The following is a 72,089-nucleotide window of genomic DNA, read 5'->3' on the forward strand; positions in this document are numbered from 1 at the left end:
GGAGCCACGTCAAACCCACCAATACAAACTCTTCTCTCATCCATCAGCGTAGGCCCCACCAATTAAGTGCAGTTGAACTTCCAAGCAAAACTTTAACTCGCAAGCAAAGAGTACTGATCTGCAAGCAAAACTTTTTAACCTGCAAGCAAAGAGGACTGATATGCAAGCATAACGTTTTATCTTGCAAGCAAAGAGGACTGATTTGCAAGCAAAACTTTTTAACTTGCAAGCAAAGAGTACTGATTTATAAGCAAAGTTACTTACAAACTTGATTTTTGATTGCAGTTCAAGAAATATGCTCTCAAAACAGTTTTATATGATTGCAACAAAAAGACACAAAAACACCTCCATAAATTGGAGCTCATCCAGGATTTTATGTCTTTAAGGCATTTTTGATGTTTAGTTAATTGATCCACTTCTGGCTTTATCAATAAATACAATTGTGTATCATCTGCATAACAATGGAAATTTACAGAGTGATTTCTATTGATGTTACCTAAGGGAAGCATATATAAAGTGAAAGTAGAATTGGTTCTGAGCACAGAACCTTGTGGAACTCCAAAACAAACTTTAGTATGTAAAGATGATTTATCGTGAACTTTAACGAACTGAGATTGATCGGATAAATAAGATATAAACCAGCTTAGTGCAGAACCTTTTATGCCAATTAAATGTTCCAGTCTCTGTAGCAGAATTTGATGGTCAGTTGTGTCAAATGCTGCACTAAGATCTAATAAAAAAAGAACAAAGACGACTCCTTTGTCTGAAGCAATCAAAAGATCATTTGTAATTTTAACTAGAGCTGTCTCAGTGCTATGATGCACTCTAAATCCTGACTGAAATTCCTCAAATAAATTATTATCATGGAGAAAGTCACACAGCTGGTCTGCGACTACTTTCTCAAGGATCTTTGACATAAAGGGAAGATTAGATATTGGTCTATAGTTGGCTAACACCTCTGGATCCAGGGTGGGCTTTTTTAGGAGAGGTTTAATTACAGCTGCCTTAAAAGACTGTGGTACATAGCCTGTTAATAAGGATATATTGATCATATCTAATATATGAGTGTTAACTAAAGGTAAGACCTCCTTAAGTAGCCTAGTTGGGATGGAGACATGTTGATGATTTAGATGAAGAAATCACTGCTGTCAATTCTTGAAGAGAAATTGGGGAGAAGCAATCTAAATATACAGTCAGGTCCATAATTATTTGGACAATGATACAGTTGTCGTCATTTTGGCTCTGTACACCACCACAATGGGTTTTAAATGAAACAATGAATACCTGCTTAAAGTGCAGACTCTCAGCTTTCATTTAAGGCTTTTTTCAAAAATGTAGTATGAACCGTGTAGGAATTACAACCATTTCTTCACACAGTCCCCCGACTTTAAGGGCTCATAAGTATTTGGACAAACTAACATAATCATCAATTAAACAGTCAGTTTTAATACTTGGTTGCAAATCCTTTACAGTCAATGACTGCCTGAAGTGTTGGACACATAGACATCACCAGATGCTGGGCTTCTTCCCTGGTGATGCTCTGCCAGCCCTTTACTGCAGCCGTCTGCACTTCCTGCTTGTGTTTTGGGTGTTTTGCCCTCAGTTTTGGCTTCAGCAAGAGAAACGCATGCTCAATTGGATTCAGGTCAGATGATATGACTTGGCCATTGCAGAACATTCCACTTCTTTGCCTTAAAAATGTCTTTGGTTGCTTTTGCAGTATGCTTCAGGTCATTGTCCAACTGCACTGTGAAGCATCGTCCAATGAGTTTTGAAGCATTTAGTTGAATCTGAGCAGATAATGGTGCCCCAAACACTTCAGCTTTCATCCTGATGCTCTTGTCAGCAGTCACATCATCAATAAATACAAGAGAACCAGTTCCACTGGCAGCCATACATGGCCATGACATAACAGTACCTCCACCATGCTTCACTGATGAGGTGGTGTGCTTTGGATCATGAGCAGTTCCTTCCCTTCTTCCTTCTCTTCTCTTCCCATCATTCTGGTAGTTGATCTTTGTTTTATCTGTCCATAGTATGCTGTTCCACAACTGTACAGGCTTTTTTGATGGTTTTTGACAAACTCTAATCTGGCCTTCCATTTTTAAGGCTAACCAATGGTTTGCATCTTGTGATAAACCCTCTGTATTTATTCTAGTGAAGTCTTGTCTTGCTGACAAGAGCAGCAGGATGAAAGCTGAAGTGTTTGGGGCACCATTATCTGCTCAGATTCAACCAAATGCTTCAAAACTCATTGGACAATGCTTCACAGTGCAGTTGGACAATGACCTGAAGCATATTGCAAAAGCAACCAAAGACATTTTTAAGGCAAAGAAGTGGAATGTTCTGCAATGGCCAAGTCATATCATCTGACCTGAATCCAATTGAGCATGCGTTTCTCTCGCTGAAGCCAAAACTGAGGGCAAAACACCCAAAACACAAGTAGGAAGTGCAGACGGCTGCAGTAAAGGGCTGGCAGAGCATCACCAGGGAAGAAACCCAGCATCTGATGATGTCTATGTGTCCAACACTTCAGGCAGTCATTGACTGTAAAGGATTTGCAACCAAGTATTAAAACTGACTGTTTAATTAATGATTATGTTAGTTTGTCCAAATACTTATGAGCCCTTAAAGTCGGGGGACTGTGTGAAGAAATGGTTGTCATTACTACACGGTTCATACTACATTTTTGAAAAAAGCCTTAAATGAAAGCTGAGAGTCTGCACTTTAAGCAGGTATTCATTGTTTCATTTAAAACCCATTGTGGTGGTGTACAGAGCCAAAATGACGACAACTGTATCATTGTCCAAATAATTATGGACCTGACTGTATATTAGGTCTTACAGCTGTGTTTGAGGTTCAATAGGTAGGCCTACTATCTGAGGACAGGAGGTCATAAATTTTGCCTCTAATAGTTAGAATTTTGTCATTAAAAAAGCTCATAAAATCATTACTGCTAAGGGCTAAAGGAATACAAGGCTCAATAGAGCTGTGACTCTCAGTCAGCCTGGCTACAGTGATGAAAAGAAACCTGGGGTTATTCTTGTTTTCTTCTATTAATGCTGAGTAATAGTTTGCTCTGGCATTGCAGAGGCCCCTCTTATAAGTTTTGAGACTGTCTGTCCAGATTAAACAAGATTCTTCCAGTTTGGTTAATCGCCAATTCCTTTCAAATTTTCGCAATATTTGTTTTAACTTATGGGTTTGAGAGTTATACCAAAACTTTCTTTGCTTTGTTAACTTCTTTTTAAGAGGAGCTACAGAGTCGAGTGTTGTTCGCAGCGAGCCTACGGCGCTATCAACAAAATGATCAATTTGGGAGAGGTTAAAGTCGGTACAGGAAACCTCTGTTACTGAAGGACTTGGTATTGAATTTAACAACGGAGTAATCATTTCCTTAAATTTTGCGACAGCACTATCTGATAAACATCTAGTATAGTAACTGTTGCTGAGTGGCGTGTAATCAAGTAAAAAGAAATCAAAAGTAATCAGATAATGATCCGATAGCGAGGGATTCTGTGGAAAGACTGTTAGGTTATCAATTTCAATTCCATACGTCAGAACTAGATCGAGGGTATGGTTAAAACAGTGAGTGGGTTCATGTACACCCTGACTGAAGCCAATGGAGTCTAATAATGAGATAAACGCGGTAGCCAGGGAGTCATTATCAACGTCAACATGAATGTTAAAATCGCCTACAATAATAACTTTATCTGATTTAAGAACTAAACTGGATAAAAACTCTGAGAATTCAGAAACAAATTCAGAATACGGGCCAGGAGCACGGTACACTATAACAAATAAAAGTGGCTGTGAGGTTTTCCAGGTCGGATGTAAACGACTAAGAACGAGGCTTTCAAATGAATTATAATCTAGTTTAGGTTTAGGGCTGATTAACAGACTAGAGTTAAAAATGGCTGCAACTCCCCCTCCTCAGCCGCTGCCTCGAGGAATGTGGGTATTATTATGACTGGGAGGAGTGGACTCATTTAGACTAACATATTCATCTTGACACAGCCAGGTTTCAGTGAGACTGAGTAAATCAATATGATTATCTGATATTAATTCGTTTACTAACACTGCTTTAGACGATAGAGACCTGATATTTAACAGTCCGCATTTAATTCTCCTGTTTTGTCTTTCTGTCACAGAAGAGGTTTTAATTTTTATGAGGTTGTTATGCACAACTCCTCTTTGTTTAATTTTAGATTTAAATAATTTAGGTAGTCGGGGGACAGACACCGTTTGTATAAAACTATGAAAACTATGGCTGGGTAACTGAACTAGAAGCTCAGAGAGGCGTATAAGACTGCGACTCTGAGTCCTGATCTCAACTCTGGGTTGTCAGGGATTTAAATTACTAATAAAGTTTGCCAGGTTCCTAGAAATGAGAGCAGCTCCATCCAAAGTGGGATGAATGCCGTCTCTCCTAATAAGACCAGGTTTTCCCCAGAAAGTTTGCCAATTATTAACGAAACCCACATTGTTTGCTGGACACCATCTGGACAGCCGGCGATTAAATGATGAAATGCCGTCAAACATGTCGTCACTGGTCAGATTTGGGAGGGGTCCAGAGAAAACTACGGAGTCCGACATCGTTTTTGCATATTCACACACCGAGGCAATATTAATTTTAGTGACCTCCAACGTGAATAACAATCTTACTGAATCTACGTTTAGCTTTAGCCAGCAGTTTTAAATTTGATTCAGTGTCGCCCGCTCTGGCCCCAGGGATACATCTGACTATGGCCGCTGGTGTTGCTAACTTCACGTTCCTCAGAATAGAGCTGCCAATAACCGGAGTTTTATCCTCAGTGGGTGTGTCACTGAGTGGGGAAAAGCGGTTGGAAACGTGAACAGGCTGGTGGTGAGCCGTGGGCTTCGGCTTGGAGCTGTGCCTCTGGCGAACCATAACCCAACCTCCCGGCTCAACGGGAGTTACCGGAGGACAGCTAGCAGAGGCTAAGGCTATACCGGCTACAGGGGGCTGGCTAACTACCGCAGCTACTGAATGGTTTTCCATGATGCGGAGCCGCGCTTCTAATTCACTAAGCCTCGCCTCCAACGCAGCAAATAAGCTACACTTGTTACAATTACCACTGTCGCTAAAGGAGGCAGAGGCATAACTGAACATTTGGCACACCGAGCAAGAAAGAGCAGAGGGAGAAGCCATCGCTAACTGTAAAGCTAATGTAGCTACCAAGGCTAGTAACGTGCAAACAACAGCTAAGAGATTAGCGAGAAAGTCGTAGAAAGGAGGAGAGCTAAGTGCTTAAACAGATCTAGTGTGGGTTAAGACTTGGAGTAGACGTTAAAGCAACTGAAGTGAGAAAGCATAAAGCAGGCTAGTAGAATTCACCAGAGCAGTACAGAGACGCTGTCACAGAAACACCGGAAATGACACAACTCGCTTACCGCAATACGTCAGCACGTCGCTAATAGGCTTCCCCTATCTAAGATCTGTTATTTTTTTTTCAGACCAGAGGCAGTTTATAGATGAAATAACATTGCATTTCAACCAAAATTATGTCTCAAATTAGTTATTTCACTAGTAAGCAGCTGTGTAATACGTGGGATTGTCTGCTGAAAACATTAAGTAGAATTTGTATTTGGGTAGTAAAACCAGCATTTTTAAAATATCCAAGCATTCTGTGTCATAGCTACATGTGTGACGTTTTTAACAAATCAAACTGTTTGGAAATCGGTTGAAAAGTCAGTGAATAATTCTACTTTGAGTTTGTGGAGTACCTCTTACCTCCATAGATGTGGGGTGAATTTGCCTAATGCGGGACATTTTTTGCAATTCAGACTTCTGGTCTATATTGCAATAAGAAGCAAACACTTTCAATATACATCCAGTACCATTCTGAAATCCCCAGGTTGTGATCTAATAAAATCAAAAGAAAAAATACTGATATTACATTCCTAAAAGAAACGCTATACATTTCAAAATTCTGATTGCCAAGTTGTCTCGGGCAATCAGCATTTCCTAATGTGGGACAGTCATTTCCCTAATGTGGGACACTGAAAGGTCTGTTTAAAAGTCACCTTAATTCACATAATAAATGCTAATTTTCAAACGTGTCTGTTTACTAATATAACCTTTAAGGTTATTGCTGTTAATGGCAAATCAAACAACAGCAAAGAAAATAGATAGGGTTGTAATAGTGCTCCATGTTTTATTCCAAAGTAGTCTACACGCCTGTATAAAAACAACCTGCAGAAAAAATGTCATATTTCATGAAACAAGCAGTCTTTACATGTGAAGGAGTCATCATCTAAAAAATCATGAAACTGCTGTGCACACAATAGCTTATACAACCATGACAAGAACTTGGTAGCCTACATCAGACAACAATAAAAACAACCTGTAGAAAAATAACAACTGATCACATTTCACGAAACAAGCAGTCTTTACATGTGAAGGAGTCATCATCGTCAATTACTCCAATATCTTCTGCACAGCTCTCATGGAACCACTAGGAGCAAACTGCACAATTACAGTGGTCTACATGCCTTTTTTCTTCTAAAAATTCATCTAGAACATCATGAAACTGCTGTGCACAGAATAGCCTACATAGCCTACAACCATAATAAGAATTTGTTAGCCTGCATCAGACTGAATAACAACAAAACAACCTGCAGAAAAAATAACTTAAGTTATACCTATAACTATGGATGTATGAGACCAAATGATGACCATCACCACGGTCTTCACCTTGAATGATGCCATCCTACTACCTATCCTTGAGACCTTATGTCAACAAAGTCATGTGACTGACCTTAGGAGGTTTGACTCGTAATCTATAAGAGTATCCGTGTGACACTGCCTCTTCCTCTTGCCTGGATATAGGTATAACTTCCTATCTATTTCGACCTCACTCAGACCGTCACCACGGTCTTCACCTTGGATGACTCATACCATCAGGGTCGTGAAGAGTGGAGGACCCCACGTCGTCACAACTCCGTCCAGCAGTAGCTGAAAGCACAGCCACACCCAGAGGTGCTGGTGCCACCATGTTGACCCTGTAAAACCGGGAGAAAGTACATGGAGTGTTCCAAGATGCAGCAGCACAAATCTCTGCCATAGACACACCCCTTAAAGCAGCCCAGGAGGTTGCCATACTCCTAGTAGAGTGTGCCACCAGATTACCAGGGACAGGAAGACTCTGCCCGTCATAAGCCTGTGAGATGGTGTCCACCACCCAGTGTGACAAGCGTTGTTTGGACACAGCAGAACCCAGTTTGTTACGACCATAACATACAAATAGTTGTGAGTGTGAGGTTCTCAAAGATTGGGTGCGTGCCAAATAAGCCCTCAAGCTCCTCACCGGACACAATGTGTGCATGTCCCTCTCTCCAGAAGTCGGCCCTGGCTGAAATGAGCTGATCTCAGTGACCTGATTCACCGTCCTAGAGTTCACTACCTTAGGAAGGAATGCCAGTTTAGGCCACAAAGACAACCCTGTGCCATCAGCCTTCCATCGCAAACACTGCTCACTGACAGATAAAGCATGTAGTTCACCGACTCTTTTGGCTGAACAAATTGCCAGCAGGAACAAAGTCTTACGAGACAGGGACTTCAAATCCGCCTGCTCAATGGGCTCATAAGGTGCTTGAGTCAGTGACGTCAAGACCAAAGGGAGATCCCATGATGGAGCCCTCAGCAAACTGGCCGGACGCAACCAATACGCGCCCATAACAAACTGAGAGACACAAGGGGTGTCTCCCTACTGAGACTCCCCCCACTGGCTCATGAAAGCAAGAAATTGTCACTGAATACACCCTTATAAAATAATAATAATGATATAATTAAATAATTTCCCCTCGGGGATCAATAAAGTATTTCTGATTCTGATTCTGATTCTGATTATCGTACTAGACGCCTTTTCTGAATCTAAAAGAGACTGCAGGAAGTGCAATACCAGGTGAACAGAACAAGTGGCCTGGTCTACCTGCTGTCTGTGACACCAGTCAGAGAACACCCTCCATTTCTGACTGTAGCTAGCCCGAGTGGAAGGAGCTCTGGCACTACATATTGTCTGCATAACTGCCTCATCTAAGTCCTCAGGCTGGGGCTGCAGATCGGCCACACCCACAACTGCAGAGTTGCTGGTTTGGGGTGCCAGATTTGACAGGCAGGGGCCATGGCAGTCTGTGAAGAAGACGGAGAAGAGCCGGGAACCAAGGTCTCCCTGGCCACCTGGGAGCTATCAGTAGAACCCTGTAATGTCCTGTCTAATGGCGGAGGGCTTCTACAAACCGCCGTGTTATCCTGAGCTTTACCCGTCTGTCCTGTTTTGGATGAAGACGGAAAGCATTTAGCCACCTCTGCAAAGGCCGAGCTCTGAGCAGGCCCAAGGGAACCACTGACACTGCTGCTGAGATCATCCCTAGCAGTCTCTGAATCTGAGCTACCTCCATCCGCCTGCCAAGCTGAAACTGCTCTGCCAGGGCTACCAGCTTTGCAACCCTCAGAGGAGTGAGGGAGGCCGACATAGTGAGAGAGTTGAGACATAACCCCACAAACACTGCATGCTGTGTTGGTTCGAGATTGCTTTTTCCCAAATTTACCTCAAAGCCAAAGTCTTGCACATGGTCCATGACCCTCCTTGTGTCCTGGAGCACCTGACTGCGACTTGGAGCACAGACCAGCCAGTTGTCCAGATAGGGCAAGATTTTCAGACCGGCTATCTGCAACGGAGACAACGCGGCTGCCACCACCCTGGTAAACACTCTAGGGGAAAGTGACAGGCCGAAAGGGAGGACCTTGAACTGATAGGCCTGTCCCTGGAATGCAAACCGCAGAAAGGGCCAATGGTCCTTGCAAATAGGAACATGGAAGTAGGCGTCCTTTAGATCCAGGGAGGTGAACCACTTCCCTCTCTCGATTGACAGTAGGATCTGCCGTGTACATTTTGAATGGCAGCACCTTTGTAAATCTGTTTAGTTGTCTTAGGTCTAGAATGGGATGCAGGCCGCCATCCTTTTTTGGAATTAAAAAGTACTTGGAGTAGAACCTAGCGCGCTGTTCATCTGAGCCTACTCTGACAATCACCTCCTTCTGAAGGAGGGTCGCAATCTCCGCGGCCAGCACCTGTGCCTGGACTGGGTCCTTTACCACGGTCATATGGACCCTGGTAAAGAGAGGGGGGCGCCGCCGAAACTGAATCCTGTAACCTTTCCCCACCGTCGTCAGAACCCAAGGATCTGACACGGAACGTTCCCAGCTGTCCAGGCGTAGCTGGGAAACAGGTTCGGTGACCAACCCTGCAGCATCAGGTACTACGCCCCTGAGGTCCCGGACCTCTGGGGGGGCGTGTCCTCTGCGACGTCCCTCTAGGACCTGAGCGGGACTGGTACCTTTGACGCTGTGAAGGCTGTCTAACAGCCTCACTAGAGGTTAACATCTCCTGACCCTGCCGCCTATTGAAACTGCGGGACCCTGATGTCTGAGATGAAGGCTGAGGTCCCCTAGTCCTATACCTAGTGGCGCCTGGGCAGTTAAATGTGCGCTGGACACTATCCCTGGTGTGTCGAGACTTTTCCGCTTTGTCCAGCAGGCTCTGAGAGTCTGGATGAAAAACCCTGCCAGGCACCACTGGCAAATTAGTCAGTTCTTTCCTGATATTCTCAGGTAAAGTGGTCTGTGCTTGCCAAACCTGCCGGCCTGCTAGCATGGCAGATGACATGGCTACCCCCATATCTCTCGTGAGTTGGGCATGAGTAACCAGAGCCCCCTCAATCAGGCTCATAGTGTCCTGATCCTCTTGGCTGACGGTTTTCCTAATGGCCGCCAGCAGAATAACCAATGCATTACCTGAGCGTACTGCTCTTGTGGCTGCATTATATGTATGGCACACAAGACTGTCGGTTTTGCGACACTCCTTAACTGGGCAACGAGGGTTGGCAGTTACTCGCTCTGGGCCGAGCGACATCAGGGCCTCCATCTCCCTTTCCACAGGTGGCATGTCCGCCAGGCCGGTCTCAGAGGCGTACTGGGGTCTTGTCAGCCTGCGACACCCTGCGTTAAATTGTGGCGCAGCTGCCGGGTTGTTCCAAGCTTTTCTAAGCATCTGCAGATAGTCTGCCGCCACTGGAACAGTCACTGAGGGCTGGGGCTGAGAAATACCTGCCCACACTCCCTCTACTGAACTTGGAGTCTCTGCCGGAACTGAGAGCCCGACAATCTTGGCCGCACTCAATATTTTCCCCATAACATCCTGAGCTGGGGTCTCATTGTCTGGCATACTTCCCAGATCTGACTCCAATCCACCCAGTGAGGAGTTGAGCTTCTCCTCCTCAGCATTTCTGGACAGTCCAGCGCTCCCCCCAAAAGAACTGTGAGCATACAGTGAGAGGACATCCGGTGAACCTTGCCTCTCTGACTGATATGGTGGCAGGTCATGCTGAGAGGCCATGCTAGGCTCCTGAACCCCTGAAGATGAGCCAGCGACTGGATGTTGAGCTTTGATCCTAGTCAGCCGATTCGATAGGCTCTGAATTGCAGCTAGGATTTGAATTTGTGTGTCCTCCTGCTGTCCCCGCTTTTCAGGGCTAAGCTGCTTCTTATGTGCAGACTTCCCTGAGTGATGGTGATCGGGATTGCGGTCCCGCTTGTGCCTCTTGCTCTGCTTAGAAGCATGTCTGCCTTCTTTTGTTTTACTTGGAGGAGGGTGAGCCGCCATCTTATTTCACGCTGTCTCCTCCACCAGCTTTGCCCTGCGCCTACGCTCCTCCAGAGAGAGCTCTGCAGCTGCAGGGCATAGATTCTCAATGTCCTCCACCAGATGTGCCACTCCCAAACAGTGGGGGCACTCTCTATGGCCATCACGGGGATCCATGGTCACCCAACAATATCTACACCACTGGGAGGCTATTCCCAAACACAGCCGCTGCGAACAGCGGAGGCTTGTGTCACACTTGAGTACCCACTGCGAACAGGGGACCAATTAAACAAACAAACAACCAAATCAAAATACCACCATCGGGTGTATGAGAATAATACAACTCAAATCACTTCACCAATTCACTTACTCGTATTGTGAACAAACAAATCAAAATAACACCGTCTGGTGTATGAGAATAATGTAACTCAAATCACTTAACAAATTTAATTGAAATATTGTGAACAAACAAATCAAAATAACACCATCTGGTGTATGAGAATAATATAACTCAAATCAGTTCACAAATTTAATTGAAATATTGTGAACAAACAAATCAAAATAACACCGTCTGGTGTATGAGAATGTTATAACTTTAATCAGTTCACAAATGCAATTGAAATATTGTGAACAAACAAACCAAAACAACACCGACCGGTGTATGAGAATAATATAACTCAAATTAGTTCACTAATTCACTTACTTGTAATAATCTGAACAATAGTGTTCAATCCAATAACCAAATATCAACAAAAAGAGACCACCGTTGAAGAAAACGAGGCTATATGGCTTCCACTCACTGTACGCGAACGCACGAAGGTAAGCCAAACAAAGGTCCCTCCCGCTGCAAACAGCGAGTCGTCAGGGCACAAACAAACTTAAACTTACTTTATATAATAACGAACGATGGTGAGAACAAGCCGTTCACTTACCAGCGCCGCTGCTAACCGCTACCAAGCTCACTCGGGAGCACTCCTCACCTGGAAAGACACCTGTGAGGATGAGCAGAAATCAACAATGAACATGTATTAAACTAACTGACCCACACGCAATCCACAGGGACACTAGGCACCTGCACCGTAGTGACAGATTGAGAATAGTGTGGTCCTGAAAGCGAGAATACTCACGGTCTCGGATGAGGCAAGTAAGGCAAAGAGGAGGAGGCAGTGTCACCCGAGTACTCTTATAGACTACGAGTCAAGCCTCCTAAGGTCAGTCACTTGACTTTGTTGACATAAGGGGCTCTAGTTTCCCGGCGCAGCGCAGGGTGGCGCAAGGTGGCGCAGGGTGGCGAAACCCGCGCAGAGCTAGTTTCGAGCAGCACAACCCGAGGCGTGCTCAGTTTGGTAGTTTGGCAGACCGAGGTGCGCTGAGATGGGTGTGCGGCGCAGCAGGGGGAGGTGTCGACAGGTCCAGCTTGGCGCAGTGACAGTTTCGTGCCAAAAGGTGCGCTCAAAGCTCGCCAGCTGAAACCAGGTCTACTGTCAGCGCAGGCGGAGTGCAGCCGGTGTAAGCCGAAGTTTGGCTGACCGGCGGACAGTGCGCACACATCACCAAAACCTCACAGGCAGGTTTCCAGAATGTCAGGCACATTAATAATGCAATAAATACCCAAAAACCACTATTCAATTCAACTATCTGCAATCAGCACATAAATGTATCTCTATATCAACTGTCCCGTCACATCTGATGTCAGATCAAAGGGGATTGGCACTGTTTGGCATGTTTGGCACGCGTAATGGAAACCCAACTTGATTTGATTAACACAGCTGCAAACTAATGAGTTCACATCTCTCTCAGCCAACCACAAACAGCCACAGCATCTGATAGGGAGTATATATTCAGCATCTGTCATCTTAGAAAAGTCAAAAGAAAAGAAAAGAAAAGTGAAATAGAGAAAGAGAGAAAGAGAGAGAGCACGTGCGCACGAGAGAAACGCAACATTGATTTACAATTGTGGTGACCTCCTCCCAGGCTACCTTTGCATCATCAGCCCGTGGAGATCTCCTCGCAGTTCCGTATATTCGGACACTGCGAGCTTGGACCTCACGGACCAAAACATCAGTTTCCTCCTGGGAGAAGTTTGGCTGTCTGATGCTGCCGCTCTCTTCTGCCATGGCGAATTGAGTAAACTCTCATTATGCCTTCGCGCGGCGCATTTAAGGGCGAGGAGAGGGGCTCATTTGATTGGTGTGATGTGAATGGGCTGTGGCTCGAGGATAGGTAGTAGGATGGTGGTGGGGACGGTCTGAGTGAGGTCGAAATAGATCAACAGATCATATTCCATGAAACAAGCAGTCTTTACGTGAAGGAGTCATCATCATCAATTACTCCACTATCTTCTGCACAGCTCTGATGGAACCACTGGGAGCAAACTGCACAGGAAAGCCACTCCTCTGTGGACCTTGGATCATTTCTGTCCCCGTATGAGTGCTTGCAGTTTGAACAATCTTCCTCTTTCCCTTGTCTTGTTTTCTTCTCCCTTGGTTTTTGCTTACTCCCCTTTTTCTTCCCCTCTTTCTCTCTTACGAAAGAGAAGTGATCCTCACTTGTCAAATTGTAGGAAGGAGGTTTTACCCTCTGGCGGCTGGTGCTTGCCCATTCTCTGACTGGTAGTTTGATGAGAGATTGAAAGGAGACTTAAGGCTGTGCCATCACTTCAACCTCCTCTGCCACAGATGATGGGGCTTCACTAGAAGATGCAAGAAGGTGGGGTGGAGAGGACTGAGGAGTGGCTGAACACCATCATGCAGAGGGTGGTACAGGCTCTGCTGGAGGTTCCATTCAAGTGGAATGGAGAAATCCTCATCATCATTGCCATCATCACGTGAAGCATAGCATGTGGAGATTCCTGGTGCAGGGATGATTGGATCCATTGGGGCCTTTTGGATAGACCTCTCACTTGTAAGAGATGGGCTGAAAAGATTGTCATCAATCTTAGCTGGGTTGGATGGATATATCCCAGACCCCCAAAAGCTGGCTTGGGCGTTTGATGATGTAGCTGCCCTCTTCTAGGCCTTAGAAAACAGTGGCATGAACAATGCCCTGTCTAGCCGTTTCTCTCCATTCTGCCTGGTGACTGTGCGACCCTTAAGCTTCCAGTAGTGTTTCAAGCTCTTGAACAGAGCTCTGTCTGCTGGCTGGAGATAGTGAGTTGTGTGAGGAGGCAGGCTAAATACATTGTTCTCTCTCATCATATTCAGAAAGTCAATGTTGCAGGTGTGAGAGGCATGACCGTCAAGAAGGAGCAGATGAGGACGTGAGTCGTCTTTTGGAAGGCTTCTCAGAGTGGGGGAAGTGTTTACTTCCCCCACTCTGTGAACAAGTCAGCATTAATCCACCCATTATCGAACATCCTCACAAATGTGTTCTTTGGAGCCCCAAAGAGCCACTCTGCCTTCATCCTTTTACCTTTGAAAATGATCATTGTGGGTCCATACCCACCAGCAGCACTGATGCTGGCCAGACATGTTGTTGTTGCTCCTTTTTCACCACCAGTGACCTCAAAACAGGGTGTCCCAACCTCTGCAACCACCCTGGTTGACAGGAAGTGATCCTGGAGCCCTGTTTCGTCACAGTTCCAGACGTGGTCTGGGGCATTTTCCAAACCAAGCGTCTGAACCATTTCTTCGTAGGTTTCAAACCACTTCTTGACCATGGTGGGATTGAACCCTGCTGCTCTTGCAGCAGAGAGTCCCTCTGGTTTCCTTATACTAAGATGTTTATTTTTTTAAAAAAATCCCTGGAACCATTTGTAGCCTGCCTTTTTCACAACATCACTGAAACCCTTTATGCCTTTTTTTGAAGGATTGGTAGGCTAACTTTTGGATTTCTCTCATTCTTAGGGGGAATCCACACTTTCCTAGTGTTGCCACAAGCTGCGCTAGTTCTGCTTCATCCTCAGAGGATATCATTGGTTTTCTACCAATGGTATGATGATGGTTCCCATCACCTTTAACCCTGTGTTGTAGCATGGATTTTGGGACATTCCAGGCCCTGGCCAGCAACCTCAGTTGTGGGACTCCACCAGCCCCAGCAGTCTCTCTGAACTCTGCTATGGCTCCCCTCATTCTGTCTTCCCTCCACTGGTTGAGCTTTCTTTCCCTTGTTTCGTCTCCCTGCCTTACTCGCCTTTGCCATTGTGGTCTGAAATACATTCGATTTAATTCATCAATAATGTGATATCCTGTGCTAACTTCTGAACTTAAACATTTATCATGAATATTATAAAAAAAAGTCACTAGTTAGAAACAAGAAACTCTTAAACCATTTTAGCATTTGATACAATGATACAGCAACTCCCAGTTATTGAAAAAAGTTTGCTCTTTATTTAAAATATCCAAAATAATGCATTATAACAATAACATCATGTAAAGAACTATTACGACCCCTAGCTCGTGGTGGGAAAAGGGAAGGTTTGGCAAACAGAAATTGTGAGGCAAAGCTAAAGGAAAAGGGCTGATGGATGCTGCTCAAATTAAAGAAACAAATAGAACCAAAAGAGGGCTCTCAAAACTAGAGTACTAATAAGGAGACTAAGTAAATCAAAAGCAAAACAAAATCGCTAATCGCTAACTTTTGGTTAGTTCAAAACATAACACAATCAGAACAGCACCCCTTAACCTAGTGTCCCTAAACAGAAGAAATGTCTACAAGTATTGTTAGTGCAATCAGTTATTGAAACTTATGTTCCCTAGCCCAGTCCTATTTATCAAGTGCCTCGTGTACTTCAAACATTCAAGTTAATGCAACATTAACATTTACAAAATTCGGGAGGCACGTCTGGCAAGCTGCTCTACAGCCGCCCGACTGATGAGCTGGCTAAGTCTTATATAGTTTTGCTCCTCAGCTGCAACCTGGGGATTGGTGGAGCTGATGTGGTACTGTACCAATCCAAACGAAGGAGACACGGACAGGAGATGGAAGGTGGAGGGAAGGCACACCTCCTCAGCGTGAGCCAATCAGGTGCAGGGGATCACACAGCCTGCTCAGCATGAAACACACAACTATACACAAAGTTACACTATGAGGCAGGGGTACGGCGGCGGTGGCCGTAACACCCCTCCCCTTAAAATACAAGCCGATAATAGTAATAATAATAATAATCAGAATCCATATTTACCACAACCTGGACAGGGCATCTGCTAGCACGTTATCGGAACCTTTTTTATGTCGTATATTGATGTTGTAGTCCTGCATGATAAGAGCCTACCGCATGAGCCATTGGTTGTGGTTATACATGTGGGACAGGAAAACAATGGGGTTATGATCGGTCAGGACAACAACCAGGAAAGAACTTGAACTGACATATACTTTGAAGTGTTGGAGTGCGAGCAACAAGGGTCTCCTTTTCAAAAGTGGAATAATGGAGCTGGTGCTTGTGAAACTTTCGCGAGAAGCAACACACGGGATGATCAACTCCATCAGCATCCTCCTGCAACAACACAGCACCTGCACCCACCGCACTCGCATCAACCTCTATTTTGAACGGTTTTGAGGGATCGGGAGCGGCGAGCACAGGGGCGTGGCTTAGAAGGGACTTCACCGAAAAGGCATGGGAAACGGCTTATCACATCAATTACATCACACTGTTGCTCGTCTGCCAGGTGAGTTAACTGGGATGGCAACACTTTCAACATCTCAGAGTTTGGTAATCGAGCACTTTGGTGTGAGGAATGACGCATCATCAAATCATCATCTCCTTCGGACGCATTTGGGATTTCTGACACAATCAGCGCAGAACTGCCAGAAACAACGGACGGCGGAGGAATATCGGGCTTTTTTGGACTACTTGCGGGCACAGTATTTGAATGATACAGCTTTAACATATTGACATGGCACACCCGAGTTTTTTGCGTCCTTTCGGGGGTGCCAATGACGTAATCCGTATCACTCAGACGGTCACAGACTTCATAAGGACCGGAAAATTTGGCAGAGAGAGCTGAACCGGGAATAGGTAATAACGCCAAAACTTTCTCACCCCGCTCAAAGTGTCAGGGAAGAGCAAAGCAGTCGAACTGATGTTTCATCGCCGTCTGTGATGAGGAGAGAGACTCTCTTGCAAGGGAGTTGGCATGGTGCAAACGCTCACGGAACTTACTTACATAATCTAAGACGTTGGTTTCAGGAGAAGTTTTGGATGACAGGAATTTGTCTTTTAAGGATTTCAGTGGCCCACGGGGCGTGTGGCCAAAAACGAGCTCGGCGGGACTGAATCCTAAAGATTCTTGAACGGCTTCTCGAACAGTGAACAACACAAACGGAATTCCCTCGTCCCAATTTTTTTTCTGTTTCCAGACAATATTTACGGAGCATGGATTTCAGTGTCTGGTGCCACCGCTCTAGTGCGCCCTGGGATTCGGGGTGGTATGCGCTAGAGACATGTTTCACATTCAGTGTTTCAATGACTTGTTTGAAAAGATTCGACTGGAAATTGGTGCCTTGATCAGTCTGGATTACCCGGGGAAGGCCGAATGTGGAGAAAAACTTTGTTAAAGCTTTCACCATGGAGCTGGCTGTCATTTTGTGTAACGGGACAGCTTCGGGAAAACGAGTGGCGGCGCACATGATGGTGAGTAAATACTGATTTCCACTTTTTGTCCGGGGCAAGGGGCCAACACAGTCTACTATTACCCTCTCAAACGGCTCTCCTATTGCAGGTATAGGATGCAGTGGAGCTGGAGGAATGACTTGATTTGGCTTGCTGGCGATTTGGCAAACATGGCAACAACGACAATACTTGGAAATGTCAGTTTTTAGGCCTGGTCAAAAGAAATGTTTGAGTATGAGTTGGTAGGTTTTTGTTACACCTAAATGTCCCAACCATTGACTTTCATGCGCTACCGATAGAACATGCTGGCGGTACAAGGTGGGGACAACTATCTGATTGACAGAGCTTAAATCAGAATCCACGGCAGCAGGAGACCATTTATGCACCAGGACATCGTTATCAAGGAGATATGCTACTTTTTTAACACTTGCTTTGTTGGCACTCACCACATTGGAGAAACACTTCTTCAGCGTCGGGTCAGCCCTTTGAGCAGCGCACAGACGTTTATGGGTTACCGGGAAAGACATGCCATCAGAAGATGGCACATCTGAGCGGGTGGAGGGCACCAGCTCGGAGGTGGTTTCGTAGGGAGACGCAGCAGCGATCTCTGTCTCATTCTCCATTTTAGCCTCTTCTGAAAAGATTGGCATAAGCACAGTGTCAGATAAAGAAACAACATCATCATGACTCACTCTTCAGATTCACGGAAGGTTGGTACTAAAGCAATGTGCTTACTGATATCAAACGTACTTTGTGGTAAAGTGGTGGATAGGGAAGACATACCTGTACCATCAGCAGATGCAGGCGGTGCGCGTGTCTCCTTCTGAGACAGGAGCTCCAGCTGATGGAGCTTAATGGCTTTGTCAGCCTCAATTTCCAGCTTTCTGAAATCCAGCTGGTACTGCAACTATGCTTGTCTGTTTTGTACCTTTTCCTGGGATTCCATTTGGAGACGGGCAATGCGCACTTTCACTCAAGCCTCGTCTCTGGACCCAGTACTGGTAGGAGAAGGAGAGAGAGGATACACATGAATCACACAACGCAGGTTGAGTAGTGCGGCAGCAGCCGTTTAGTATAAACAAGAACAGGCACGAACACGGGCACAGAGGAAGTGACGCCCGGTAACTATAACAACCACACCGTACATAGCGGAAGTGACGTATGGTCACTATGACAACCACAAACACTACTGCCGATGATTGATTATGCCCAATTGCAATTAGTTCAGCTGCCACAATTTCTTTGTTTGGTTGCTCTTTTTTTTTATAAATTTTAATAAATTAATCTATCATAATTAAAACAACTGGAGACTGAAAACAAACTGATATATGGGTCTGATCACTTTTTTAAAGAATTGACATCATTCCGGACAGGATGTTAGTGTGTCTGTGACTTCCTGTATGGACTGAAGGCTGCTGGAAACTGTCGGGAAACTGTCCGACTTCACCGCGGCTTTTTGTCACCGCCCCCCGCTGTGGCCGCCTGCTCTCGTCTACTTTCCAGGCGAGGCGCAGGTCCTCTCGAACGAGCCTATTATGACAGAGAGCCCATGTGGGCCGGCCCAGTGCTGTAGAATATAACAGAGTCGCAACAACGGAAGTCCAAAATGCTTGTGCGTCACGTGACTCATGTACACTTCGAATAGTTCCCGATCGTTGGCGATCAATTTAAATACCCTAGTCAGAGAGACAAAACTCTGATTTTTTGGTAATTAATGGTAATTAAATGCATCGATTCACAATATTTCCGTAGAACAACATGTGTACTTATATCATTATGTCTTTTCTTTTAAAAAGTAAATTTCGCCAGTATTTAAGGATTAGTGTTAACAGCTAGTTATGTGACATATTTTAGGCTAATGTTACCTTGGTTAAAGAGAGTGTTGCTGTTGTTTATGGCTTTGAATGATTTAAAAAAATATGTTCTAAGTCTTGTATGGTAGCCAAGAGCAATCACATCCCTATATTATTGATTATGTAATAATTGGAATTATTCAATGACTACTGTAATCTCTATGACTTCCAGATAGGACAGAAGACGACCAAGAGGTGACTGTCAATGATTATCAGCTATGGGTCAATGGGATACCAGTGGCAGTAGCTTACAAACATATATGTCGCATTTGTTTTTTTTACTGTGCATTATTTATGGCCATGAATGCATTAAATAAATCTCTTATACACTCCTAAACATGAATAGCATATAAAGCAGTTTGTTTGTGCCCTTTCTTTCATATTGTCCTCTCACAAGTCGCCACCATGGTTTACTGTGCTGCGTGGGGATGCTCCAGCCGCTCAGAGAGAGGCATACGCATGTATGGTTTCCCCACTGATACAGAGAGGAGAAAAAAATGGTTGGCTCAGCTCAGCAGGAGCAATCTCACTGTAAATAAAAAATACAACAACAACAAAATATGTGAGGTAATCACATTCAAAACGCCTGTGTTTGCACTTTTTCCACAAACAAAGACCACATCACTGGGAAGCTTAGACTGATTTATTAAAAACAGGGAGGAGAGAAAGGCTTGCAAAACTCAGGGAGCTGAGACTCAGGATGAGGGCGCTGTGGCACTGCAGGGAGTCTCTAGGCTCGCCCTAATCCCTGTTCTTGTACTGAAAGAGAGGGGAAAAAAAGACAGAGGAGAAAGGGTTAGACATACCTTTCTAGGCTTGAATGGGAAATTTCCTTGAGATATGTGGTGTCAGGACCAAAAAGGGCAAGTTTAGGCTGAGGGCAAATGCCATACCCACCATCTTTGTGCATCGCATGGCAATCAAAAAGAGGAGGGCCCCTGCAACACGGTGCACCCCTGGATCTGTAAACATTGAGGTCATAGCTGCTGATCACAGCTACAGTGTCAACAGTGGCACAGGTATAATTCTGAACTCTTATTAACTCTAGTAATAGTTCTTATGTTGAAGTAATACTTATTTTGAATTCTTAAAAATTAACAGTCCCATGTCTTCTACTTACATCAGTTTAAAAGACTGAGGAAAGAGGTGAGGACACTGAGAGAGGGGAAAGTCTAAGTGAAGAAAGAGAGGATGTGGCTAGTGAGGAGAGAGAGGGAGAGCTGACACTACCCAGTGAGCCAGCAACCAGTCAGCTTACCAATGAGCCAGCAACCAGTCAGCTTACCAATGAGCCAGCAACCAGTCAGCTTACCAATGAGCCAGCAAACAGTCAGCTTACCAGTGAGCCAGCAAACAGTCAGCTTACCAATGAGCCAGCAACCAGTCAGCTTACCAATGAGCCAGCAACCAGTCAGCTTACCAATGAGCCAGCAAACAGTCAGCTTACCAGTGAGCCAGCAACAAGTCAGTTTATCAGCAAGCCAGCAACAAGTCAGCTTACCAGTAAGCCAGCAGCCAGTCAGTTGGACCTATTAAAAAAAATAAAGAAACAAGAAAATATCACCAGAAAAGCAAAGTCAGCACTGAAAAAAATAAGGACGGAAAATGCAGCTCTCAAGAAGGCAGTGGAAATTAGGGACAAAAAATAAAGAAAACTTTTTCAAAAGACCAAATGAAGGCATTAGGAAGACTAACCACAAAAGGGATGAAATGGAGCAATGAGACCGTTAAAAAGGCATTAAAAATCCGCTTTGCTGCTGGTCCACCAGGTTACAAAACCCTGCAAGAATTGCAGATTCCCCTACCAGGAATAAGAACCCAAACACTGCAAAGAAGGATGCAGTGTGTTAAATTTGAGCCTGGTGTGTTAACAGAGGTCTTTGATTTTCTAAAACTGAAGGTAGATGGACTAACCGAGCTTGAAAGGGAGTGTGTGTTGACCCTGGATGAAATGGCAGTTACACCCAGTGTGGAGCTCCACATGCTTACAGGCAAACTGTATGGTGATGTGACGTTACCAGGTCACACAGGAGTAGCCACACATGCTTGTGTGTTTATGTTGGCTGGAAACACAACAAGGTAGGAAGCAAGTAGTGGCATATCATTACAGTAGTAATTCGACAGATGGAGCAGAGTACAGGCCAATAATTATTGAAATTATAAAGAAGGCAGCATCCATCGGGCTACATGTGTTTAATGTCACCACTGACATGGGTAGCCCTAACCGGGCCATGTGGAAATCCTTTGGTGTCGACCACAAGACAACATCAGTGCCACATCCAGCAACACCAGACAGGCAGCTCCATTTCATGCCTGATGTCCCGCGTCTGGTGAAAAATCTAAAACGTGCCTTTGCCCGTGGACAGGTGTTTTGTATTCCACAGGATATTGTAAAAAAAAAAAGAGAACATCCCCACTAATGAGGCTTCAGTGGTCCCTATTAAGGACTTACTGACCTTTCAAGAAGGGATGGCATTAAAAATAGCTCTCCATCTCTCAGCTGCAGCCATTGAGCCAAGTCATTTCGAAAAGATGAAGGTTGGTCCTGCTCTAAATGTATTCAGTAAGGCAACAGGTGCTGGACTGAAATACATGTTGCAGCAAGAAAACCGCCCTCTGACATACATGACCACAGCGTGGCTGCTGGAGCAAGTTGATCATTGGTTTGATCTGATGTCATCTCACCATCCAATCACAGCCTTGAGCAGGATCAAAATGGAGGAGTACAAAAAGGCCATCACCTTCCTCCAGGACTTTGTCCATCTGTTCTGTGGGATGAAGATTGGTGAAAAGGGAGGTTGGAAGCCTGTTCAAACAGAGGTGATAATGGCAACAACATCGATATTGGCCATACAGGAGAAGATGTTGAATCAAGGACACAGGTTTGTGTTGACATCTAGGTTCACACAAGACTGCCTTGAAAATACATTCAGCTGTGTGAGATCTAAAAATCCTGTGCCAACTCCAGTGGAATTCCACCATGCACTGCAAATCATATCTGTGGGGCAGTTCCTCACAACCATCAGGTCAGGGAGCTACCAGGAAGATGACAATACCTTTTTGGCAGACTTCCTGGACACAGTGGAGCAAAATGTCACTCCGTCAGTCAGGGTGGAACAGCTGGTTGTACGCACACTATGAGTTTTGAAATTAAATAATCCCCATAAATTATAACCCCCCACTCGGTTACTGAAAAGGTTTTTATTATGTCTTGGTAGCAGGTTATTTCTTGCTTTAAACATTATTTGTGCAGATTGAAAATCCACAAGATCAAAAATATGTAATAACTTTGACTGTAAGAATAATGAGTGTGATCCGGTTACGCAGCTTTATGAATTATCCGTATTGCTCTTTTTTGGAGAATAGAAAGTGGATACAGTGATGTTTTGTAATTGTTGCCCCAAGCCTCTGCTTTGTAATTTAAATATGGTAAGACTAGTGAACAGTAGAGACTTTGTGATGATTTGTGGCCCAGAAACTGCTTTGCTTTGTTAGAAAGTAAAATGCTTCTCGACAGTTAAGTTTGTACATGTTGGATGTGGGATTTCCAGCTGATTTTCTCATCTATTGTCACCCCAAGGTATTTGATTTCATGCACTATTTCAACGTTTACCTCATCTAAAGTTACCAAATAACATTATTTATTATCATTTGTTCAATGATAATTTGTTTCTATCAAACCACATTTTTGACTTACACATTTCTCTACTGATATCCTTCAATAGTTCAAATTCTCTCCAGGGCAGAAAATATCTGTATCATCAGCAAACAATACCTCAAAACATTGGATAATTTGCATGTCATTAACATAAAAGACAAACAATTTAGGGCCTGGGGGATGGCAAAAGTAATGTCCAAACATGATGAGAACTCTCCCAACTTCACAAAATTGTTGTCCTTTACTAAAATAATTTTTAACCCAATATAGTACTACCCTCCTGATGCCATATTGTTCCCATTTATTAATCAATATGTGATGGTTGATTGTATTAAAGACATTTTTAAGATCGATAAATACCCCAGCAGCATATCTTTTGTGAGCAACAGAGTTTGTCATTTCTTCAGTTGATTCTATTAATGTGAGTATTGTTGATCTGTTTGATCTGAATCCACGTTGACTGTCAGTGAGGGAAAATTGTGCTTTTCTATGAATTTGTCTATCATTTACGAGTTTTTCTAGAATTTTGGAGAATTGTGGAAGTAAAGAGACAGGTCTGTAATTTGTGGAGTTGTGTTTGTTCCAAGTTTTGTACAGCAGAATGTTTTGTTTGTTTTTTTAAAGATTTTTTTTTTAGGCATTTTTGCCTTTATAGATTGGATAGCTAAGCGTGAAGGGGGGAGAGAGAGGGAGAGTACAATTTTTAGATAGGAATTGTGCAAATTTGCAGTCTTTTTTCAGCATTGGCAGTATAAAAACAAAATCGGGGAGTGCGGAAAATTGCCGCCTACCTACTTTTGTTTAAACAGAATGTGCCTTTTTCGGGGCAATGGGGGGCGTGAGCAAGTAACAAAACGTGTAGCTCAGCGTGTGGTGTAAACAGTGACGTGGGAGGGAAGCCGCGGCTGGTCAGGCGGCGATAGTCAGGCGGCGATTCTCTCGTAAATTGGCCCGTCCTTCACCGTCCCCGTCATCTGACGGTTAATGGCCTCTTCGTTTGCGAGGACAAGGAGGGCGCGCTATTCCTTGTCTTCTCAGTTGCTCATCTTTACAGTGTCTGCCAGGTTTACATTTCCCTCTTGCTACTAGCTGCTCGCTAATTCCTGCTATCAGCTGTTTCCTGTTTATCCACCGCCAGTGGCTCGCACGTGCGGCGTCATCAACAGCTCCTCCCACAAGTCATCAACAGCCCCTCCTGTTGCGGAAGGCTGCCTCGGTCTGTTTAAACTAAAAGGGTTCCACCAATATGTCTACCCTACGAGGCGGAAAATTGGGCGTACCCGGAGAAAATCCATGCTGTCACAGGGAGAACATGCAAACTCCTCACAGAAGGGCTCCCTCCTGGGACCGAACCAGGAACCCTCTTGCTGTGAAGCGACAGTGCTAACCACCACACCACCCATTATCATTATTATTATTATTAATGAAATACTTTTTTATAATAGTACTGTTTAGTATATCCCAGATTCGTCTTATATTGTTTGTGTTATTATTTAGTGCTCATTTTTATTATTATTATTTATTGCTGTTTCTTGTATTTTTTGTACTTTTTTTGCATGCCTATTTTTTAAAGTTTTTTAAATACTGAAATCTTTAATCTGACTCTTTCCCTTGACTGCTGTAACACTGGAATTTCTCAATTGTGGGATCAATAAAGGTGTATCTTATCTTAATTTCTTATAGAAATCTTACTTGCTTGATCTTATAACATTAGTTTTTAGTTTTTATATTTTTTATATTTATTTTCTGCCTCATTAATTCTGTGGTTTATAAAATCTCTGTAAAGTGTATTTTTCTTTTTGCAGGCATTTTGTAATCCCTTGGTGATCCATAGACAATATGTATATTTTAGTTTTCTGCTATGTTGTTTGAGTGGAGAATTTTTATCATATAACGACCTGAATATTCCTAAGAATGTTTTGTATGCACTGTCAATGTCTTTTTCTTGTTATATCATATCCCAATTTTGTGACAGTAAATCATTCTTTAGTGCATATATTGATTAGTCTGACCTCACTTGTCTGTATTCTGTTTTTATGTCTGGTTGATAATTCTTGAAGTTGCTATGATACATTGTAAAAACTGGTGGGTGATCACTAATGTGACCTATTAATAATCTGCTTACTGTTTTGTTTTCAATGTCATTGGTGAAAATATTATCTATTAGAGTGGGACAATGTGATGTTATTCTGCTGGTTCTGGTGTTTTTTTATATAGGCTCATACTGTACATTGTATTGATGAATTAATCTATCATTTTGTGCTTAAACAGGACAATATTGAAGTCTCTGCAAATGAAAATTGCTTTGTGACTCATTTTCGAAAATGTATTCTCCATCCATTCATTAAATACTTAAATACTAGAGCCTGGTGCTCTATATGTACAATATAATGAAACAATAATTAATCCATATCCATCATAATTGTACGATGGATAAACATAAGACTTGACTACTACCTGCAAAAAAAAGTCCCACATTTACCAGCCTCAACATTAAAGTGATTAACACATGAATGCATCAGTAGTTTTATTTGATCTGAAATGGACCTTTCTGAATGATGAGAAGCTTACTTTTACTTTTTGTTACTCTTGTACTTTTACCTGAGGAAAAGATGTGAGTACTTCCACCGGCACTGCAGCCCTTTGTCAAATCAGTCCATTAGCTCGATGCTAACACATAATAGGAATTACCAGTAAGGCACTACAGAAAATAAGCATCCCGATAATATTATCCTTACAAATTATGCATTTTTTCAAATGCTTAACAGAAAAAGAAATATGAGCTCATAAATTCCCCATGCTCACTGGAAACGAACTAATAGCATCTGACTTCTGTCCTTGTGTCCACTTGTAATTGTTAAAGATGAGAGTGCTATATGGCTTTGTGTTAGTCATGTTATATACAGAAAATGAATTAATATGATTTTACATGAAATGGAGTTGAATGGTAATAGTGCTTGCAGCATTACAAGGCTATCTGGGCATTGTTGGTCATCACCGGAAATTATATGAAAATAGTTAAAAAAACAAAACAAAAAAAACAACATAAAAATCAAAGAGGCGTATCCAATAACTATATGAAAGGACAGCTATTTTCATAGACACATCGCTTCGTACTTGAAGCGCTGCCCACTGCTGTGTCTACCGCGCCAGAAATTACTTTCACAGTGTGATTGGCTCCTTCTCTCTCACCAGACATCATACAACTCACACGATTGGATCACAGATGCGGTTCTGGCGCGTGGTTGCAATTCCTGATCTCCGATTGGCCGGAAACATGCAAGACTTGGTAGCGCCGCATGTTGTCTGAGCTGCGATTGGACAGGAAACCAGGTGCTTTTGTGCAGGGTGTACGCTGCCCAGTCATGGTCTTATAAAAATACAATACTGCCGGGCTGTTAGAGACTGGTGAGCCGGATACAAGTAGCCTACCAACGAGGTAGTGACTCTTACCATATCTAGAGTAAACTTCACACAGGTAAGAAGCCTCGTGTATCATCTGCAACTTCATATTTTTAATCCATAAGAAAGCACATAAGAAAATGTCATGGCATTTGTGTTTCTCTCTGTGTTCGAATCGTCTGTTTAGAAGAAGCCTGTTATCACGGGTGTCTTTGTGAAATCTTAATTCACACATAAATGTTAACTCACACAGCTACCACTTTTCTAACACAGTCGTTTTGCAAATGTGAGACACAAGCCAGCCTGTGTTAAATTAAGCTGCTGTTTGTGTATTCTACCCCCATGAGTTGGAAACAAGGACGCCGGTCCGTCAGCCATTTGGTCCGGGTTGTTATGTAGCTGGCTGAAATCATCTTGCTGTTTCTATGTATCCTAGCGAATTCGGTGTCCTGAGAAGGGATTTTGTCCAACTAAACTCTTTTAAACCCATGCCCACGTACTATTTTTGGCAACAAACAAGTCGTTTCTTACGTAATTGACGCTTCAATGCGATAAAGTCTAACGGGTTAAAGGTTGGTCGTACACGACTCAATTGCAGGAAATCCCGTTACCCTTTTACCCACTTTCGTCCGTATCTTGTCCCATGCACAAACTTTATGTAGCTGTTTAGGTAGGTATAATAAGCAATACAAGCTAAGAGCTACCTAGGTGTCAATCTTGAGACATAAGCCAGCTACCGTTGGCAACTTTCTGTGTAGTTTGTTGTCTTTTTTCCCGTCAACCTTAGCTAGTGGCGTGTAACGTACAACGAGACCGGGCGTTTAGTTGATGATAGTTTGGTAACGTTACACGTAATAGTGTGTCAACCACTGCAGTGGCTGTCTTACAACTAGTTAAATTATCTTTAAATAACGTACCAGTTGGTCAGTATTCTCAATAACCTTGCCAGATAGCTAACCCTACTTTAGCTTAATAACGTAAGCTGTAAGAGCTCCACGCTAACATTGGAACAACAACGCGAGCTCAGTGTCTCATAATGTTACCCAATGTCAGATGTTGCTTTGAAGCTCCAGTTTTGGTAGCTTGGTTTCAATTTACAGAGAAGTTATCGAACTGTAGTCTTCTGGAAACATGTTAAAGTGGCGGAAAAGCTAATTTGTGTGAGGGTGCTCCATGTTCTAAAATGGCTTGTGCTCTGTGATGGTGTTTAACGTTAGCATGAACTTACTGGATGGTACTAGTATTATTCAGACAAAGTATGATGCACCATGATCCACTTAATTTTATGACAGTTAAGGTTTTGGGAGATGTGGGCTGTGCATGTGTAGCGCTCTGTGTGTGTGTGTGTGTGTGTGTGTGTGTGTGTGTGTGAGTGATATATCTGCTGGCCTATTTATTCATTCATTCCAACATAAGCAGTAAGGAGGCATCGCAGGCATTTGGTTAATTGCTATAGTAATCCCAACAAGTAAAACACACAAATTATTTATCAGTTTATTAAAATACTGAACATGAAACCTCTTCTTAACCCATACAGGATGCCAGGATCAGCCCCAATCAGTTGTTTGGGCCCATGGCCCAAAGATGTGGGTATCATTGCCATGGAACTATACTTCCCGTCCCAGTATGTGGACCAGGCTGAGCTGGAGCAATTAGACTGTGTGCCAGCTGGTAAATACACTGTGGGCCTGGGCCAAGCTCGCATGGGCTTCTGTTCAGATCGCGAGGACATCAACTCTTTGTGCCTCACAGTGGTCCAGAGGCTGATGGAGAGGAATGACCTCTCTTATGACAGTGTGGGTCGACTGGAGGTCGGCACTGAGACCATCATTGACAAGTCCAAATCTGTCAAGACAGTTCTCATGCAGCTGTTTGAGGACTCTGGCAATACAGATGTGGAGGGCATTGACACTACAAATGCCTGCTACGGAGGTACCGCTGCACTCTTCAATGCTGTCAACTGGGTGGAGTCCAGCTCATGGGATGGTGAGTGAACAAAGTTGTGTAATGTTGATGTCTTTTCAGTATTACATAGTTTGCAGCTGTGGCTCTGGAGGCAGAGTGTAGAGAAGACGCTTTTGTACATAAAAAAATCCTGCCATTCCCCTTCTGCTCATGTTTCATTTCTGCAGGGCGTTATGCTTTGGTTGTTGCCGGTGACATTGCTGTCTACGCCACAGGAAGTGCCCGGCCAACAGGGGGTGCAGGTGCAGTGGCCATGTTGGTTGGGCCTAATGCTCCTCTGGCCTTTGAACGAGGTCAGTGAAGTGGTAACTGTTGTTGTGCACAATTAGTCAGGCAGCACACTTAAGTGACTGACATACTATCATATTAAGCTGATCCCATCATTCAAATGTTTACTCATTACTTAACTTTTGTAGCAGGTCACTGATTTAATTTTCTTGGCTGTTCAGTACAGAGACTAATGTCGTTAGGTACTTAGAAGGAACCTGTTGATAAGAGCCAGGCTCTCTGTAGTCTTCTGTAATTTTCTTTTCCTTGACAGTTGAGTGACTTTTACAGTGTGCACAGGTTAGATAAGTTATTGTTTGTGTTTATTTTACACTGAAATACAAAAACCTAGCTCTGTTATCCAGGAAGAGTTTATTAAAAGCAATACTTATAGGTGAGCATAAGACAAAAATTAATCAGTGAAAAGATGTTTTAAAGTTTAGCTAGCTTGGTGTAGACTGTGCAGTCATTTATAGATAGGAGTTATACATACAAAGGGGTTGAACTGAGGAGCCATCTGCTGTGACTGTGGTGCAGGTCTGCGAGGAACCCATATGCAGCATGCATATGACTTCTACAAGCCAGACCTGGTGTCAGAGTATCCTGTGGTCGATGGCAAGCTGTCAATAGAGTGCTATCTAAGTGCCTTGGACCGCTGCTACTCTGTGTATCGCAACAAGATCCATGCACAGTGGCAAAGAGGTGGGTTGAACTGTTGTCTGTAACCAATATAGACTGATCCTCCCAACTTATCGAAGTATATATGTAAGAAATAGTACAACACCAGGAGCCAAAGTTAGCCATCATCAGAGTACAGCTTTGAATTAAGCACCTGGACAGGAAAGATGTGCCTGTGTTTTGCATGCTTATCTTACAAAAGCCCCGTTTCCACCATGCAGTACGGTTCAGTTCAGTTCATACACATTTCTTCCATTGTGAAACGTTTTGGATGGTGCCAATGGAACTGTTCCGAAAAAACAATATTAGTGGATGATCACTCTTGCTCAGGGCTGAGTTGTGGCTGGTTATGGAACTTATGTAACTTCTGTTAACTTCTGAACCCACTGTTCATGCAGTGTCTTATATTAGTAAACTATAGCTATAAAATAAAAGGATGTTTTGCAGCCTCTAGCACGGTGAGTGCATCTTCAAGCACTTAAAAATATATATGTATATATCAACTGGATTATGTGAACTGCATATATTCTAAACCTCACTTGGAGAAAAAAAATAGGTTATGGAGTGTCGTTCCTGTGGGCTACAGCAACACCAAACCCCTGCGCTTGCCTGAGAAGGACTAAATACAAAGACCTGGTATTTTTAAATATCCCATCGAGAGAGACTCTCACTGCAGCCTGTTCTATTTTGTTCTGAAAATGTTAGCATGCAACCCTGTTCTGTGGATAAATGAGGTGCAGACTTCCCTCTGTGTCACTGGTGATGAGGAAATACAGCCAGTGCTGGACAGAGCAGTGAGTGACAACAACCCCGCCCACATTTAGCAGTACTATTTGCAATGGAAACGTTAAACAGACCTAGGGTCTAGGTACCATGTCTGAAAGGTTACTTTTGGTTCCAAAGGTACTATACCGAAAGTGTTTGGTGGAGACGGGGCTAAAGTGACTCATTCAGTCTCATTACTGCCCCATGTAATTATTCATCTGAAGACCTTTTTTTAAAACTCCTACAAATGCCATTCTAATGTTCCAGCAGAAAACCCCATTACAATTGCTACATAATAAGAGTAGTTGTAATATTACAATTGACAGTTAGAGTGTGATGCTTATTCTTTACCTGTTGTATTTTTTAGTCAAAGTATGTTTGTGTTGGAAAGGTGTTGTTACTGTCATGCATATGGACAAGAGTGTAGTGGAGGGACTGGTCAGATAATAGCCTGATTACAGTAGCTAAGAGGGTTTAGGACATTACCTGCTTGGTATGCTAATAAGTTTACCTCAGTTCAGTGACCATGAAGTAGTTTAATGAGATGAGCCTTAAACCTGACATGTCAACATGTACAACATCTGAGAACACGGGGCTATTAAAGACAGATTAGGAACCATTCACAAGCAGCACAACATTTTCACCTCTACTCTTGTGCTTTGGCAGCGCAAAGACACTATACACCAGCTCTGTTATGTTCCTGACTTTAGCCCTATTTGGACGGGATTAGTTTTACATAGGTACTTGGGGTAAAGTAATAATTACCAGAGATTTTAGTCCCGTCCGAATGTGCCATGTCAGTAATCATTACCGCACGATGTCAGTAAAGATTACCGCGACTTTTACCTTCTGTAAAAGGGTCCAGGACAATTACCTCAGGTAATACTAATCCCGCGCGAATAGACCAGCAGTAAATATGTGTGTTAGGACTGTCAAAAAAAAAAAAAATCGAAGTTAAAAATATATTCAAAAATATATATATTTTTTTTATAAGTTCGAACCTAAATTTGATAATTTGAATATCATTAATAATTAATAATTAATGAATACTATCAATAATGTTGTATATCACGGCGAATCCTGTTCGGGATGCAGAGGGAGGGAGAGTCGCCGACGGAGGAGCCCGCTGCACCAACACCACCCACTGCGCTGTCTGCGATGTGTAACCCGTTGGGGGAGACATACAGGGAGAGTGTTGCACCTGCTGCCTCCCTGCCTACCCTTTTTGAAGAAGAGATGAAACGTTACCAGAATGAGACACCTCCACGAGCCGACAGGGATCCACTCTTGTGGTGGAAAATTATGCACTGAAGTATCCAAACATTGCTCAGATAGCGAGGCAGAAGTTGATCATACCTGGCACTTCAGTGAGGTCAGAACAGGTGTTTTCATCCGAGTGTCACGTTCATATTGCGTCAGCAATAAGCATTTTATTTTTTGTGGGGTTTTTTTGTTAAAAAAAAAAAAAAAAAAATACTAATACTACTACTAATAATAATAATACATTCTATTATTATTCAAACTCTACTAAATTAATTTGAAAATATTCGAACTCAATTTCATGGTGCTTTTGACAGTCCTATCATACGCACATGACAGCAGGAGGGGATGGCGGTGCGTGAATGGATTTACCCCTCCCACTTGTAGTAGTAGTAGTAGTAGTAGTAGTAGTAGTTTTACTGATATTTCTTATCCCATGCGAATCGGCCATTAATATTACTGACGTCCTGTGGTAAAGTGACCTTACCCCACGTGGCCAGGTAAAACTAATCCCGTCTGAATAGTGCTTTTGACATGAGCTTTGTCATGTTGGGAATTTCTATCTAGCGCCGCATGCATGGTGAAGAGGTGGGAGGAGAGGTGCAACAAGATAAGAGTTGTATTCAGATAAAGCATAGTAAGGTGAATTGTTGGCATTTGGGTGAAAACTGTTCCCATTACTCTTTGCAGCTACACCATTGTAATGGAAGTCACTGTATTAGACCAAGCAAGGCAAGTAACATAGATTTAAAACAGGAAACAGTGTTTTCTAGGCTGACGTGGTCTAATCATTCTTCTTTTTGACAGAGGGCTCAGAGAAGCGTTTCAGCTTGGATGACTTTGGCTATCTAGTCTTCCATTCCCCATACTGCAAGCTGGTCCAGAAGTCATTGGCTAGACTGATGTTGAATGACTTTCTGAGCCACCCCTGCCCCAACACTGAGACGGGACCCTTCACAGGCCTTGATGCCTTCAGGTACACTCAGTAAATAAAACAGAGCCTGTTTATACCTGGTATTAACATGCGTCTTGGGTGATCAGTTGACAGTTCTAAATACAAGTGTAAATGACCACCAAGATGCATTGTGATCAGATTTTAGAGGAGGTCTGGGCCACATATAGTCAAATTCTTTCAGCAATGTGAATGCTAATTTGTTCGGGGCCACATTGAACAGTGCTCCACTGGATAAGAAAACTTTTGGTGGTGCAGTTGCACAGACACAGTTCAACAGTTGAACATCTGCCTGGTTATCACCAGCTAACTGCCGCAGCGACTATTAAACAGTCCCAACAGACTCTCACATTGAAAATGGCTTAACTCTGTTTTTAAACTCATTATTGACCGCATTAGTCTCCCAGCAGCACTTGTTTCATGATAAAGTAGAACAGCGTTCTACTTAGACTTATATCTTTTCTTTATTAGAAGGCCATATTTTAGCCTTGCAGGTGTTGCATACTGCAAACTTGTTATCCTCCTCAGACACTTTAATAAAATGCGGCCAACATAGTCTAGGTTGCCCGTACGAAAGCCCTTTCTGATGATACCAAACACATCATTGTGCTGTCATCCCATCACGCTGTAAATACAGATCAATTGTCTACGATATTAAAAACCTGAAGAATTTCTTCACAATCCATTTTACAGATCTTGTTATCAGTCACTTCATATAGTGAGAAATAATATTACTACTATTCTTCTATTATCTTAGATGTAAATATTGCATGTTTCTTGCAAATAAAACACATTTTTGACATTTTTGATTTTTGACTCACTTTGGATGAGTCAATGGAATTTCTTGCAGTAATGAAAAAATACTGGCAATCATGTCCACCTGGCACAAACCACATGTTTTGGACAACTGAAGTGACTGAGAATGTCCCACCATCATGGTTCTTATATTGCCAGATTCCAGAGAGTCTCCCCTCGTCATCAGAGTTGGGCAAGGGTTACTTTAAAAGTAATCAAAGTACTTTACTACGTTACTTTTTTTTAAAGTAACCAGTTTCTTTACTGCGTTACTCCCTTAGTAAAGTAACTCAAGTACTTTTAAAGTGCTTCCAACGTTACTCCCTGAGAAAAGTAACTCAAACACTTTTAAAGTACTTTTGAGTATTCTACATTTCCTATTGGGCAATGGACCACAGGGTGCAAAGCCCACATTATTTTGTCTCCAAAATTAAAGTTATGGACCACTTGCCCTTCACTGAGATCCAGTTCTCCCATCACAGCCATCACTTTGACCAGTAGAAACACAGAACGATCTGCTGCCGTAGACAACTGTATGACAACAACACCCCAGCATTTTAAATATTTCCTCTAGGGATGTTACCACACAGAGTAAAAGGGGGAAATGATAGTGTGAAACAGCAGACGCACTTTATCAACATCAACATAGACAGAGGCAGAGGCTCCCAGCTTCATTTGAAAGAGATTACAGTATAGACGGTCCGTTATTTATTAATCCCTCTGTGTTTTTATATTTTTACTTTTTATCAGCTCCCGTTGTCTTTATAAAGTTAACATATTGCGCCGTCATTTCAAACTCAACACTTCCTGAATTTCTTTCAGATTAAAAGCCCCTCATAACCTCGGCTGAGAAAATCCCTCCATTTTCTAAATACTTCAAATGTAGCTCCTGCCATCTGCTGACGCTTTTAGGTGACTACAACAACATTTCGGCTGGCACATGAACAGACACAGTGACTGAAATAATAGTAAAAGTAATAAAAATAGGACAAGAATAACCTGATGACATCACACACGTCGTGAAAGACTACCGGGGATAATTGGTGAGTACCATCGTGTAGTGTGTCATGTCTGTCGGCCAAGTCACGGCACGATTTTATGACTCCACAATTGTGTAATGTGACATGGTGACTTTCAGAACAGGCAGAAAAGTCATGTAGTACTAGTGTGTACCAGGCATAATGCAAGTCTTGAGTCTGACCTGTCTGTCAGCGAGTCCTCCTCCACCTTTTTTTAGACTCTACCATAGACAACGGCAGCATTTCTTCTCCCTGTAGCTAGTCACAAGCTTCATGACTTCTTTCGGACTGATAGGTTTAACGTTATCTCCGTTATTAGAACCAAAAGACAGCCGTTGCTGTTTCGGAGCTGAAGGACCAGCGTTCTAAAAGTAACGGAAGTAACTGATGTCTTGTTTGAAAATGTACTCAAGTATTTGATTACTCAAACAGCAAACTAACGCATTAGCTTACTTGTTACTGCAAAAAGTAATCAAAGTACTCTAATGTGTTATTTTGTAATGTGTTATACCCAACTCTGCTCTTCATATATGGCAAAATATGTCTACTTCCAACTTGCTATGGTGAGATACATGTAAAAATGTAAGAATTTCGTAACACAGATTGTTTTTTTTTCATCGATATAAAACTTAATATAAAATACAGGCACATAGGAGGATATGTAATGATGGCAAATCTGTATAGCCCAGATAGTCCTGAAAAAAGCAAGATACAGCATGTGTATGTAGCCTGTATAATGACTGTGACATGAGCTTCAAAGTAGAGGCAGTAAAAATACCCCAAAAAAGGCCTAGGGCCCAAAGGGTTAACAGACGTTGTTGAGTTCTGCTGGAAGAAGCACTAATGTTAGATAATCGGCTCGTTCGAGATGAACTGCACCTCGCCTGGAAAGTAGACGAGAGCAGGCGGCTGCAGCAGGAGGCGGTGACAAAAGGCCGCGGTGAAATCGAACAGTTTCCCGACAGTTTCCAGCAGCCTTCAGTCCGTGCAGGAAGTCACAGACACACTTACGTCCTGTCTGGAATTATGTCAATTCATTTAAAAAAGTGATCAGACCCATATATCAGTTTGTTTTCAGTCTCCAGTTGTTTCAATTATGATAGTTTGATTTCTTAAAATGCTTTACTGGTGATCTGTAATTTATGTTCATGGTTTAACCTCCATTTTACATGAATTCTCCTGTAAATCAGCATCGTATCAGTTTGACATGTCCCCTCAACTACACAGGCTGAATAAACTGTGCTTGACTATAAGGTTCATATTTTCAGAGGAAAAAAAATTCAAGATAACAGCTTTCATTAAAGATGAGTCAGATACAGTCAGGGCTTCACATCTGTACAGATGTAATTTTAAGAATCCTCACATCTCATTGACCACAAGTCCCTGTGTTGCTAAATACTTCAATAATTAAAAAAGCCCAGTGTTAATATACAGTAGACTCTGTATAGTTTATGATGAATGTAGGCCTATTTAGTCTCTGACAACTAAACTTCAACATCAGTCATACAATATGTTTTCTGTTCACAGAATCAACCTTCAAATCAGACAAATAAAATTTTAATCTCTAAAATTCAACAAAAATGAATAGTTTATCTAAAACGTCATGTTTTTGAGTCTACATCCAAACCAATCAGCTGTTTAATCGGGTGAGAGCCAGGCGGTGCAGTCGGTGGAGAGCAACTGCAGTGCCTGGCACTAAAAACTGCGGCTGCCTCACTCTTGCTGTTTTATCGCCGTCCACTTTTGTAATACGTCAGAGCAAGTCGGAATGAAGTTGGACACAAAACTAACTGGCATGCATTGTGCGCCAATTGCCATTTATCAAATCTGCGCAGGCCTGGCTCATCTTGGACGAGCCTAATTTCAGCTATCATAGCTAAGTGCCTTTCTCTGTGAAAATACGTCACAGAGACAGACTTAACTTGCTTGCTGTGTGGGAGCTCCAGATGAACTCATGAAAGCCTTTGCTGTAGATGTGTTGTAGTACCAGAGGGTTACTGTTGTACCAGAAAGGAGAAAAACAAAGAAAAGGAGAGAACAGCCCTTTCCATTCCTGACAGGAGAGGAGGGTGAAGAGAGAGGAGTGAGAGGGGATAAATTAGGCACACCTGTGAGCTGGGGGAAGGGGGAAATCAATCAACAAGCTGCATGAAGGAGAACAAAGAGGAGTGAGAGTGTCTCTAGGAGAAGAAATTAAAAGTTTACTTAAATTACTTTGCTCACCTTAAAGGGAGAAACAATAAGCTAAAAGTAAGGTGAGCAGTAGTTAAAAAAAGGATTTGCTGGACCGCCTTAACATTCTGGATAAGAAAGCTCCTTAAAGGAGTGTGCTGATCCTTGGAGCAGGTGGGATAAAAGGACTCTTATCTAATTCTGTAACCTGTTTGGATGCACTGGTGGACTTCTTTGCAGTGGCCATCCGATAAGTTCTCTTACACTGCCCTCTCCTTGCTTCTTCCTAATTCACAGTACTCCTTTTTCGCCATACCTCTCTCCTACACACACACACATGCACTCACTCTTCCTAAACTGAACTGAATGAAATTGAATACATCCCTACACACTCACACACACGTACTCTCACAGGGTCCTCCTTGCATTGATTTATTTAAAGGACCTTTAAATTTTATTTGGACTGGTATTGGTTTCTGGATTTTTATTTATTTATTTTTTTATTAATAGGAAATTTGTGTGTGAAATCTTGTCTTTGATTATTAACCTTAATTAATTCATTTGAGTCTGTTTTTGGGTTGAATATAACAAGGTTAAATTCAAGAATGAAACAATGATTTGTGCCATCTGGGCTAATTCCCCATCTAATTTAAGATAATAATTAAAAGACTTGACAGTGTAGGATTGTATTTCTTCTCCTGTCTTGCACCCAACATATACACTATTTAATTGGGGATAAGTATATGCTACACTGCAGTCAAGCCAGCCACTGTTTGAATTATGATGTGTGTATTATCATGCAGTTTAGGTACCAGTGCTAGTAACAGCCAAAAAGGACGAAGAAAGACATTTCAGATATCATCTCTGGCATCTTGTATACTCAATAAAAACGTTCTTTTACACATCATATATTAAATAAATCTTATTTAATCTGTGATGTCACGAAAGAAGGCCTAATATTACAAAACTGTGTCCACATTAGGTTTGCTTAGTAGGCGCAATGGATTTCTGCTCACATGACCAAATAAAATGTCACGTACCTTTTTATAGTACATTACTGTACAAAGAGACACACCTCAAAGGACTTTTTAACACTGTGACAGTTCCACATATTCAAATATATATATATATATATATATATATATATAATCTCTTTATGACTACATATCTTGTGGATCCAAGTGGATTAAAACAGTGCCAGAAATCATGTAGTGGTATGGTAAAATATGGTAATGCTAGAGGCTTTTCGAGTGGACTAAGGCTCTAGAAGAGTGATATTTTCTCCTCGGGATGCAGATTGTATGTATATCAACCTCACTTCAACACCAACACAGTGACAGAAAAGTTGAAACTGAACACCACTGTCAGGGAAAAGTAATTGACACAGAAAAGAGTGACATGAAGAATAAATCCAAAGATTGTCTTGAAGAAAACACATAAAAATGCAAAATATCTAAAAAATAAAAAAAATCAATAATTTTTAACCCATTTGTTTTATTTTTCAGTGGAACTTTTTTCAGTGACAATACAACTTTTTCCCAATACAAGTGTTACAATGTCGAAGTGTCCTTTTTTAGTTCTGGTCTTGTTTTCAATGCCAAATTTGATTTTAGATCCCAAAATTTCACTGTCCCAGCTCTACGCTGCTTGAGCTCACTTCATGAAATCATGAGTCAGTCAACTGTAGTGACTCTAGACTGCCGATAGGTGATCTGATTGCCAAGGGGTGGCAGGGTGGAGAGAATTATGTGACAGCATGCATGCCAGTGAAATGCCAGCGTGGGCAACTTTGAGTGACTAAGAAAAACGTAACATCTATCTTTAATGCCAGTTTCACACAGGACTTGGAAGCATCACGCAAGAGCTACAAAGCACGCTGTTTTTCCGCTAACTTTCAGTGCCTATGTTAAGAAACTGGGCTGTTCACACTGTATGCACCAAGTTCCCCTGCTGGCTCGCTATCCGAGTGATAGTTTTAACGTCTGGTCTGTTTTCTCTTTGAGACATTAGCAGATCTGACAAGAAAACACACTGGTAATCCGAGTGATACAAGGGATATGTTAAATATATGACAAATGATCGGATTCTTATAAATGATAAAATATGCATTCGATGCTTACTTATTCCACATATGGACAGAGAGCAAGAGAGATGAGCAGACACACACACAAGCAGACAGAAAAAGAGCCCAACATGTGATTAGAAAGAGCAGAGGAGCAGAATCGCGCACTCACTGGCATGGAGAAATGCGCTTCTGGTGTGTGTGACCAGACAATCACTTGAGCAGCAGTTGATATATTGGGGCACTTCTGTGTTTGGTGAAAACATGGCATAACCTCTCCATTTAAGTGTGCAGTTGTCCATTTTAAGTTTATTCTGGATTTCTGACAGCAAGTAATAAAGTAACTTGTTATCCGGATTTGATTAATATTGTGGCGCATGGTCAAGCCATTATTACTGTTTATGGGGGACTGAACACTTTTCTGATGTTTAACCTTTTCATTACCTTAATAATAACATTCTTATGCCCGGGCCACACTTCCTGCTTGAGCAGGGTGTGTGCATCCCAGTACCTCTACTTTTGTTTTTGTTTTGTTTTTTGGTATGGCCTGAAATAACTGTAGACATTCACTGTACTCACTCAACAAAAGTAACTTCTTTACTAACAAGTTAGCACAAGTACAATTCAGTTATTCGATGATAACACTTTGGTTGCTAATCACACATTTGTTTAATGCAGAGATGTACAGCCAGAACAGACCTTCTTTGACCGGGATGTGGAGAAGGCCTTCATGAAGGCCAGTGCAGATCTGTTTGAGAAGAAGACCAAGCCCTCCCTGCTGATCTCCAACCAGAATGGAAACATGTACACCCCCTCTGTCTATGGCTGCCTGGCATCACTCATTTCACAGTACGTCTCAGTAGTTGGGATTCCATCCAGATGTAGTGCGAATGTTCTGTGTGTGTGTGTGTGTGTGTGTGTGTGTGTCCTCCAGAAGCGTGTATTTCAATATTATTGGTGAGATCTTCACACAACAGTAATTTATTACTGGAGTTTGTTGTAGATTAACAGAAGTCACTGCAAGCTAACCACTTTTGATCTGCAAAATTACTACTCTAAATCTTGGCATGGCTGATTAAAATAGTTGAAAAATCTTGGTGTTGTAGTATATAAGGAAAGTATTTGCTGCCTGTGTTGTAGACACACACCTTCACAGATAGCAGGAGAGAGGATTGGCGTTTTCTCCTATGGTTCAGGATTTGCTGCTACTCTGTATTCTCTCAGAGTTACTCAAGACCACACACCCGGTAAGTCAACAATGGTTCAATTCAGTTGTGTGATGTGGATGAAATTAGAATGTATACTCATTATAAAATTTTAGAGACGAATAATAGTGTGTTTTTCCATGTGATTTGTTGACTGTTTGTTTCAGGATCTGGTCTGGACAAACTTGTTTCCAGCCTAAGTGACCTGAAGGTCAGACTGGACTCAAGGAAGAAGGTGTCACCTGCTGTCTTCTCTGAGAACATGAAGCTGAGAGAGGAGACACATCACTTAGGTATGACTCTGCTGTCACTGCTGCTCATGTCTGATTCTGCCAGTCTAATTGGTTATTTACACTGACAATTGCAAGTCTGTCAGAAATTAGAAGGGGATTAAGCTGTCTGGGTGCTATTTTTTTTTTAAACACATTAAAGTTTTTTGGGGTGCATAGTCGAGTAAGGGATAATGCCTGATGAGGTGTCCATTATCAGGCTGATGTGGAGGCATAAACCATCTGATGCACAGTTTCCAAAGAAAAAAAAAATAGAACATTCATTTATACTTTAATATTTTTGCAATTCAATTTTATTTATAAAGCCCAATATCATAAATCACAATTAGCCTCAGAGGGCTTTACAGCATACGACATCCCTCTGTCCTTTAGACCCTTGTAGGGGGAAAAAGAAATTGTAGAAACCTCCGGAAGAGCAACTGAGGAGGGATCCCTCTTCCAGGACAGACAGGCGTGCAATAGATGTCGTACATAACAGATCAACACAATAAAGTTGCTGTAATCCATATGACAAAGTGATACATAGGGAGAGGGAGGGACAGAGAGAGAAATTGACAGAGAGACTGAGATGCAGGGCAGACAGTAATGACAATAGCTACAATAACATTAATTTTAGTAATAATATTACAATAATGATAAAAGTAATTGTGGTAGCATATGTTGTAAGTAGGGCTGGGCGGTATGACCTAAAATTTATATCACGGTATAAATCAAATCCCTTCTCGGTAACGGTATATATCGTGGTATAAATGTAAGTGTAAAAGTTATAATAGAAGTGTTTCTGAATGGGTTTTGTAGTCCCTTAGCAAAGCTAAATTGATAAAAAAACAACAACAACAAAAGCAAAGATATAATGTATTTTTTAGAGCATTTATTGTGCAGAATGTAGAAAAACTCAAAACTCAAAATTAAAACCCAGTACTCTATGGTGCAAAATGTCCCCTGGGATCTATATCAAAAGGTAATTTCCTTCTTTTAGCAAAATCCTAAATGACTGAGTTGTGTTTTTTCCACCTGGACCTTTATGCTCTGCCATTTCTCCTCTAATCATCACGCTGTAACCTGTGACAGGCTGCTATGATACCACAACTATCACACATTCACATATGGAGTTTTTTGTGGAGCCCCTAGCGTCACATAGGTTTACATTACCAAAGGTTTATGACAAACTCTCTTGCCGAAAACCAACTCCGGTGTGCGCACGGCGAGAGAGGAGAGGGAGAGACGCTGTGCTGCTGCCAGAGGAGACACTGAATGAGTTCCCTCTGAGCGGTAAGTCGCTAAAAGAGTCTGAGAAGTCCGGGGCTGTTCATAAAACATTAACTCACTCACTCACAAGTTCTCCAGCAACACATGTTGCACGTGCTACGCTAAATCACGGACATGAACCAGCTCCTCTTGCTCCGCTGTCTCTGTGCTCGCAGCCATTTTCACACTGAGGCAGGTGCGATGATGTCATCGACGGAATAGGACCAACCAAGCTTTCTCTCCTTTTCCAAATCTCTTTAATGTTACCACAGAAAAAAGGAAGAAGCAAACCTGGCTGACGTTTACCTGACTTGATGTCTACTTGATGTAGCTATGCATTAGCTAGCTGGTTAGCTAGATCTTTAACATTAGCTTACTTTATTTACTTGACATTATACAATGTAACCTGTCCATTAAGATTGTGACAGTACTCCAGTAACATGTCTTAACCATCCTCAAAATTTGTTTGTCTTTCCAACCATTTTTAACCAGCTCATGTAGAATATTTCACGCATCTCATACAGTTTTCACAGAACAGACCATCCCATCTTTTATATCTGTATTCCATCTGACTTTCAATATGAAAAGCAGTGAATAATTTACTTGGTTTTTAAAATTATATCAAAGTCAACTCAACATTTCATCCCAAGATATTTAATGTTCAAACTCATAAACTTTATTGCTTTTTGTAAAATATACTCTTATTCTGAATTTGAAGCCTGCAATGCGTCACCAAAAAGTAACAACAAAAGACTGGAAAAGTTGTGGAATACTCACAAAAAACAGTTGGGAACTAGGCTTGTGCCGATTTCCAGTTTAACCGGTTCGGTCTGGTTTAAGAGTTCCACCCGGTTTAATTCGCGTGTACCGGATAAACCAGGGGAAAAAAAAAAGCTTTTCACATCAGCGGTGTGTCAAGGGACTATATTCAACTTATCTTGCATTGTAACATGCATTATGACAACTTAATGAGATTTATGTTTGTTTATAAATGAAGTGGAGGAGCCTACAAGTGTTTTGTTTAGTCTTTAGTCAGCTAGAAAATTTTCAAACTGGCACAAGCCTATTAGGAACATTCCACAGGTATACAGGTTAACTGGTTACAGATTAAATAGGATATAGGATCTTCTGTATCTCTCCGTCCTGCATCGAAGAGAGAGGAGCCGTCCACCACAGTTTTTTTGGTCCATCAAGGTGTTGTGGAGTGGATGATCTGGGTTGTTCACGATGGCCTCGAACATCTTCAGTGTGCATCTCTCCACCACCTCCTCCAGTGTGTCCAACCTGACTCCAATCACAGAGCCAGCTCTTTTGACTAGTTTGTCCAGCCGCCTTGCATCTTTGTGTCTGATGCTTCCTCCCCAGCAGACTGCAGCATAAAACAACACACTTGCCACCACAGACTGATAAAACATCTGCAGCATCTTACTACAGATGTCGAGAGATCTGAGCTTCCTCAAGAAAAAGAGGCGGCTCTGCCCCTTTTTGTAGAGAGCATCTGTGTTTAGGGACCAGTCCAACTTATTATCCAGGTGTACACCTAGATACTTATAGCTTGGCACCACCTCAATGTCCACCCCACAGGTATTCACTGGCTGAAGAGGGGGCTTGGACCTGCGGAAATCTATGATCATTTCATTTTGTCTTTGAGGTGTTCAGGAGGAGACAGTTCTTGTGACTCCACTCACTGAAGGCTTTTTTCAGGTCCCTATATTCAGACCCCTGCCCATTCCTGATACACGCCACAATAGCAGTGTCGTCCGAGTGTTTCTGGATGTGGCAGGACTCAGAGTTGTATTTGAAGTCCACCATGTACAGTGTGAACAGGAATGGAGCCAGGACAGTCCCTTGTGGAGCCCCCATGCTGCTCATTAATGTCCCAGAAACACAGTTCCCCAACCTGACATACTGTGGTCTTCCTGTCAGGTAATCTGTGATCCAGGAGATAAAGGAAGGATCCACTGCTATCTCTGTGAGCTTGTTTTTGAGTATGTTGGGTTGGATGGTGTTGAATGTGCTTGAAAAATCACAGAACATGATTCTCACATAAGCGCCAGGTTCCTCCAGATGAGCTAGGGCACGGTGAAGCATGTAGAGGACAGCATCGTTCACTCCAATGTGTTGTTTGTATGCAAACTGCAGGGGGTCGATTTTGTCTTTGACCTCAAGTCTCAGTAGGCGTAGAATCAGCCGCTCCAAGGTCTTCATGATGTGCGAAGTACTGAATCTATTGAAGAACTGATTGAGTTCATCAGCTCTTTCTGCATCACCCACCACTGGCTGTCTTTTCTTGTTGTTGTAACCAGACATGGTGTTGACTCCTCTCCACATTTCACGGATTTTGCTCTGTTGTAGATTCCTCTCCAGTTTCTTTTTGTATTCCACCTTTGCCATCTTAAGTCTCTTCTTCAACTCATGTTGCACTTGTTTGAGCTGTGCTTTGTCACCATCTCTAAAAGCTGCCTTCCTCTCATTGAGGATTGCCTTTATATCACTGGTAATCCAAGGTTTGTTATTGTGGAAACAGCGTACAGTCTTTGTAGGTATGACTGTGTCTCTACAGAAGTTGATGTAATCAGTAAAACAGTCAAACTGTCTATCAAAGTCCATGATGTTCTCCTCTGTTTCCAGCAGCACATCCCAGTCTGTGCATTCAAAGCAGTCTCTTAGAGCCTCAGTAGCCTCTGGTGTCCATTTCCTGACTGAGTATAGTTGCAGGCTGCCTCCACACTCGGGGTTTGTAACATGTCTGCAGAAGAACCAAGTTGTGATCTGACCTGCCCAGTGGTGGTAAGGCAGTGGCTCTGCAAGCTTCTTTGACATTGGTATACAGCAGATCAAGGGTTTTATTTTCTCTGGTTGGACAGTTAACAGACTGTGTAAATCCAGTCAGGTGAGAGGAGAGGGAAACATGGTTGAACTCTCCTGATATTATCAATAGTGCCTCAGGATGTTTAGTCTGTATCTTAGCAACAAGTTCATGGAGAACTTCACATGGAACTTCAGCAGTTGCCTTGTGTGGGATGTACACAAGTATTGTTATGATATGACTGAATTCTCTTGGTACATAATATGGCCTCATACCAACTGCCAAAAGTTCAATATCTGGACAACACATCTTCTCCTTGACAATAATATGTGCAGGACTGCACCATCTCTGGTTCACAAATAAAGCCAGGCCCCCACCTTTTTTCTTGCCACTAGCTTTAGAGTCTCTGTCCGATCGTATGAGAGTGAAGCCAGGTAGATCCACGTTGGAGTCTGAGATGTTTTGATTCAACCATGTTTCCGTAAAACACATGAGACTGCACTCACTGTATACTTTGAGTCTTCACCAGTATCTCCAGTTCATCACTCTTGTTGGGCAGAGAGTTGACATTTCCCATGATGACTAATGGCAGAAAGGGCTTATATCTCCCTTTCCAAGCCTTCACCTTTGCACCAGCATGACAACCACGAAAACACCTCTTCATCTCAGCTGGAATAGGATGGTGTCCTCCAGACTTGCTCCGTTTCAACGAAAAAAGCTCCTCTCTTGAATAAACTCTTCTCTTCACAGAATTATCCATTAACATTGAATGCCCATGACTTTTGACTCCTTAGGCATTAAAACTGACTGGATTATATGAAGCATATTACTGCATGGGCCTGGGAACACTTTGGAAAACCATTGTTGGTAAACACAGTTTGTTGCTGAATCTGCGAATTCAAGTTAAGACTCTACCATGCAAAGTGAAAGCCATATATCAACAACATCCAGAAACACAGCTAACTTCTCTGGGCCCAAGCTCATCTGAGATGGACTGACACAAAGTGGAAAAGTGTGCTGTGATCTTGACAAGTCCACATTTCATGGTGGCTGGTCCAAATTGTTTTAGGAAATGATAGACATCGTGTCGTCTGAGCTAAAGAGGAAACGGACCATCCACATTGTTATCAGCACAAATTCAAAGGCAGCATCTGTGATGGTATGGCGATGTGTTTGTGTCAATAGAATGGCTACCTTGTACATCTGTGAAGACTCCATTAATGCTGAAAGGCACATACTAGTCTTAGAGCAGCGTGCTGCCATCTCAACATCTTTTCCAGGGATGTCCCTGTTTATTCTAGCAGCACAATGCCAAGCCACATTCTGTATGTTCCAACAATGTGGCTTCGTTGTAAAAGGGACCTAGAGGTCCTAGACTGACCTTCCTACAGTCCAGACCTCTCTCCCATTCAGGGCCGGCCCAAGCCTCCATGGGGCCCTAAGCAAAATTTGATTTTGGGGCCCTCTATTACTGCCAATAATAATGATTATTGATCATTCACACACCTGCTGTAAGTTATTTCATGTTCTACTCTGTCATCACTTGTAAAACTAGATGTGAAAACTTTTTGTTGTAGTTAGATTGTAATCCACAGTGATTAAGGCCATGGAAGCAGACAGCAGATTTGCAAACTTGCTGAAAAATCTTTCAATTAATATTTGGCAAAGTCAGCAACTCCCCCTACTGGCCACACAGAGAATCAATACATAAAACGAAATGGTAGCAAATTCAGCTACAAGAGCAGCCTGGGGTTGATTTACACTTAATATTCAAAGTGATATAGTACTAAGTGGGATACCAAATGTCATCTAGGCCAACTAAAAGTAACAAAATAAACCAGTCATTTATTGTAAACACAATCTGCTTTATTATTTTTTGTTTTAAATAAACTGCAACACAGAGGGGACAGTGGGCACAGTGGATGGATCAAAGGATGGAGATGGACCTAAGATGAAAAACAACAACAAAAGCTAGTCATGTTAGATGTCATATTACACTTGAAAATTATGCTGCTTATTTTCTAAGTAAAATAGTACAGCTATAGCTTGTAATAAGAAAACAATCTGCCAGTGGAACAACTGAAAATTGCTTGAAGTTTTGAAATAATATCCATTTGTCTAAAAACATGTCCCTTTTCATATGATTATGTCTAATATTAAAAATGATTAATCTCAGAATGTTCTGCAGTACACTGAGCAATTACAAAGGCTGTTTTGTTGTTAACTTACCAGGTAGAGCTGAGGTTGTAGCACACACAGAGGGGACAGTGGGCACAGTGGATGGAGCAGAGGATGGAGATGGACCTAAGATGAAAAACATGTCCCTTGTCATATGATTATATCTTATATTAGTATATCTTAATAAGATAATTTGACTAGAAATTAAATATATATGGTGACAGTTTTTCCCTCACCTGATTCATTAGCCTTGGCTGAGCCTGAGGAGGTGGAATGCCCTCCTCGACAGAGAGCTCAACGCTACTCCAACGCAGCCCTGGGGAGTTTACAGTCTGGATTAAGCTATAGATTCAGTATTTAGAATTGGACTGTTTTGGTTCTGGCCAAAACAGTCCAATTCTAAATACTGAATCTATAGCTGACTAACAATTACAAACACCATCAAAGCACACTGTCAAAAAGTACAAATGCATTTATCAGTCTTTGCACTGGCCCAAACTCTGGTGAGATGATGTCGGCACTCAGAATTAATCTCACACAGGATTTGATTTGATACGTAGAATCCTGCATCTCTCACTGCTTGCATTATTGTATTCATTTTTTTTTTCAATCCATCCACACAGCCAGCTACGTCCCCCGAAGCTCAGTGGAGGATCTTTTCCCAGGTACATGGTACCTCACACGAGTGGATGACAAACACCGCAGGGAATACGCTCGAAGACCTCTGGATGATGACCTGGCAGCAGAGCCAGAACTTGTTCGCTCCAGCACTGCTAATGAGGTACAAGATCAATAAATGTTAGGACAGAGTTTCCTACGTTCAACACTGTATTAAAAGTAGATCACAAAATTTTATACACAGCCTTTATATCTGCAAATGTAGTGTATGACCAGTGCATAGTAAAAACAGTTGATGTACATGTGGGAGTCTAGTCTGAGAAATGTGTCTAATCTAACCTTGTGTGTCGATTTAAGCAAAGGATAATTCTGTTTTAAGAAGATAATAAGGATAAAATGTTTTTATTCAATACATTTTCAACTAAAAGTCAGATCATTGAGGAGGAGTGGAATTACTGTGATAGCTTAAACGGAAAATCCAGTATTCTGTACATTTCCTCAGCGCTATTTCCATCAGTACAACAGTGTTACATTGTACTGATCATTTCTTGTGAACACAAATATTCTTTTTCACAGATTATTTCAAGTTTCTCCTGTTTTGATATTTTGTTTTTTTGTTTTGTGTTTTTTTTTCTCCAAAAAGAAAAACATATCATTACACTGTAACAACAATGGAGAGTTTAAAAAAAAAAAAACAAGATAAAAACTGATGCAGCAGACCCAAAGATTATCTTTTTGATACGTCTGCACCAGTGATAGCTGTAGCTGGAGGCATTATATTTTTGGGTTGTCCGTCTGTACAGAAGTCTGTCCCATTTTTGTGAATGCATATCTCAAAGAATGCCTTGAAGGAATTTCTTTAAATCTGGCACAAACATTCTCTTGGACTCCAGGATGAACCGATTAGATTTTGGCAGTCAAAGATTAAAGTCACTATGACCTTGCGTCTTTCTCATTCTTGAATACAATATCTCAAGAAAAGGGGAATTTCTTCAGATTTTGCACCAACGTTTACTTGGAATGAGCAATGAACTAATTTGATTTTGGTGGTCAAAGGTCAAAGTCATTGTGACTTCACGAACCATGTTTTGGCCACAATTTAAGAATTATTAGGTTCATCATGACAAAACATCACACAAATGTCTAATGGGATATAATAATGAATGGATGACATTTTATATACCAAAGATCAACCTTACTGTGTCATCATAATATTCTGCATAAAACATAAAGCATAAAAGAATGACTGCTAATTACTGCAAATGAAAGCATTCTTTCCATTAGAGCAAAGCAGCGTGGTGAATATGACATAAATGATGTCCTACTGATTTGAATAGTGCTGAGGAAATGTAGTAACACTGAATTTATCAGTTCAGTATAATTTCCGTTTATAACATGTATTGGAAAATTTGAAGAAATACTCATCTCTCATTGGCTGATCGGTCTGACAATAAGATAGCAGTGCTAAGCTTACACAGTTAGTGTAAGTGTAAGTTAGTGAATAATATCCATCATTCATGGATATACTAAGATTTTTTTTTTTTACTGGTTTAAAAAGGGATGCAGTGGCTCAAACATCCTCTCACGCTCATGAAGATGATACACGCAGAGCATAAGTAATACAAGTTACAGCTAACAAACTTTGCATTGCACTGTAACCAGCTAAATTGTTTACAATGATAGTGTGACACAAACTAGCTTAGTCTCGTGTTAGATAGCCAGAAAGTTTGTTATTGTTGTTATATAATATTCTGAAAAAATTCGGGATAGTCCCGATATCCAAGCAGTTGTCCCGAATCCTGCCCTAATTGTCCTGAAAATTACACTAGAGCAGAGTGTGGAGTAGTTTTTGCCTGATAAAACATTAAAAACTGATCATGGTGGTTGAGTCCTGCAGCTCCCGCCGGCTGCACATTGGCTGCAACAGTTACATGAATTATGGGCGTTGTAGTTTTTAAATTGTGTACAGCAGTGGCACGACTTGATAATCAAATAATTTTCATTCATTCGTTGGTGACAACATGGAGTCTGGTGACACAGGACCTGATGAAAAGGCAGCTAAAAAGCGCAAACGTCTCTGCAGGTACTGGGAGGAGTGGGGAGGGAAATACCCCAGGCTTACTGCAGCCTTACGAGATACAAACAAAGCGTTTTGCAAAGTTTGTCAAAAAGAATTTGGCATTTTGCACGGAGGGGAGTTGAACATCAGGCTACATGCTAGCAGCAAACAACATATCAGTAACAGCACAACTGTACAGACCAACACGTTGGTCTTATCCGTCTTTAAGCGGGAGGATGACTCCATGTACAATAAAATAGCTGCTGCTGAACTGACCTCCGTGTTCCACTGTGTGACCAACCAGCAGTCATACAGAACGCTTGACTGTGCTATGAAGTTAACACCAAAACTGTACACTGATTCCATTATAGCTAAACACATCAGCTGTGGTCGCACAAAATCAGAAGCACTTGTCACAAATATACTGGCACCCCTCGCATCTGACTTCACCCAGAGCCTTGAGTCAGAAGACATGTACTTTTCTATTGCAACTGATGCCTCTAATAAAGGCAATGTGAAAACATTCCCCCTCTCTGTAAGATTCTGGACGCCCGAGCAAGGTATCCAAAACAGGGTTCTGGATTTCTTTGAACAGGCAGCTTAGGACTCAGATGCTGTCACACACACCTTACTGCAGAAGTTAAAGGAACACAAACTCAGCATCCGTAACATCTCGGCCTTCTCGGCTGATATTGTGGCTGTGAATTACGGCAGAAAACACTCCGTTTACCAAAATCTGAAACAACACAACAGCAAGATCCTGCCTGCAAACTGCCCAGCTCACATAATCCACAATGCAGTAAAACCTGCCAGCAATGCACTGAAAACAGATGTGGAGACTATAGTGATTAAAACATGCAATCATTTCAGCTGTTCTGCCAAGAGAGTGGCCACCCTCAAAGAAACGTTTGAATTTGTTGACATGAAGTACCTTACCTTGTTACGCCATGTCCCAACACGTTGGTTGAGCCTGCTCCCTGCAATTAACAGACTTGTCAACACCTGGCCAGCTGTGTGCAGCTACTTCTTGTCGCTGAGCCCCTGTGTCATCTGGGATGCGCTGCAGCGAGCTGGGGGCCACTCTCCTCTTCTTGCAAAACACTCTGAAGATTTTTTCTGATACTGTGCTAAGCCTTGAGAGTGACCGTTTCACCTAGGTTGAAGTGTATGCACTGATGAAAGGCCTCTGAACCAAACTCCAGCAGCGCAAAAAGATGTTTTCTTTGGAGCAAAAGTTGACCATGTCTTCGCCTCCTCCGTTGCTTCTAGTGTTGACAGGCTCCAGAGAGACTTTATCAGATTCTATGATATCACGGAGCAATACCTTGAGAAATGGTTTGACTTCTCTGAAACTGGGCACCTATTCAACATCCAGTGTTTCAACCTCAAGGAAAAACAAGAAATCAGCTACTGGCAAGTGACCGCAGCTGTATCCGCCCTTCAGATGGAAGAGGATCTCGACATGGTTGAGCTCTACAATGAGAGCTGTGTCCTGAAAGAGGTCTTGCCTCACCTGGAAACACAGTGTCACCCTGTAGGTGAGCTTTGGACCCAAGCGCTAAAGAGCAGGTCTGTCTTTGGTCCTGAGCATCCCTGTGAGCAACGCTTACTCGGAGCGGGTGAAATCATCATGAAAGGTGCCTTGACTGATGTGAGAAACCGATGCTCATTTAACCTGGTCCACTGCAAAATCAAAGTGAAGATGAATTTACAGATGAGCTGTGCAGACTTCCACAAATTAATCCTAGGAAAGACAAGAGTGCTGGCAGCAGTGAAATCCTCCGCCAAATATGCCAGTGACAGGCCTCCACAATCCAGTCTTCCTAGGAGGTAGCTGAAGTGAATTTACAGTTTTGTTGCTGTTATCCTACACACAAACTACTAAATACACCCCTTTTGTCCCATTTTTTGTTTTATAGAGTAGATGAAGAGAGCGCAAGTTGCAGCCGTGAGGACAGGGAAAGTGCAGGCAGCCAGGAGAAGGAGTGATTTGCGCGTTGCAGTGCAGCCTCTTGTTCTTACTGTTCTACCAACTTGTTCTACAAATCGATACACCATGAAATTGGAAAAGAGGAAAAAGATTGAAGGAAAAGATTGAACCAATTGTTAAAATTAAATCAGGGAACTGATCACAGATGTATTGTGTCTGTGTGTTTTTACATCTGTTGTTGCTTTAATTTGCAGCTATGCCTTTAATGAAGCTGACATGTCATGACACACAAGCCCCCCCACTGTCCACGTAGCCTTGGCAATAAACTGACAAGAATTTGATGATTAAATGTCAAGGTCATTGTGACCTTGCGTCTGTCATTCTTCTGAATCCAATAATGCAAGAAGGCCTTGAAATTTGGCGCAAACGTCCACTTGGACTCAAATGAACTGATTAGAATTTAGTGGTCAAAGGTCAAGGTAATCTCACATTACATGTTTTTGGCCATAATTCAAGAATTTGTATGCTAATTATGACAAAATGTCACATAAATGTCTTAACAGGATAAAATGATAAAGTGCTAACATTTTCTATCCAAACAGTCAAAGGTCAGCTTTACTTTGATGACATAATGTTCTGCAAAAACACTTTCTTGGCCACTACTGAACATCACATCTCAGTAACAGAAGGGGAGACATTTGGTGAGATACTGAATTGGTGACACTTATCTTAGGTGTCCACCTTGAAACTGTGCTAATTGTTTAGATCTTCTGTGCTGTTAGGGAGAAGATGTGTATGAAGCACCCATGTTTTGAAAGACATGGATGTAAACTGTAAGTGTACTGCTGCGCTCAAGCATATAACCACGTGGCAGTAATTTCAGTGTTATACAAAGTGGAAAATTACAGTAACTTGTAATGTCTTGTAATTTACAAGAGGAGACAATTTTCGGGAAGACAGCATTTGACAAAGTTTATAAAGTTACCCTTAACTCTGCAACTCACAAAATGCAGTGATTTTATTTAAATGAGTCTGGTATTTTCTCCCCAGGTGACAAATTAGTGTATTGTGTTACTGTACTCTTTAGCCTGTGTCCAAAACACATTGCACCATGTGTCCATGAAGAAATATGAGTAGGTCGTGCTTATAACTGCTGCATGGAATGCTACATAATGTCAACCAGGGAAGGATTGCTGATTAAATGTCCAACAGTTAGGTCTGACAGCAAAGCTTAATGTCTGATGATGTCATTTTGCATAATAATTAGCCGTGTGCTTCTGTTTGTTTGAGACGTGATTAAAGATTGAGCGTGAACAATGGATAAATGAAGAAAGATATATTTGCCTTTGTGTAGATACATTTCACTTAAATTATTTGAAATGTTTTTTTTAAATTATAGTTAACCTTATTTGTTAACTTGTTACACACAAGAATAATGTGTGGACAAAGGTGATTTATTCTTTATTTGTAAATAAATGGCAATATTATTTGCCTAACGGAAATCTATCCCTGTCCTCTGTATCAGCTGTCTGACTGTGGCTGGGCAAGGTTAGTTGAGAGTGATTCAAAGTTAGCAGGAAATCAATCAATCAATCAATCAATTTTATTTATAAAGCCCAATATCACAAATCACAATTTGCCTCACAGGGCTTTACAGCATACAACATCCCTCTGTCCTTAGGACCCTCACAGCTGATCAGGAAAAACTCCCCAAAAAAAACCCTTTAACGGGGAAAAAAAACGGTAGAAACCTCAGGAAGAGCAACTGAGGAGGGATCCCTCTTCCAGGACGGACAGACGTGCAATAGATGTCGTACAGAACAGATCAGCATAATAAATTAACAGTAATCCATATGACACAATGAGACAGAGAGAGAGAGAGAGAGACAGAGAGAGAGACAGAGAGAGAGATGCAGGTAATGACAGTAGCTTACAACAACATCATTGAAAGTAATAATATTATAGTTATAGTTCTGGCTACTGTGGTACAATATGTTGAAAGCATGTATTAATATCTGGCAGTATACATGTGTGACAATAGTCATATGTGTATAATAACAGTAGAAGTATGACTAATGACTAATGATAACAGCAGCAGCAGGAGGCATCTGGCAGGACCACGGCAGCAGCACAACCACACACGTCACGCTGTCCAGGCACCGCTGCGAAACGGAAAGCCACATCTAGATGGCTGATAGACAAAGGATGACAGAAGCAGATTTCCACTTGGTCAATAATATTGCAACAATAATTAGGGCGTGTATCTTGAATGTAACAAAGGTGCCAGACTTAATACAATTCTGTGGTTGTGGGGGTGGTCAGATCTGTAAAATGTTCCTGCTTTTTTTTAATCCTTTGCCAATCACATCCCTGATAACAGAGCAGTGGATCAGAAATGTTATTTACCCTAAACCATTAAGTGCTTTATAAACCAGCAGTTTATGTTATGATGTTAATGGTCTGTTTTCCTCCTTCAGCACATCCCCAGTCCAGCCAAGAAAATGCCTCGCATCCCTGCAGCCACTGCTGGCCCTGAGGCTGCCATCAGCAACTGAGAGCACTCTGCTTACCTCTGAGAGGTATCAAGGTCCAACAGTTTAGAAACTGTAATAACTAGACAACACTACAAGACAGAAGGCTAGAAAGAGACAACGGCGTCACCTCCAAAATCATTACTCATTGAATTTGACTAGGTTGGAGCAGCATGTCATGAAAGTGTACAGTGTTCTGTGAAGGCCTGTGGACAGCTGTAGCCACTCCTCAGCTACATGTAGCCTTCCCATTATCTACATGTAATACTGTCAGACAGTAAACTATATTTGTCTAGTCTAGGGTCTATTTTGAACACAATAATGATTTGTTTTAGCAGTCCTTTTATTTCAATATTAATGTTTGTACATATTATCCTCTTGCATTCGTGCAAAATGGGCAGTTATATTTGGGAGAAGTACAGGCAGATGTTTGCATAGGGTGTTGCTGATACTGAGTTAAACAAGCAGACTTCCTCCTGGCAGCTGGCAGCCAGTGACAGGAAGAGGAAATGGATATTAATTAATTAATGTGGCTGCAGGCCTCCTGCTGATTAAAAGATTGAAGAGAAGTGGGCCTCATCAGTAATGTGTTAAAGTAGTGTTACTGCTGCCACAACACCCCAGTATGAGATGGAGTTCATACCCCTGCTCTGCTGTTTGTGTTCAGTACTACAGTTTTCATTGAAAGCATGTGGTCAGCTTTCTACAGGACTCTGCAGGTTTATTATGTGACCAAACATCAGGAACAGCGGGACTCAAGACTCAAAGTAATGCTCCACCCAGAGGGCTTCAGAGTCCTCTCTCAGCATGCACATAGTGGGTGGAGTCTCATTTTAAACTGTTGTTGACTGCTGTAGCTGAGATATGCATCTGCACAGAACATGTAAACTGTCTTACACTTGGTAAAAAAAAAATCCTTAAGCAGAGAGATACACTGTTGGAAAGATACATGTTCAACTAAGGCTGTTCTGGATAACACCAGTGGAATATGGAGTAATCCATAATGATGGATTATTCCATTTGCTTTTATTACCATTAAATGTCTAAACCCAGTAAATGATGTTTACTCCCCCTTCCAAAGAATTGTTCTGATTTTCAGTCTATTAAGAAACCACATGAGATGTACTGCAGCATACAGTATAATAGGTCATATGTTTTAAAAAATACTTGTTAACACTTATTTTTTTCTGTTGATAAAACATAGTTGGTTAATTGATAAGTTGATTATCAGTAAATGTTTAATAAATTAGTCATTCAACTAATTTATCGAGCAAAAAGGAAAAACATTCTTGGTTTCAGTGTCTCAATTGTTGTTGGTTTTTAAAATGTTTTTTACAGAGTTGATGAGTAGTTAGATTGGATATGATTGTCAGTTGCAGCCTATCTTTTTCTACATCTACTGCAAAACCAGAGGTAGTGTCTGTCTCACTGCTCGCACATGTATAGTAACACATAGTGTAACTGTTCACTATAATGGAGAAAGATAGAGTACCCAGTAAGGTAGTTTAAAATTGTGGTCATCACAACATAAGGAATTGCAGTGGTCATCCTTCAGTGTCTATGAGCTCTTCTCATTGTAATGTTGCTCAGTAGTAGAACTCACAGAAGAGTGCTGTCAGCATAAGTGGATTTGGACATTTCTTTCACCAGTGACACCTAAAAGAAAAAATCATTAAACTAGTGTCATTCTTAAAAGTACAATCAGCAAGATACTGTATAGCTTTTTAGTGCAAGCCTCTCAGATTTGACTAAAATATATATGTTGGGACAAGTTTGAAACTCAAACTCAAACAGGCTCAAATTCACCGGAGACAGAGTCCTGCACGGGTCAATTTTTCCAAAAAAAGTTAAATATTTTAGCATGCTCCTTCCACCACCTAAAAAGGGTCTTCCTTGGGTGTCTTGAACTTGATGTAAGCTGCCACCCCATCTTCGGGCTGCAAAGTTTCATGGCTGGAGTCCTCCATGTCCATGTCAGTGACGATTGTGGCGAGGGGGTCAAAGGTTTGATTTGTGCCACTGACTTTCAAAATACAAGGAGTTGATATTTGCACATTACACAGCTTTTTGCGGGCTACACGTTGTGTACCCCAACCCCCATCCCCGGGTCAGGACTCTGATTGGAGGAGCCGCACTTCTGCCTAGAACAAATGCAGTCTGACACAACACCACTGCAATAAATCTGACCTCCATCAAGGTCCAGTCTGGTGATGTGTGCTTGCTGTTGATTTGAATAGTCATGCTGAAGGTGTTTAATATTTTGTTCACCCCATTTATATGAATGAGGGTTAACCACAAATATAACACCTCTTTGTGTAATATAGATTAACCATGATGTTGAATCACCACCTCCAAAACAACTGTTTGAACACAATCTTAAAACCTAAACTGGAAACAAAGTATAATAGAACCTGTGTCCTATTAAAAGATTTGTCTGTGTATTTCATTCCTTCATAATGCTGTGCAAGGCATCTTAGGTTCCTGATTTGTCCTAGAGATATAATGCAACTTTGCTCCAGTTTTACAAACGCTGAACAGAGTGCAAAGGAGATGGTTGATAGCCGAGGGACCAAGGAGTCTGGAGCATCCCTACCAAATACACAGAGCTGTCCTGGCTCTGCCTTATTAAAAGTTTGCAAGCAGCAGCAGTGCAATGATATATTTTTGTGTAAAGGTTTAGTAAAAAAAAAAAAACAGATCGCACCATCAAGGTGTATATGTTTTGTGTTATGTTGTGAAACTACATTGTTGGGCAGTGATTGCGACAGTTTGACTGGTTTCTTTTCATTACACCGAACTGTTACAGATTTATTGAATGTGAATATGGACTGCATTGTTCCACTTGTCTATCCTTGTCAGTTTTATTCAAATGGCTGAAGTGTTGCATATTAATTCATACTAAAGCCTTAATGTCAAAGGACTTTAATCGATGAAGTTTAAGGTCAGGAGATTGAATTGCAGCATATGGAACCAAACAACTTCATATCTTATGTCAGCAAATTCTTGTTTTGTTCTCTCTGTGTTTTGTCTCAGATTATTTTTCCTGTATATCATCGACATTGATTTGACAGTAGTTTCTGTCAACAAAGAACCAAATGTTAAAAGAGATGAGTCTCGGGCGGAATACATCAGCCTTAAATTAACAGCATTGGTCTGTGTCTGTTCCTATTGACCGCTGGACTGGCTCCAAGACTTGCACACAGAGGAGTATGGACAGTTGATAACAGGGTGACAAGGTTCTTGAGAAGCCTTACAATAAGCATGTATGAACTATAAACAAAGATTTCCTCTAATAATGTACAGATATTCTTTTTAATGCAACATCAGAGTTTGTGCCTCTTCTGGCCCTGCTCACAGCAGCATCAAAAACATGCAGCATCAGTGACCGTTTCTGGTATGGTTGTAACATTATCTGTTTGGTGCCTGCTTATAGGGCCTGTTTCAGAGGTCACATCATCTTTACCAGTGTTGATGGTAACAAACAGATTATTTATGCTGTGTAGATATGAATTATGATTAATTTCATCCAGTTTGTGTGGATTCAAATGTGAAGACTCAGAATAAACGGACACTCAACATGTAAGGTATGTGTATGGTTATTTTTTCCACCAATAATCATAATAAAAATCATGACTTGATTCATAAATTTAGATATTATCAGTGTATTCACCACTGTTATGTCTGTTTATTACTTTAAAGTAGTTGATATGCATTCCTCTGCTATGTTTCCAAAAGCTTTCAATATACAGTACTGTGCAAAAGTCTTAGTTTTAATGACCATCCATATGTTTTTTTCAGCCTCTTATTAAGACACAAACAGATCATTTTGGATATATATATATATATATATATATATATATATATATATATATATATAATATACACAAAATAAAAAACACAATTTCCAAAACAAAATGGCCTTTCCAGGCAAATGTCAGTATTTAGTGTGACCACCCTTGGCACTAAGCACATCTTGAATTCTTTTGGGGAGCCGGTCCTGATGTTTTCTGAAGTAATCCTCTGATATAATATACCACGCAGCTTTGAGCACTTCCCAGAGTTGTTCTTTAGATTTGGGCTGTCTTTTATTTCTTTCTCTCTTCAGGTGATCCCATTCTGCCTCTGTTATATTCAGGTCTGGACTCTGGGGAGGCCAATCCATGACTGTCAGTGTTTTATCAGCAGTTTTTCTCTCTATATATATGCTTTTACTGCATGAGCAGTGTGCTTGGGATCGCTATGCTGAAAAGTAAAACTGTTCCCAATCTGGCGCTTTCCAGAAGGAATGCCATGATGAATTAAAAACCTGTCTGTACTTTTTGTGTTTTTTTTACTTACAGAAATCCACACTATGAAAAAATAATCTGTTTTAAAGTCATCCAGCCCTTTGTTAAATTACCTTTGAATAAGCGCAAATTCAATAATACACATTTATGAAACAACCTTCAACATAACCTTTCACAAAATAAAAAGGCCTTTTTACTTTCATTTCATTTTCATTTTCATTTATTTATACAGGAAAGGAATTAAAAGTATCACTGGGTATTAAAACTGGCCTGACTCAGTTAAAAACTGTTTTTCAGCAGGTTCCCCTTATGCAACAAAAACACATTACAATACAGAATTAAAACAGAAACAACCAACAGAGGCAAAACAACAAAACATCGGCAGCTACACAGATGATGCAGTGTAGCAAACTGAAATGCTACACTGTAAAATGCTTGCAGGTTTGTCCTTCCATCACATACTGTTTATATGCATGTCTGTAATGTGTATTGGGGTTATGCGCCAATGTAGTATGGAATCTTGTTCTAGATCTTAGCTTAAGTGTGACAAAAAAACTTTTTATAGCCTAATATGCTGTAATTCCCGCTCTAATTTCTATTTTATATTGCTGTGAAAACATCAACAAATGTCTCCTTTAAACAGCTGGTTTTATTCAAGTTTCTCTCCAAAAGGGGCATCGGTAGCATAGTGGATAGTGCCGGCGCCCCATGTACAGAGGCAATGCCTTGCTGCAACGGTCGCAGGTTCAACTTCTGCTTGCAATCCTTTGCTGCATGTCAACCCCCACTCTCTCTCTCTCACCCCATTTCAATCTGTCCTGTCCATTAAAGGCAAAAAGCCCCCCAAAAAAATCTTAAAAAAAAAGTTTCTCTTCAAAAGCTACATTTTACAAGATTACACTGAACACATCATGAGAACGTTGCAATGTACCTTCGCCCAATGCTATTTTCTACTGAATAGAGAGTGAACGCACCACAATGTAAATCATTGCAACCTCCGTGAGCTGTTCATTGCGGCCACCGGCTGCTCTTAGGTAACGATAACTAGCTCTCCTCCTGATTTCAACACGGATTTACTGTTGTTGTTGTTTTATTTTATTTTATTTCTCTCCACATACACTCCTCTCAGTAGTGTAGTGATAGTTGATGAGGTGGGTGTACTAATAGATAGATGGGTGGGTTACAGAGGAGAAAGTAGGTATACTCTTTATTCCAATGGCTTTGTGACTGACAGGTGGGTGGACTGTGGCAGACGCCAACAGACTGTCATGACACACTGAAACTTTTTTTGTTTTTGTCACAGGAGCAATTTTGGCGCCCCCCCTCTGGATGGTGCCCTGGGCGGCCACCTATATCGCCTATGGCAAGAACCGCAACTGGCGATTGGACCCAAAAATGTTTGATTCTTCACTCCATAATACTCTTTTCAACTGATCCTCATTCCAATATTTGTGAGCTTTACCATATCTTAGCCTTTTCATCCAGTTCCCCTTCCGGAAAAGTGGTTTCTTGGCTGCTATCCTTACACAAAGACCATTCCTGATCAAACTTCTTCGGACTGTAGAGGGGTCAACTTGGCATCCCGATGAAGCTGACAGATCCTGAGCCAGCTCCCTGCTGGACTTCTTCCGGTCTCTCAAAGAAGAGACTCTGAGAAACTTCTCATCAGATTTTGAAATGTTTCTTGCCCTTTCAGTCTTTTTTTTTGTCCTTGACCTCTCCTGATTCTTTAAATTTTTGAGGGGGCTGTCCAAAGTGTGTCACGGGTTGAACTTTTCACCTATTGGTTGATCGACACCCGAGTGCATGGATCGACTATACATAGCAAACTTACAGGTGCTTGTGCTCCTCTGACTTCCCTCCCCTCTATGCGTTGCGTCCGCACTGGATGCTGTGTACGAAGAAAGTAAGTCAAAAAGTCTTCAAAGGACGCAAGAAAAAACATCACATTTCAGTATTTCATACTTGCCGCACTCCAACTCCTCCAACCTGTCTGCTGCCTCTCTGAGAAGCTCAGAGACCGAGCAACTAGTGGCCCCAGCGATCACATTCCTCTGAGGTTTCCTCTAAGCTGGCTGTAGCTGTGGGGAGCAAGGCATGTATCGTCGATCCATGCACTCAGGTGTCGATCAACCAATAGGCAAAAAGTTCACCCCATGACACACTGTGGACAGCCCCCTCATCTGCATTTACATTTCTTCATGCCCTTCTGCATGCATGAAGAAATGTAAATGTGAAAAGAATTCAGGAAGGAATGTAAATGTATGAAGAACTGTAAATGTATAAAGAATGAGTGAATAAATGGACATGTTAAAATGTATGTAGGAATGTAAATGTACAAAGAATGTGTGAGGGAATGTAAATGTAAAAAGAAAAGACTTTTATCAGTTAATTAATGCCTATATTTATTTTTTATGCATTTTTAGAGCAATTAAATGGCATATGAATGTATTTATTGACTCATTTATTTACGTATTTATTTTTAATTTTGGCAGTTCCGGTCCTCCGTATAAGAGAGCCAGATTCAGATGCCAGATCAAATGTAAAGGGAGGTCTCTTAATACTTGCCACTTTAGCATAGAAGCTGCTTTTTCTGATTTTTTTTCTTTCTGTTTTTTAATACTGCATACACATTTTCTGTATTTTCTGGTTGTATTCTAATGAAGAGACCAAGAAATAATTATATATGTAGTCATTAAAGCATTACTAAAACAACAAATCTAATGGTGGCCTAAGAGTTTTGCAGAGTACTGTAGGTCACTTTGAAAAAACAGCACAAAAGCAAGATGGATTAGCTGATTCTGTATAGCAAATCACAGGATTTCCAGTCAAGGTTATTGACAAAGTTGTTCCAATAAGCTACCACATATGGAATTGATACGACTTCTTTCTGAAATAATGAACGTACTGTATATGACGATTACTATTGCGTGTTGAAGAGAAACAAATTTGACCAATTTCAAGTTTGGTTGGATCAATGGATAATACTGTTGGATTCTGTCCTGCTGTACTTTTAAATAACATAATTACTCCAGCAGGGATTGCACTTCACTAATAGGGATTACGATACTATATTTTAACATAAATTCTTGATATGTCATTAATGATCCATTTGAATTAAACAACTGACGAACCAAAAGTATGTTGTGAGTAAACCAATATGGGTAAAATAAGGATTTGTTTCTATATACGATGTCTTTATTGTTCCATATGTAGTACCTATGCGGGGAAAAATTAAGTTTATAAATCAATGACCAAGAAAGAAGCATCTGTTTATGAAAGTTGGATAGTTTTGAGGGGACTTTTTCAACATTATAATTACAAAATAAGAGGAAATTTAGGCCTCCTAATTTAGAGAAAATAAAAGTTGGTATGAAGTTTGAAATTGAAGATGGGTTCTTGAAGAATTGTTTAGACAATTTATTTTGAATGTGTTGTTTAAAGTGTAAAAATCTAAAAAAAAAATGAAGGCAAAAATTTTGATAATTCTAATTATAAAAGTTCCCAATTACTAGCGTTCAATTAACAATTGGACAGTTTTAGTCACAGTATCATGTTTTAGAATAGAGCTGTTCAGTTTCCAGTATGAACCTATAGAGGTTCATACTGGAAACTGAACAGAGAGATTTGTATTGAAATTGCTCTGTGATCTGTTAAAGGAGGAGTGAGTATTTTGACATTCATGACATTGCTATCAAAACAATTGGAAACCAACCAAAAGTCTATGCGTGATAAACTAGTACGTGCTTTATATAAGAATTCATATCAGGATTTTTATCTCTCCATATATCCATATCATGTTGAATTTATGCATACATTGTATCGAATTAGAGGCCATAGAACAACTTGCTCGCAGAGGCCACCTATCTTGAAGACCATCCAGAGCAATATTAAAGTCCTGTCCCATCACTATCATTGCGTTTGGATATTTAGAAAGCCAATGTAAAAAGCGAGATTCTAAAACATCAAGCAATATATCGTTTTCACACTTTGAGTTGTACCCATACAAGTTAACTAGCAAGATTACAGTATCATTGATATTAATGATCAAAATAAAGAAACGACCTTTGGGATCAGAATGTAAAATGTCCCCATTAAGGAGTTCTTCTAAATAGCAGCACCTGCTGCTCTTTCTGAGCCATGCGATAACCAAATGTCATTGCCCCACTGTGCTTTCCATAACTGTGCATTGTTCTTAACTGAATGTGTCTCTTGAAAAAAAGTGTTTTGCTGTTTTGCAAATAGAAAATAAAGCTTTCCATTTGATATTCTGTCTCAACCCCCTGGCATTAAGAGAAAAAAAACAAACAGAAAAAGACAATGTAACAAAGAAGTACTAGGAACAAGTACTATAAAAAGTAGAAAATCTCAAGTACTAGAAGAATATAGAGAACAATCTCTATCCCTTAACAATAGAGAACAATAATACTATATGATCCAGTGTTTAATTTTCTTTCCTTGTCCCCCATCACTATAGTAATAAGCCACAGTGTATATCACATCGCCTTGAACTCAAAGTTAGATCTTCAGTAATCCTTAGTAGTCCTCTTGGAGGAAGATATGAATAGTTTTAAGTGTGGAGTGCAATAAAGGGTGATGTGTTCACACAAAACAATTCAAGAAACTTGGAGGTAAAAAATAAAATAGAAAGAAAAAAATAATGTGCCTCCTGCTTCCTGTTGTTGTTGTTGTTGTTGTTGTTGTTTTTCCCAGCTAGTCACAAACCAGACTGTGTCACATTGCTTTGACCTCAAAAGTTGCATCTTCAGCAATCATTAATAGTCATCCTGGAGGAAATCATGTTTTATGTATGAAATGCAGTAATAGTGGGTGATGTGTTCACGCAAAACAATTAAAAAAAAGAAAAGTAAAAATGAGCAAAAAAAAACCTCTCAGTTACTTAATACAAACAGGAAGCTGTTGTTTTTGTTTTTTGTTTTTTTTTCCCTAGAAATAGCTCCATCATCATCCAAGCCATAGACTCAAGCCAGAGACTGTATCATGACACCTTGTGCTCAAAGGTTATGTCTTCAGCAAACCTTTAACTTGTCATCTTGGAGGAAGTCAGAGGAAGTTTTAAGTTTGGGAAGCCGCACCAGTAGATGATGTGTCCATCTGGGATAGATTAAGTTGCTCTGGACGTACCTCCTTTTCATCAATGATGACACGGGTACCTGCAAAATGTGCCTTCTTCCCTTCTTTCTTTGCAGCTTTAATCATGGGCCACAGCTTGTTTCATATTGCTTTGTCATCAGCAGTTAAATCTTCAGCGAATCTCAGCTTGTTATTTTTGAGGTATTCACTCTTTTTTGCTGTCCTCCACAGAAGATCTCTTGTAGATCTATTTGTGAACCGGATAATAGTTGTCCTGGGCCTGTTTGATGTTCCCTGGTATCTTCCTAGGCAGTGGACAATGTCAATGTCATCTGTAAATTTATGCTGAGAGCCAGGTACCACAGCACAGCAGATGTTGACAACCTTGGCCTTGATATCTTCTGGATTACCTCTGGGGACACCATGCAGTCTGAGGTTCCATCTCCGTCCGTACCTTTCATTCTCATTGAGTTTAAGTTGCAGTTCTGCTATTTGCTGGTCATATCTTTCACTGGCAGTTTTGACCACCCTCATATCAGTCTTTAGCGACTCAACTTCTGGAAAGGCAAAATCAACGGACTTCTTCAGGGCTTCAATGCTCACTGTGTTCCTAGTTATCATGCCCTCCAGGTTATCTGCTTGTGCATTAATTGCGGTGACAATGTTGTTCTGTAAGTCTGCTAAAGACATCTCAGGTTTCTGTCTTTTTTCTTTTGGCTTAACCGGCATATCAGGGGCAGACACTGGCAGAGGTATAAGATCAGCATCTTGACTACAAACGTGAGTTTCAGAAACTGCATAATTGTGGTCGATGTCAGTTGAAGTAGTAGCAGTAGATGCAGTAGTAGCTGAAGAGCTTGCTAGTGTCTTGTGACAAAAATCATACCTTCTTTGTAGACAGGAGTTTATTTCTCTTTACGTTTCTTTCCTTGTTCATTTGGCTTCATGTTGACGGAGGCTGAGGCTCAACACACAATAGCAATATAGCTATTTTTAGCTTAGCTGTATTTGTGCGTTCCGGTCGGCAGGAAGGGCAGTTAACTCTGTATTAACTGAAGGACTGGTATTTAAAAGGCTGGGAGATTGTTTACACTCTCTTCGTAGGTATTTAGTGCATCAAATTAAAAGTCGAAAGATGAAGGTAAGGGATAGAAATCCGAAACACTGCTCAGCCACGAAAACTTGCGTCTGCCTCGGCCGCCATCTTGTCCGGACCACCAGTTAATCTTCTTCGTGTATACATACTGAAAGTCCATACCGGAAGTTGTATACATACCAGAAGTCAGTTTATTTACAGTTTGTACAGTAAGGGGACAGTAATAATAATAATAATATATAGGCTATTTTAATATGATATATTTTAATGCTAAAGCAGTAATCAGTTCTGATATAAATGGTCCAAGAGGCCGTATGTGTGTATATATATATATATATATATATATATATACATATATATATATGTATATATATATATATTTTTTTTTTTTTTTTTGGTAGATTGGCTTATGGGGTCATTTTGAAGGAGTAATTAAGTTAATCTTCTATAAGTGTTATCTTCCCTCCAAAACTGGCATATTAAATGGATATTAAAACACTTTAAAACTTACACCTCAGGAGTTCTTACCTGTCGGGATCCTTCGGGAAACGGTGGAAGGCCAGGTGCGGGGTGTTCCACTGATAGTTGTTGCAGTTAATTGCACTACACTGTTTTCTTTTACTTTTTTTCTCCTCTCTCCTTGACATCTTGCATGTTGTCTGGGCGCAACAGTCCAAGCTCAACAGTCCAAAATGGCGGTAGCGCTCCTAGTGGCTGTTGGCAGAAATTCAACGGCGCTTCGCCTCTTGGTATCCATGCTCTTTGATATATCCAGTCCATACCGGAAGTCGATACCGGAAGTCAAACGGAAGTTGATCTTCTTCTTGACATGGTATACATACCAGAGGTCCATACCGGAAGTCAGTTTTTTGTTTGTTGCCCCCCCCACACCCCCAATTATTTCAGCAATTATTTTAAATACAATCATGTTTTGTTTGGAGTAACAGACCCCAACAAGTTAAACCTACAAAAATTTACATGAATTTATACACATACATTTATACACATGAATTTTAGTTGATTTAATTTTTAACAAAGATTAAATAAGGTGAGCACTTTCATTTATTGGGCTACAGTTGCAACATGCAGATTACTATCAGGTCATTCAAAACAACTGAAAACCATGGACACAACAAATTTTACTTGGCGAACCACCAAGTTCCACCAACACTGACAAGGGGACATGAGCTTCCGCAGCTTCTTTTTGATTCGATTTGCACAAGTCCACTTTGGAGTCCCCACAAAACTTGTTTTCCACCATTTCGGAAAGAACTTGGTATTGAAGTATCTCTTCATTGGCAGTGGTGCTACAGTAATCCACAGACCGAATATGGTGACACAAGCGATGAGACAGGCCACTCCTTTGAGCAAGTAGGCGATACTGCTGACAGTCCTCCATCTCACATTTTGTGACATGCTGCTGGCCCCATGTTTTCCGCAGCACATGCATCGGTACACTGAAACCCTTAGCGATTTTCCTGACATTTCCATTATTTTGGTCAACACGTGTGCTTTTAAGATGAGATTTGGCTGTGATATCTTTTTGTTGACTGTGTTGTCTTTGAATATGTAATGCCAAATTATTTTTGTATAATACAATGGTGCAGTGAGGGCACTTCACGTGGGAAGATGGAAGTGGAGGCTCTGGAGGCTCTATGGTTGTAGCTGGGGGTGACTGATCTGTGACAAGTGTCGGGGTCTTGGGTGATGCTGTCTGAGATAGAGGGTGGGAGAGGTGGGAAGATGGAAGTTCCTGAGTGACTGCTTCTTCTGGTGCGGACACTGAAGGGGAAAGTGCATATGAATGATCCAGTGATTGTGCAATAAAGTCCTCAGATGATGATGGTGAGGACTGATGAAGAGGTGGCACCACCACAACACATTTTTTAAAACACTCAGTCACATGTGGTGACATGAAGTCTTTACGAATTACAGTTATGTCACAGAGTGGACAGTGGAAATGACCTTTATCACGGCAAGGCATGTTGCATCTGCAGATTATTTTTTCTGTAAAGGGAGAGGAATTTGTATTAAAAACCATCATATTATAACTGAGAAACAAAAATTTACTTTACATCCTATAAACAATAACTTATACGATTGTATTTTTCCTTAACTGAAACTGTTATGACCATTAAGTGTAGAAAGTTTCTTTTCACCAGACAATGAGTTTTTAAGGAGATGTAATTTACCTTGACATGTTTCACTTCAGTCTTGTTCAGAAGCGTCATCTGTCGTGCGTCATAATGTGTCTTTATCAGCTGGTAGTATCCCGGAGGTAAACTACATCTCCTTAAAAACTCATTGTCTGGTAAAAAGAAACTTTCTACACTTAATGTATTTTGAGTAGACAAAATCAACCTAATTAGTTATGACCATTTCAACAGGTGCAACAACTCCACAAAAATCATTTTTTAAATCTCAAATTATTTTTTTTAATATTCTATGACAAAATACTTTCTCTCAAAAAAATTTTTAGTCTCAAATATTATCACTTTTTGCTATCAGTGTGAACTTTTTCTCTCAAATATTGTTTTCTCTTAAACATTTTTTTTCTCTCATCTAATTTATTTTCTTGCATGTAATAAAGACACAAATCTAACGCCATAAAAATATGACAACCTTATACATGCAAAAACACAAATATCATGAAATATTACTGTTACATGTAGAAGTATATGATCTCAAACAGATACTTCTCATCAACATACCATGGGAATGAACTGCATTTTCTGTATGGTTTTTCAGGTGCCTCTGGATTGCACTCTCATTTTTGGTTTTACATTTGGGGCAGAGAGGACACCTAAACTGGGATGGTGAAAGGGTTATGTGCCCCAGACTGACTTCGCCACTCAAAATAGAGGGGTGCATCTGAAAAAAGGAGAAGTCCATCAACATTGATATCTGGAAAACATACTGAACATCAACCATATTTTACTGATCTGAAGGACTCATGGTGGAGGAGGCACTACAGCTATTTATGTATCCACATGTGTATGTGTATTAAGTGCTCTTATGCATAAAACATAATACAAATCTATTTTTTGCAGACACCCAGGGCTATGTATATGTTATTTATCTGACCCGGTTAACCCTCGGGGGTCGCTCAGAAATAGAAATACATTTGAGACTTTCTTCAGGATCGCCAAGATAAACTGGAAAAAACAACCAAGGCCAGCAGGGCTCAGAGGGCAGATGATCAATGAGTGAGTGTTTTTGTCATCTCACAATGTTTTTTTTTTTTTTAGATATTTTTTTGGGCATTTTTAAGCCTTCAATTGATTGGACAGACAAGCGTGAAAGGGGGAGAGAGAGAGGGAATGACATGCAGCAAAGGGCCACAGGCTGGAGCTGAACCCAGGCCGCTGCGGCAACAGCCTTGTACATGGGGCGCCTGCTCTACCACTAAGCCACCGACGCCCCATCTCACACTGTTTTGGCCAACAGAGTAATGGCTTTTGGCTGTGGTGGTGATACACAACTTCCAGGCCCTATACAATAAAGTATGTTTGTTGTTGATAACACTAGTGTTATTATAATTATGTTGTTTTTCCGGTGTTGTTGACAACACAAGTGTTAAATTTATGTCATATTTTTCTGTCTGGTGTTGTTGATAATAAAAGTGATATTAAATTTGTCATTTTTCCAGTGTTTTTGATAAAATTAATTAATTAATTAATTACTTAATAAAGTATATTAAAAAAAATAACACAAGTGTAATTAAATTATTGTTTTTTTAAGTGCTGTAGTTGAATAGTGAAGTAAATTATTTCAGATGCCTTTTCCATTTGTAAACAGAGTCTGTTTGTGACAATCACTTTTACGCGCTGGGCAGGTTTGGGGGTTTGTGTAGGCATTGCAACAATGGCTGTGCAAGAAGAAAAACTCAGAAAGACTTGGCTTCTCATTCAGTACAGCACGCACTGAGGAATTTATTGCTTTAATTGACTGCATTTACCATTACCAATACTGACTGGATAGCTACTTAAAGTTTCTCCTTGAAGTGTTCTTCTTTGTGGACGAGGAAAAAAGCAAAAGGGATGCAATTGTTTGCAACTACTTTTGAGTATTCATTATAAGGTAATGAATACAAATGAAAGTAATAGTTTGAAGATTTTTTATTTAAATACATTTCTGTTAAGTCATTATCTATCACTGAATGAGGTAACACAATGGTGACTGATCCAATGGCCCACTGATGAATGCCATTGAGTTTGCAGTATTATTGAACTTGGTGTCTGTGGCGACAATACCAGGAATAATGACAAGTGGCACAGAGTCATTAATAATCTGCTCTCACACACACCAAAACATACATACATGGGTACACACATGCAACTCATTTGACCCTTTCATCTTGCCAGCTGCAGGACTCATAAAACAAGCTGATATAAATAAATTTAACAGCCTCTTTTATTTTATTTTTTTTTACTTCTTTTTATTTGTTTTCAACAAGTTTAGTGTAGTTTTACAGTGCTGTCATTAGGTTCACAGATACAGCTCATGCATAAATGTCTTGCAAAAAAGTCCATTTATTTTGGCATCTTTTCAAAGTCTATTTTTGGTTCACCATTCTCAGGTGAAAGGATATAAACAACAGGTAAAAAGGAAGACATAAAAAAGAAAACAAGAAATGATAATAACCAAAAGTATACTGTAAGTAAATTATTATGAATGCTATCTAAATTAGAAGAGAAAGAGTCATGTTAATCAAGTAATTTAAAAAGGTATGAAATAACAGGTGCCAATTTAGTTAGAAATAAATCTATTTTTAATTGCAGTTTAGGAGTTATATATTCCATAGAGAAGACATCCTTAATTTTCTCCCTGCATGAGGGACTGCGGCCTTAGCCAGGAGATTGTGATCATCATCTTGGCATGACAAGGCATTAAAGTACTCCACCTCGCAACTTCTCCAACTCATCTGCTTCTCCACTCTGCCATGCATCTCTGCCATCAAAAACCACGGACTTCTATGACGACCCAGATACATCCACAGAGGCTCTGGTCGTAAGTTTGTTTACTGTCAGTCAGGCCACTCCAACCCCGCTCTCTGGTCAGCTGAGCGCTCTACTACTCATTGATTGATCACAACAATACACACGTGCTCACTCCTTGTCTGCGAGCCCTGGCTAATCACGCCAATCCATTCATACCATGCAAAGCAATATGAAGCTCACTCTATTCAATACCCGGTCCCTCAATAACAAAAGCTATATCCTACATGAATTCATTCTAAATAATAAATTGGACTTTCTCTGTCTCACTGAAACCTGGCAATAACCACTGGATTATCTATCACTCAACCTCACTGCACCCATACATTGATAAACCACGCACTGAGGGTCGAGGTGGTGGGATAGCTGTAATACACAGACAGTAAATCAAAACCAGTCTCATCTCCATCTCCACCTGCTCCTTCATTTAAACATCTGGGCCCATATTCACAAAAGAATCCTAAAACTAAAAGTAGCTCTTAGTCACGTCATTCTAAGAAAAATCTTAGAATTCCTTGAATTCTAAGATTTTTCTTAGAATTTTCCCTTGGTAAGATAAAAGTTATTCACAAAGCATCTTAGGCCTTAAGAGAGCTCCTATGGTGAAAACCTGTTAAGAGGAGGGAGAAGGACTTTTAAGAAGCCTAAGAGTGTCTTAAACAGAGAAGATGGCGGAAAGACAGAGAGGAAGGAGAGATATTCTCCATATATTGAACGACTTAAAACGATTTAATAAGACGCTACCGGCTCGATCGTGCAGTGATAATGTTTGTGGTTGACCTCATCAGGGATGAGCTTACTTTTCCCACCCAGCGTAGTAACGCAATAACGCCCGATTTGGATTGCAGCACGTACCAGCACACTCATCACTTGTGCGTAAAAGGAGAGGGAACGACGCATTGATTTGTCGGGCAATGCGCTCCCAAGTCTGCCTCTTCCCTTATGCCATGATCCCGGGATCGAATTGCTCTTCTGTCCAGTTCGGCTTTCTCGTTCTGTTTTTTTCTCCATTTCGTTCGTTGTTTTGGTCATTCTGCCAAATCAAACCGCTTTTTACAAGGAGGCCAGCAATCACAGTAATTGCTGACAGCTGAGTCTGCGTCCACCATTAATATCAAATAGATTAAGTGGTAAAATTACCAGCATGGCGAGTAAACATAACAATAAGCAAATCAATATAATAATTGGCATGTGAATGAGGTACGTTCAAACATTTTGAAGCTGTGTAACAATTAATTGTTACACAATTACATTTCTTAATATAGTCTAAGTTCTATGATCGGTTGATTTCACTGTCCATTCATTACTAGGAGCGCATTTGTTTTTGTTAAGTTTTTTTCTTTTTTCCTTTTTGTAACAACCAATTGTCATACCTAGCAACGGGGTCAACCACACCTCCTCACTAAGATAAAAGTTTCTGTCCCCTCCTTGCTCAAAGTTGCTCTCACAAACTTCCTGAATCACTCTTAAGCTAAGATTCCTTGCTAGGGATTTTTAGGGATAGTTAGTTAGTTAGTTTAGGGATAGTTAGTCATGGCAGTTGTCCACCGTCCCCCCCAAACCTCACTCATCATTCCTCTCTGACTTTTCTGACTTTCTGACCCAGCTCTGTTCTTTCTCCCTCTCAATCCTCCTTCTCGGTACTTTAAATATCCACAGTGACTCCACAAACTCCTCTGCAACCACCGACTTCACTGACATACTCAACTGCTTTAATTTCATTCACCGTGTCAGTTTTCCCACCCATAACCGGGGTCACACTCTGAACCTTGTTTGCTCCACTGTACTCACCTTGCATCATCTCTCTGGTTCCACCCTCACCATCTTTGACCACTTAGCCATCACCACGTCCATTGACATTCCTACCCCACTACTAAAGCAAAAACGCACAATCACCTTCCGTGAACTAAACTCTGTTTCCCCTCTCCCTCTCCTCCCTCTTTGAAAAAATATCCACTTCTCCCTTCATTGACCTTCACAGCCCCTCAAACCTCAAAGACTACTATAATCTCACTCCTGCCTCCACGAACTTGCACCCCTCAAAACCAAAACAGTCCTCTTCACCCATTCTGCTCCCTGGTACACCCCAGAACTCTGCTTGATGAAAACTTGTGCCTGACAACTCGAAAGACTCTACAATTAAACACGTTAGCGTTAGCACTAGTCGGCTGTTATGCTAACGTTCCGGGAGCCTGCTTCTCGACTCACGGAGCTCGCCGGAGCCGAGAAGCGTAGGGACGTTAGCGTTAGCACTAGTCGGCTGCCATGCTAACGTTCCGGGAGCCTGCTTAAGCATGGGGACGTTAGCGTTAGCACTAGTCGGCTGCCATGCTAACGTTCCAAATCTTCTCCGTGAGAGGACTCATGGAGAAGAGAGGAATGTTAGCGTTAGCTCCCAGAGTTAGCACTAGAGCTACTACGGCTAATGGAGTAGCTTGCAGCTATGGAGCGCTTCTACCAGCTCTTTTAGTCACTGAGCCTCGCCTCCATTTCAGCAAATATATTGCATTTATTACAGGGACCATCATCATTGAAGTAGGCAGGGGAATAGCTAAACACAGCCACCAGGCTGCCTGCCGGTCTACATTTTACAATGCTAATTGCATATGTTAGCTGGGCTGCCGGGCTACTCACCTAACACAACCGTAACGCCTGACCCATTGCTGGGACCGAGCCGCTAATAACTCAAGCTCCGGACATTAACCCATGCTACGATTCTAACATTAAATTTAATTGAATCAACATAGCGACATGTGCCTAACGTTACTGTAACACTAATTAAAACAGACATTTGACTTTATGTTGTACCTGTCCAGGAGAAGAAGAGCTAGCTCCGAGTCAGATTGTAGCCCCTTTAGCTCTTGCAGTGCTCTCCACCTTGGAAATGCAAGGCCAATGTTAATCCGAGTTCTGTCCCTTTCTTTATCCGACAACTTCTTTGCCAACAACCGTTGTTTCTTAAGAGGTAATGTCAGATCCTGGTCATCTTCAGGTGGACGTTCCACTCTCTGCCATTTCATTCGAAAATACACACTGCCATTGCTCACCGACTGTAGCCTGTTATAGGGAGGGAGGGCCAAGGACTCCGAGAGGAGGAAGAGGAGGAGGAGGGGGGGGGATTCACATGAATGTACATGAACGCGCAGCCGGACCGGCTTGTAAACAATGGGCTGGAGATCAACACAGAGAGAGGGTGTGTGAGGTCATGCTATACTCCAGATGAAATTACACCTCTAGTTCTTCACATAGCAATTTTTTAATTCCTTCAATCTAGAAATGATGGATTTCGCTTATCGCTCCTCTAAGGTTTTTTTTCTACTTGCCCTGCTGGGCAAGTACTTCTCAAATCTACTTGCCCCATCTAAATTCTTACTTGCCCTGCCTAAGAGGTTCTTTTTCTGGCTGTGTGGTGCATATTTTTGCTCATAACTTACATCTTACGTCAGCAGAGATGCTCAGCCAATGGAGGCAGCAGCACATAAAAAAGCATCACACTGCAACTGGCCCCTCCGAGGACAGAAACAGGAGAAGAAATACACGATTACAGGCCTGGAGTTTATATTTTTAGGGCAAGGCCACTTTGGCCTTTAATAAATACAAATTTATTGGGGCATCACAGCCAAAATGTGGGGCACCAAGGCCAAAACCAATGGCGCAATAACAATATGTGCTAACTACATTTA

At 41.3% G+C, this 72,089-nt stretch overlaps 1 protein-coding gene and 1 long non-coding RNA gene across 4 annotated transcripts in view; both read left to right on the top strand.

The window, feature by feature from the left end:
* LOC117270040 (uncharacterized) overlaps positions 1–462 on the top strand; it is a 6,203-nt gene extending 5,741 nt beyond the window's left edge. For both annotated transcript variants that reach the window (XR_004502762.2, XR_013488145.1), the window contains exon 4: positions 1–462. This exon is cut by the window's left edge and continues 1,143 nt beyond it. This is a non-coding gene — a long non-coding RNA (uncharacterized LOC117270040).
* A 25,558-nt stretch (positions 463–26,020) lies between these two features.
* On the top strand, positions 26,021–56,516 carry hmgcs1 (3-hydroxy-3-methylglutaryl-CoA synthase 1 (soluble)). 2 transcript variants are annotated; one of them, XM_078162227.1, is made up of 10 exons: positions 26,021–26,206; positions 27,668–28,116; positions 28,263–28,388; positions 28,900–29,064; positions 31,873–32,041; positions 38,744–38,914; positions 39,206–39,312; positions 39,438–39,563; positions 46,419–46,576; positions 52,880–56,516. In XM_078162227.1, the coding sequence occupies exons 2-10, from the start codon at positions 27,669–27,671 to the stop codon at positions 52,955–52,957; spliced, it is 1,548 nt and encodes a 515-aa protein (XP_078018353.1). In that variant the 5' UTR covers positions 26,021–26,206; position 27,668; the 3' UTR covers positions 52,958–56,516. The 2 variants fall into 2 exon arrangements, with proteins under 2 accessions (XP_078018353.1, XP_078018354.1); XM_078162228.1 differs by lacking the exon at positions 52,880–56,516 and adding an exon at positions 50,392–50,534 and having other exon boundaries at positions 26,027–26,206.
* The last annotated feature ends 15,573 nt before the right edge of the window (positions 56,517–72,089 follow it).

The sequence above is a fragment of the Epinephelus lanceolatus genome, chromosome 19, assembly GCF_041903045.1.
Source record: "Epinephelus lanceolatus isolate andai-2023 chromosome 19, ASM4190304v1, whole genome shotgun sequence".
NCBI classification, from domain to species: Eukaryota; Metazoa; Chordata; class Actinopteri; order Perciformes; family Serranidae; genus Epinephelus; species Epinephelus lanceolatus.

Coding starts and splice junctions, on each gene's coding strand:
- hmgcs1 (XM_078162227.1), top strand. CDS start 27,669: ATGCCAGGATCAGCCCCAATCAGTTGTTTGGGCCCATGGCCCAAAGAT. Junction 28,117..28,262: donor GGAGTCCAGCTCATGGGATG/GTGAGTGAACAA, acceptor TCATTTCTGCAG/GGCGTTATGCTTTGGTTGTT. Junction 29,065..31,872: donor CCATGCACAGTGGCAAAGAG/GTGGGTTGAACT, acceptor TCTTTTTGACAG/AGGGCTCAGAGAAGCGTTTC.